This window comes from Lepidothrix coronata, unplaced genomic scaffold (assembly GCF_001604755.1).
Source record: "Lepidothrix coronata isolate B3197 unplaced genomic scaffold, Lepidothrix_coronata-1.0 Scaffold67, whole genome shotgun sequence".
NCBI lineage: Eukaryota > Metazoa > Chordata > Aves > Passeriformes > Pipridae > Lepidothrix > Lepidothrix coronata.
In genome coordinates this window covers 3,865,159-3,926,948 of record NW_016690247.1, presented here as the reverse complement: position 1 = coordinate 3,926,948, position 61,790 = coordinate 3,865,159, and the positions used below count along the sequence as shown (strand labels likewise).

At 41.2% G+C, this 61,790-nt stretch overlaps 2 protein-coding genes across 3 annotated transcripts in view; one reads left to right on the top strand and one right to left on the bottom strand.

The window, feature by feature from the left end:
- The first annotated feature begins 9,043 nt into the window (after positions 1 to 9,043).
- Positions 9,044 to 31,681, top strand: WISP1 (WNT1 inducible signaling pathway protein 1). 2 transcript variants are annotated; one of them, XM_017818307.1, is made up of 5 exons: positions 9,044 to 9,258; positions 23,747 to 24,006; positions 27,757 to 28,014; positions 29,972 to 30,165; positions 31,306 to 31,681. In XM_017818307.1, exons 1-5 carry the CDS (start codon positions 9,236 to 9,238, stop codon positions 31,603 to 31,605), a joined length of 1,035 nt encoding a protein of 344 aa, XP_017673796.1. In that variant the 5' UTR covers positions 9,044 to 9,235; the 3' UTR covers positions 31,606 to 31,681. The 2 variants fall into 2 exon arrangements, with proteins under 2 accessions (XP_017673796.1, XP_017673797.1); XM_017818308.1 differs by having other exon boundaries at positions 23,747 to 24,029; positions 31,306 to 31,680.
- Positions 31,682 to 41,194: 9,513 nt separating this feature from the next.
- Positions 41,195 to 61,790, bottom strand: part of NDRG1 (N-myc downstream regulated 1) — a 40,488-nt gene continuing 19,892 nt past the window's right edge. Inside the window, exons 4-16 of the mRNA XM_017818306.1 lie at positions 57,337 to 57,442; positions 55,535 to 55,655; positions 53,719 to 53,781; positions 52,045 to 52,105; positions 51,511 to 51,597; positions 49,937 to 49,993; positions 48,877 to 48,980; positions 48,431 to 48,487; positions 47,499 to 47,550; positions 46,693 to 46,740; positions 45,165 to 45,200; positions 43,783 to 43,834; positions 41,195 to 43,049 (exon numbers count right to left, since the gene is read on the bottom strand). Of these exons, the coding sequence (XP_017673795.1) occupies positions 42,784 to 43,049; positions 43,783 to 43,834; positions 45,165 to 45,200; positions 46,693 to 46,740; positions 47,499 to 47,550; positions 48,431 to 48,487; positions 48,877 to 48,980; positions 49,937 to 49,993; positions 51,511 to 51,597; positions 52,045 to 52,105; positions 53,719 to 53,781; positions 55,535 to 55,655; positions 57,337 to 57,442 (1,110 nt within the window). The 3' untranslated portion in view covers positions 41,195 to 42,783. The remainder of the gene's footprint in view (positions 43,050 to 43,782; positions 43,835 to 45,164; positions 45,201 to 46,692; positions 46,741 to 47,498; positions 47,551 to 48,430; positions 48,488 to 48,876; positions 48,981 to 49,936; positions 49,994 to 51,510; positions 51,598 to 52,044; positions 52,106 to 53,718; positions 53,782 to 55,534; positions 55,656 to 57,336; positions 57,443 to 61,790) is intronic.

Below are 61,790 nucleotides of genomic sequence, written 5' to 3'. Positions count from 1 at the left end.
AAAAAATCCACTACGCAGGCTCGAAGGGTTAATGACCTTTCCCAAATCTTCGCTCGCGAAGACTGGCCATATATATATATATATATATATATATATATATATACATACAGATTTTCATCATTCCTAATGATGCACAGATAATCTCAGGCAGCACAGGTTCAAAGTTTCTATGTCTTGTTCCTTTAACCTTCTCACCATTCCCTATTGCTTGACAGCATCTGGTTACCAGAGATAGTCTGGATACACTTCTCTATAGATGGGCTCTTATCCTACGCTTACATAAATTGTAGGTGTCAATTGAAATTGCTCTGGTTATAGAAGCTGAAGATCCAGCCATGAAAATTAGCATCCTGAGGCTTGGAGCTGGAAGACAGAGTTCCTGTGGGTATGGCTGCATCGTACGTGGGGCTTTCCCAAAGCTGATCTTTTGTTTGGCAGTCCTCCCTCACACATCCACTCGAAGAATGAAATCATTGCTAAGGCAACACCCTGAAGGTAGCACTGAATGTGTTCCATGTGGATCAGAGGCCCAAACCCAAGTCTGTTTCTCGTGAAGGTGCCTCCTAAGTACACAAACATGAACCTGTGAAGTTTTTGCTGAGAGAAGCAGGAGTTTGTGCATCTTTTTCACAACTTTTCCTACTGGTATCTGAATTTGCCTTGGTAGACATCAGCTGCCAGTGTTCAACAATCTCTTTGCCAACATCAACCACAACAGAGCTGGGGACAGGGATTGGCTTCCTCACCCTCCTTGCAGTTGTGCCACTGCCTGTTTGTGTCCCTTGTGTCTGTCCTTCCTCCCTTCCACACTGCACCTGCCTGCAGGTGAGGCTTCTCCAGGAAAAGGCATTGTTTACAAGTGACGGCTGTGGATTTTAGCAAAAGCGTAAGATTTATGTGATGACACTGGATGTCTGTCCTTTGAAAGACTTGTGCATGTTTAGTTTCTCCTGCCTTCCCTGGGTACTATGAAAAGGCAACATTCAAAAATTTCAGAAGTCCTCCACACCCACATAGAACATTTGACTTCTCTTTTCAGAAGCTCTGGGCTCCCATATTGGGATGTTAAGAGTTGCTTTAGCATTTTGCCAGTGCTCAGCTTACTGAGAACTGCTCTTTTTGGATGGTCTCAGTGTCCCAGAGGGGTCTTGAGCATTCCTGTCTGGACAGCCCTGGCTCTCATGCATGGATGGAAATGAAGCTGTTTATAAACCCGAGAAACAATACCATGTATGTGAACCTTGGCAGTTGTTGCCTGGCAAAAGCCAGACACCCACAGCTTCAGCTGGAGATATATTTGTGTATTGAACCTGACAGTGTCTCATTTTATGGGCCAGAAAACAGGATAAGGTGTTCTCAGTCTTTCATATCTGTCACCAGGAGGTTCAGGTAGTCACCCTGGATTAAGTTGTTCTTCCTGCATCCCCCTTTGCCTTTTTACAGCATAGGTCAAGCACCCTCATTTTAACATAACATTCTTATGTTAAAAGCACAATTTTCTCTTTCTATTGAGTAGAAACACTGACTGGCAGATGTTGGCTTGGCAGTGAGAGGGTCAAAGGAAGTCTACCCATTTGTTTTCTTTCTGTGTTCTGATGTCTGACATCAGAATTTGGACCCAATTTCTTTAACTGTGCTTACAGCACCCAATTTCCCCATCATTCCCTCTACATGTGTTGTCCCACCCAGGGTTTGCTGCATCCTGAGCTGAGTTGTGTGCTGTCTCCCATTGCTGTAGGCTGGCAGGAGATCACAGGGCTTGATTTTTACAAATGTCTTGCAGGTCCAAGGGGCTCTGACTCTGCTGCTTTAGCAACTCTGTGCAGTTATTTGCCAGTGCTGCTCTGAGTTTCCTAGCTGTGGGTGAGGATCACTGGTTCTCCTGCATCCTGGTGCTCTCTCAACTTTGAGATGTACCTCTGCTGGTGTCTCTGTTATTTATTGCATCCATACTGACCCCTAATGTGTGTTCTGGTATCCTGGGTAAAAATTCTGAAGTCCTTCTAATCCCTTGTGTCTTCTCATAGACTGCTGCTGGGCATTGACTTGTCATCCTTGCATCTAGGCTGAGTGTGGGAAAGTAGAAGAGAAAAAAGGCATTTTTACATCTGTGGGTGCCAACTGCTGGCTCTTGTCTACAAGTAATTCTTCTTGTGGTTGGGGAAGGAAAGGAGAGCCTTTAGGCAGGAACAGCTGTGGAAGAAGATAACACTTAAGTTGAGCTTTGCAGCACAACTCGAGTAATGAATTTCTAATACTTGCGTTGGTAACACATTCCAGGACTGTGTGGTCATCTCTGTTCCTCTTTTTCTCAATAGCTCCCACATTCTGTTTTATTAGTCTGGGTCTGTCATTCCACTTAACCTATAAACAAAACGAGAGATGAGCAAGTTGGAAGACCAAGTTTCATGAACTCCAAAATGGCTTGCAATGAGCCCAAAGGGAAACTTGAGAGGTATTTGCAGAAATAATTGCGGGCTCATCCATGGAGGGCTATGAGTCACCTGGATCATCATGCTGCTGAACATCTGCAGAGTTAGGTCTTTGCTGTCATGGAGCAATTCCAGCCCTGCAAAAGGACCTTCTCCTAAGATCTTGCCTTGCAAATTCATTGGAGTTCCTAGAAAAAGTGTCTCATGCCTGGCAATGGGAGGGCATAGCAAGATAACTTGGTCCAGAATTTCAGTGACACTTAGACCAGCAGAGCTCACAATACCTGTAATGCTTTGGTTGATTTTATACCTTTTCCTTTGGAGCTGAAACAGACTCTTTCTACTCAGCTTAAGGTAAACCTGCCCTTTCCCTTCCAAACATATTGAAATAATCTCCAGTGAAAGGCTTCCAGGTAGGTAAGATGGATTGGTTTTATTGTTACATCTCTAGCTTGCTTGCAACTGTGTAGCTTGACTGAGTTAGTAGTTACATTAGATTTAGAAACATGGAAATATCATATGTAGTCATAGAATTATAGAATGGTTTGGGTTGGAAGGGACTTTTAGAGGTTATACAGTCCAACCCCCATGCAGTGAGCAGGGACATCTTCGATACAGTCAGGTTGCTCAGAGCCCCATCCAACCTTCAGCGTTTCCAGGGATGGGGCATCTATCACTCTCTGGGCAACTTGGTCCAGTGTTACACAGCCCTCATAAAAATCTTCTTTCTTATGTCTGATATAAATTGACCTTCAGTTTAAACCCATTACCCCTTGTGCCCTTGCAGTATCTGTATATAAGGAAAAGAACACAGTAAAGTCAGTAGTAGTAAGCAACTTTGTAATCCTGTATCATACTTGACACAAAATTTGCTACCTGCCACCAGGAACACAACTTTGACCAAAATTGCTCTGAATGACTCAGACATGATTATTATTAAACATTTTTTTAATTATTTTTATTAAAAGGTAGCAATGTTTTTAGCTGCATGTGAACAGTTGCACTTTTCCCTTTCTAGAATTTGTGAATGTAACTCACGCTTTCTGAGTGGCTTAAAAGTTTTGGTTCCTTCCATGCTCTACAAGTTTTCCAGACTACCATCCTGCTTTCCTGTTTTGTGATTTCTTACTGAAATTTTTGAGTAACAAGTGACAGCCAGAGGGGTGGAGGGTTATTTCTTTCTCTTGCTGAAGTTTCTACATCTCCACGTACATATGTTTGGCCTGTGAAAGGAAGAATACAGAGAAAAAAATGAAGTATGTCTCTGCTGAAACACGGGTTTGGGGGCAACACTAACAACTGAGCAGACAATAATATACCAGGGCTCTGCAGAGAGGCTGGTAATTCCCCAGAAAGTGCCATGACTATCCTATAGCTTCTCCTGACCATGCTCTAATCACCTGCATCATTGTCACTGCCGTGCCTGATACATGGTGTCCTTGGGATTCTCGTAGTTGTGGGCGCACGAGGTCACTTTGTATCTGCATTTTTTTGGACTTGCAAATCCTTCTTTATGGTTTGTGAAATCCACCAATATATTCCTGGATATATGTGATGATCAAGCAGGCTATTTGCTCACATTTATGATCACCAACTTATACCATCTGTGACAAAAAGAACTCTCTGTATCTGGTCTGATAAATAGGCAAAGACATCAAAATCCATATGGGGAGAATTAAGTTCTCCTCCAAATGGCTGGCACATGTATTTGGCTGCCCCCAGGCTACCAATTCCATGGGTTTAGAGTAACAGCTGGGTCACTTTAGCTGTTTAGCAAGGAAGGACCAAACCACAAAAACTGCAGCCAGTGCTAAGAATCTGCAAGTGGATTACACTATAAAACTCTTTGGCTACATTTTTATGAGGGGGGAAAAAAAGGGTGGAAAACAATAATTAGGAAAACATCCAGGTTCCATTAACTAGTTTGGGCATTCAGCAGGTGATTTATTTTTAAGTACTGAAGGCAGTATTTCCTGCTGGATCTTGGTCTTACAAGACTGGATCATACCCCGGCATCTGTGTGGGCTGATGTACACTGATGTAAGAGAATAAAGGAAAATTCAGTTGGCTCCTTTCTGTGAGTTTTTCTTCCACATTTGACCTTAATAGTTAACTATACAATGATATCCCTGCTATTTAACACTGCAGTTCATTTATGGAGACCATTCACTATTATTTTTCACATTTTACTCGAGTGACAAGTGTACAAGTGTAATTTTTAAAATTACATTTATGCGAACATTTCTATGAGGCTGGCAAAGGGGTCATATGTAATGGAGTTCTGGAGGTTGCTTGACTTATATTTCTAGATTTTGCATCAAAACCTGTACTAATTTTCCTCAGTGTTTTGGGGTTGGCCAAGGAGTTGGTGTGATCATGCACATTTAGGCTGGTGAATTCCTTGCCCAAAAAAGCTACCCAGGGTGGGTAGGCTCCCGAATTTGTGGTGGAACAATGCCTTACATGCCTATTTTCAGACTCAAATATGATGCTTCTGCTTTTTTTAGATGATACACTTAATTCTGTATGATTTACATATATACATATAATACATAAATGCATATACCCACTCACCCCCCTTGTATTTTTTTGGTTTGTGTCAGTTTTTCCATATATATCATACAAACAGTCTGCTTGCACTTGATGAGATGTTTATGTCACAATTTTAGTTGTTTCTCCCTGTCCCAGCTAGTTTAAAATGATTTCCAGAGGAGGCTGTAGTATTTGATTAGAGGAGTAAGTGGATATTATGGCAGCAAAATAGAGATTCCTTTAAATCCTCTGCATCCTTTATAATTGTAATATTTTTATAGAGCAATGATTAAAGAATTGAATTTGTTTCATTTCCACGTGACTATATGACTATAAAAGGGTTGATCTTGTTTTTATTGTTCACCCTATAACCTACTGGGGAAACATAAAAACTGCCTCTGCAGTGGGAGCTGGGCAGATATACATATTTTGACTTAACACCTCCCTCCCCCTCCCCATACGCTTCTCAAATGTGGTTTTTCTCACACTCAAATGTGCTGTCTGTGGAGCCGCTTTGGCCCGGGGGATGTTCGGAGGAAGCAGGGTGCTGTGCAGGGCTGCTGCAGAGCACCACAGCCATTTCTACACCAACACTGCCCTCACGTGTCGGGGATTTGGGAGACTCAAATGTCAGTAACCAGACAATTAGCAATTCATCTTTATCCTCCGGGAGACAAAACACACAGCTGGTGTCCTCCTCTATGTACAAAACCAGAAGCATTAACTGTTTAAGGGCTGAGATGTTGCCACTCTCCAGGTTCGCGTTTTTTTGGATGGGAAAGCAATTCTCTGGCCCGAGCAAGGCTGGGAGGTTTTTTTGGTTTGGTTTGGTCTGGTTTAGTTTGATTTAGTTTACATTATGCCGTTCATAGTATCAGCAGGTCTCCACATCACAAAAGGGGAATTTTTGATTTTTGTCACCTGGTCAGGTATCGTAGCTGCCTGCAAGCAAGAGTGAAGCACCCATTTCATCACTTTGCATGGATCTATCAAGCAGAAACTGCTGATCACCACTGGTGTGTTGGATTTGAAGTTGTTGGAGAGGTGAACAAGTCCTGTTCTTTTGCAGGCATCAGGTGCAAGTGAGGGTTGAAAGTCAAACACTAAGCTGAACTGACAGAATCTGAGAGTCAGCTCAGTGGAGTAATTGCTTTTTTGCATCCAGTAAGAACTCAGTGGCTTAGTTTATTAACTGTGTGTGGGAGGAGGGATCATGGTATGGTTACAGTGTAGGAACAAGAAATCTTACAGCTATTTCTGGCTCTGCCACAGACATCCTGTCTGCCTTTGGGACAGTCATTTTTTCTCTTGGGCCCCAGATTAAACCAGGATCATTTAATAATTTCATCCTCGTGAAAGGTGCTCCTTCCCACCATGAGTTCATCCTAGACACAGAATGTGACATGTTCTACCTGCTCGTGCAAGTGATGTGTGCATTCCCACTTGGAGATCTGATACCTCTGAATATACCAGCCCTCACATTTACTGCTTGCACCAGTTTTTTACGTTCACTCTCTGGCATCTTATTTTACGAAAGCACTGAATTTCAGTTCTCTTTCCACTGACTTGAGGAGCAGGGAGATTAATTCTCCAGCCCAACACATCATTTTTCTACAGTAATAGCTTCACTCCTTTCCTTTTTTTTCTTAATGAATTTGTGCCAGGAAGTGTTCTTTTTTTCTTCACTTGTAGTTTCCACTGTATTTAATTGAAAAGCAATGGTTTAGTCCCCAACATCTTGTAAAAGCCAAGGGCTAAAAAGAGAGGCCTCTCTCTTTTTTCTTTCTTCCCCATTTGTTGGGGGTGGTGGGGAAGAAACAGCTGCTTTTTAGGGCTTTCTGTTGTGTATTAAAACAGGATCTGAGATTCAAGCCTGTCTGGAATAACGTTTGTAGTGCAAAGCCCAAGCTGGCTCAAGAGCTGGCTCCTCTTTTGAGCCCCCTCATTCCTACTACACAAATTTGCTCATTTTGCTGTTTTTGGGCCAGGTCTTTGGGAACAGCCTGTTCCCCCTGTTCAGGGACTCATCACCCCTTCCTCCTCTTTCACAACACGTGGGACAAGACGCCGGCTGTAGCCATCACTCTGCTGACTGCTCCTCTGTAGAAGTTCTTGCTAAAAAACCCAAATACCCTTTAGAAAAGTTGTTTGGATCAGCCCACCTGCCAAGCCTCACGTGGGAGACTTACGTGGGTAATGGTGATGTTCTCTCCAAGCTCCCTTTGTCTGTCTCTGTCTCTCCCTGTGACCCTGCTGGCCCCTCATCCTGATACTCTGCTCAGCTACTCCTGTGGGCAGCCAAAACGTGGCTGAGGGAACCCCAGGGTGTTGTCTGTCAGTATCAAGGACATGCTGCTTCCCAGGGCTGCATTGTGGGGCTGCCATGGCAGTCAAATCTAGATTAGTGACCTCAGTGCCTGGGCACCCACAGCATCAGGTAGCCTTACTTTGACATGGGGCTCCAGGGTAGGAGATGGACAAAAGCCTGCTGCAGAGCTGTGTCACAATGTAATGGCCCTCTGAGCTTGCTTGAGGGCTTAACCAGCTTTATTCAAGTCTTCCAAGCTAAATATTCTCAGCCAAGTACTGCTGATTTTCAGAAAGGGAAAGAATTCTTTCCCTAGCCATGAGATAGCGGCCAAAAGAAGGAACTTTCCCGTGCCAGGTCTGTAGAATTTTGAATGTGAGCTCCATGGAAATCCAGACCAAGACAGACTAGATGTAGAGAAATTAACCATGACATAGTAAGGAAACTTTACAAATGCGAGAGAACATCAAGGTGAAAATTTTGAATCTGAATTAAAGGTTTTCTTTAAAGAATGCTATCAAGTAGCCAAATTATTAAAAAGAAATGTCTCATAAATTTGAGCTGCAGAGAAGACCTCAGAGCATCTGTTGATGGGAACTTCCTTGGTTCAGTGCTGAAGAATCACTATTTTGGAATGAAACCATTCCTTTGTTCCCTTCTCATGAATGTCTGAGGTATTTGAGTAGTAGTCATTCCAAATGATCTTAATATTATGAATGTACCTGCTGCCTTCTAGCAGTTGCCCTGCATTTTCAGCCTCTGCCTGTTGAAACCCTCAATGCTTTCTGGTATTCTTAAATCTCTTAATATTTTGCAATCATAATGTTTGCTTTTAATGCTTCTGAAGTTTAAGTGATTCACATTCTGTACTGTTTTCACTCTTTTTTTTTTTTTTTAATTTACCAATCCATGTGGATTATTTGATGCTATGGCATGAAATGACAGATCAACATTTACCCTGAACTGGGTAATCACCTGAAAAAAAACCCCAAAGAAACAGGATATAGATCTAAATCCCTCTTAAAGATTAAGAATAAGGAAAAATATAGCAGAGTAAATGCAGACCCCAAGCATCCTCTCAGAAAAGCCACTGAAAAACCACTAAGAAGCAAGCAGTATCTGTTTTCCCTCCTGATTTGGGGAGTTCATGGTCGTGCGTTCTGTGAACATGGGGTATGAGACCCTGGTCCTCAAGAGCCAGCCTTAAATTCTCCTCAACCTCAGTGTAGTTTGTAGTAGACTTGAAAGTACTAGTTGTCTTACAAGACAAATGTATTTGGAAAAATAAAATGTTGTTCCTTCTCATTTTGTATCAGTCTCTTCGTAAAAAGCTTTCTTGCATGTGTATCTGTGGTTTGCTTTTCCTAATAAAAGAGCCTGAGTAGAAAGGATACCCCAAATGACATGTGAGTAACAAAATTCACAGTTTTTTGCTCACCTTCTGATAAAGGCAAATGCATTTCCTGCCATTTTTATAGTTCTGGTGAACTGAAAACATAAACAGAGGTGGGGAAGGAAGAAAAGTCCTTTTGTATTACAATTAAAATGCTGAATTCAACTGTTTTCTTGGAAAGGTAATGTGAGCTCTGTGTGGGGTCAGATACAGGTCCACACCAGTGTTCTAATACCTCTTTATTTTTCTCTACTTTGTGTCTGAACTCAAATTGAAACCAATAAGATTTGGACACTCCTCTGAGGCTGGGACCTGGGCTGAGGAAATGAAGAAATGGGAAATTGAAGGTATAACTTCTTAAGGCTATTCAACCAAGAAGAGTAGAGGAAATAGGAGAAAAGTGGCCTGGAGACCAGGAGAAATGTTGGGGTGTATGCAAGGAGACGGATAGTCACAAAGGTCACAGAAATTTGGCTGTTTCTGACTCAGCTTGACCTAAGGGCCTGTCAGTCAGCCCCATGCCAACAAATTCCCATCGTGTGAGACTTCCTTGAACCTTGAATAGGCTTTATGTCCTCGCAGTGGCCTGGAAGGTGAGTGTTATTGCTGATAAGTGCTGTGCCAGTTCACTGGAACCTGCTCTCTCCCCTCTCTGTGCTTTGTTGCTGAAGGGTTTGCACAGTTGAGGTCTTTCTTCTTGTGTGTGTGTTAAATCTCTACTGTTAATCTCCTTGGTAGATTTGAGAAAGAAAAGGACAAGTTTAAAAATGCTCTTCTGACTCCAGATTCGAGTTTCCTGTTGATACAGCTGTGTGTTTTCTACTGGATGGCTCTGTAAACCAACGGTTTAACCCTTCAATTCTTGCAGTTGTGTTGCTTCAGCATCACTAGTTTGTCTTCTGAAAGAAAATTTCCCCTCTTGCTTCTGTCCAGAGCATCCTTATTTTATTCTTTCTTCTTTTTGCACATCCTCACGCATTTCACATCCTGCTGTGATTTACCACTTTACTCAAAAAGAACAGGATTTCCTTGTGCCTTTGGTGAGAAAACTTCTCTCCTTTACAATCCCCACTTTCTAGTGTGTTTGTGGAGGGAAAAGTAATTACACCTTCTAAATTTAATTTACAGTAATTAAAATTTAATTATCAAATTCCCTGACAAGAGCACCAGCAGAAAACCAATGCACCAGAATTCTCCATAAAAAAATTTTAGTGTATGAGATGAGAACTCAGCATACATTACATGCCAGGGTATTTCAGCCTTTCATACCATAACAAAATCTTCATCTCTTATTGTTTTAATTCTGGTGCTGAGTCTTTTTTCATTCTGCTTGAATTGATGGCATGGTGGCATCACATCTATCGATGAGGACCTGGCTGCATCTGGCTGTGCCACCCTGGGTGAAACCTCTCTGCTATTGAAGTTACAAGTATATCCAGCCTGAGGAATATGATGACTGTCAGATTATTGTTCCTCTTATCAGAACAAAATGGAGAAACCTTTACTTTTTGTCTAAAGTAGATGGTTTCAAGGTGCTCAGCTGTGGTGTTCCACCATATTTGAACTCCTCCAGACACATCTAAAAGTCATATTCAGAAAAATTCATATGCTACAAGCTGAATACTTATTTTTCTATGGGTGCATAGATAGAAATTTTTTCTTCCCAGGCACAGCACCAGGAAAGCCCTGGATGTATAGTCCTTTAAATGGCTCTAATATTCCTATCTCTCTCTATCCATACTGATATCTTCATAGGGGAACTCTCTTGGGATCTCTCTTGCCCTTATTCCCTGTCTGCCATCTCCCTTGATGGCAGCTGCATGTTCTTCCATGGTCTGGGCAGTTCACAGTCTTCAAGGTTTGTTTCTTGTAGCCAAAGAAGTGTTACCATCCCTGTTCTGCAGACACAGAGAGGCTAAAAGCTGAGTTCAAGCACCAAAGTCATGCCCTAGTCTTCCAACATAGCGTTTACCTTCTCTCCCTTTAGCTGCCTCAAATTTAGGCATTTTATCTGGAGTAATCGAGTCTCCTGTGTGGTCAGTGCAATGATCCCCTCAGCTGTCAGCAGAGAGGGGTCCAGGGTTTGCACCTAGCAGCTTTGAGCGCAGCTTGTTGCTCAGAGGAGCTGAGAAGAGTGAGGTTTTTTACATATCATTTCATCAGTGCCAAAGATTCCATTGATCTACTACTGCATGTCTCACAAATGTAGTAAAGGCTTATAACCAAACTTGCAATCTTCTACAGCACTACACAGTGAGCTGGGGACTTGCTCCAGGAAATTTTTGAAGTCAATGTCCATAAACATTTGACTGCCAGAGGTTTTATTTGTTGACTAGCTCAAATTAATTTGACTGTGCAAATCATCTTTCATTAGCATAAATATTCTTTTAAGGCATTGCTATTTCAGTGATGCTGCTCTACCTGTCATTTATCCTTTGCAGTGACTATGAGAAGTGAACAAGATGCACCCATGTGCAATAACAGTGTGGCTATGTGGTCTACATTAGAAAAGGAACTTCTCTTAAGGAACTGTCAAAAACTGCTGTCAAAAACAAGCTGCTTCCATTGGCTCCTTTTAGTAGTCTTATTTGTAACTGTGTCTTACTATATGGGTGCCTCCAGGTTCCAGTCAAAACTGATTTACTCTCCTCCTCTCTCCATCTACGTCTATCCAGTGACAAGCTGAAAGAGCTGGGGTTGTTCAGCCTGGAAAAGAGAAGGCTCCATGGAGGTCTCATTATGACCTTCCAGTACTTATAAAAGCAGCTTATAAAAAAGGACAGTGACTTTTTACATGGGCAGATAGTGATAGGACAAGGGGTAACAGTTTTAAACCAGAAGAGGAGAGATTTAGGTCAGATATTAGGAAGAAATCTTTTACTGTGAGGTGTGCAGTGACACAGGTTTCCCAGAACAATTGTGGATGCCCCCATCCTTGGAAATGTTCAAGACCAGGCTGGATGGGACTCTGAGCAACCTCATCTAGTGTATTCTCGTCTTTTCTGGGGGAAAGCTGGTCTGATATCCTCTCAGTTATGTAAGAACTGAGTAGTTTCTAAATTCACTTTTAATAGCATGAATTGACCCTCAAATAGCTGTGTGCCCCAAAACTGTGCCCTCCTGATAGACTTGTCTTGAAAGCAGAATTTTCTTTTCCTTTCTTAAGAAATGAAAGGTTTGTTTGTGTTTGGGCCTGCAGCTTACATGAAGTTAATGACAGCATTAAGAAGATTAATAACATGTAAAAACAGTTCATGGTTTTACATGTCTTATTAGATGCTCTCTTTGGAATTACAGTGCTGGTGTTTATTTGTAGCATGATCCCCAGATAGGTTTAAATCTCTTACAGAGAACTTTCTTGTCTCAGATAGGTGCCAGCTTTAAGAGATTAGTTTCATACTAGATGGCATTCAGTCTGTGGATTCTGATGTCCTTTTGCATATCCCTTAGGATCAGGTACTGTATGGCATTTCACACCTGTCTATCACCAAGCCTGAGTTGGGGAGCTGGGTAAGAATATCACTAGATCTCAGTTTCCCAGATATCAAAGGAAAAGGATGCTTCTTTACAACATTCTCCTTTTTTGTAGACCACAAACTAAACTACTTGTGTGGGCTTGTCACTTCTAACAGTTCACACAAAACTCAGGAGTGTCCTGGATCTGATACATATGGTGATAAGTACACTGAGTATCCTCAATTTGCCGTCTCCACCTTTCTGCTTACAAAACCTGTACTCTGATCTACCTCGGTGTCTCAACTATCATCTAGAAAAGTTAACAAATTACAGATTTGTTTACTGTTCTTTTCCATTCTCATAGCCCTGGGCCAATGATGATCTCCAATATCATTTTTGTGAAGGGTCATTGTGTACATGGTTTGGCAAGCAGTGTCGCTGCTCCACATGTTGAGCTAGTAAATTTCTTCAGATAGGCTGGGCTTGTTCCAGGGATTTAGGCAGATAAACTCAGCAAAGCTTGGGAAAAGGAGGCCTCTAGCTAATCACCACACTCCTGCTAAATTATCTCACCATAAAATTGGCAAGGTCGCTTGTGCTGATCTCAGTTTAACTTCTAATATGAGCTTACAGCAATTCATCATTTCTCTAGCTTATGGATCACCATGTTTCTGGCTTGTTGCCTGTGTGGTGTGCATGGGCACAGACTCCCTTCCAACCAGGTTCTGTACATTTGAACTCATGCAGAGCTTGCAGTTACATTTCTATTGAATTTACTGGTTTCATTTAAAAGTTCTTAGTCTGTTTCTGCATGTCTCGTGTGTGTTCTTGTTTTTTGGATGTTGCTTTCTAAGTCAGAAGCAAAAATGCTCAGAAGTGTGTGCTTAGCATTCAGCTGCTTGCTTCTCTTTTTAGACATCAGGTATCACTACTACAAAGGACTTCGGAATTCTTTTTTAAGAATCTTTTTGGCACATTCTAAAGTACAGGGACAAAATCTAGGGGGATTTTAAAAGGCAGTTGTTTGACTTTGGTAACCTCTGATATGGCTAAAAGCTTGATATCAGCTTTAGGAAGAAAACATTAGGAAGATAATGTCTCTCCAGGGAATTCAATACTTCAGTTCCTTGAGGATGTGATTTAAAGCAGCATCTGCTCTGTGCTGTGTAGCATTTTATACTTTCCTTCAGATCCCTGAACTGAAGATTGTTTGGATATGTGTCTATTTGTGTGACTCAGTTTATAGCACTCAAGAGAAATGTCAAGGGAATACTGTCTAGGATCTTGAAAGAGAGGCAGAAGGGACTTATGTGGCATCCCACCCTTAAGGAGAAGAAAGCACCCGAGATTTTTAGATGCTCATGGTTGAAAGGAATGACAAAAGTTAGAGGGTCCACAAAAGTTCACAAATTTTTATTAGTAAATTACACACTTGGCCTGGAAATTGATATAAGTAAGTATCTGTTCTCCCAGTGTAAACATGGCAGTGTGTTTTGGATAAAGGGGTAGGGTGAAAGGGAAGGGAGAAAGAGAGAGATACGGATTAAAGAGGGTGAGAAAGAGAGAAAGGAAGAGTCCTGTTGTTCCAGCTGCTGGGATGCCCAGGGTTCTAAGGGGAATGCATGCCTGTGCTTCATGGGAGTACCATTTTATAGATAAGTTTTCCCTGCCCTGGAGATAAGTTTCTCACTTTCTGTGTAAATTAGTTATCATTCACAGTCTGTTTTTCCAGACCTTTATGGAAATGAGTCAGGGGGGTTTGGGGGTCTTTGGTCATCTTGATGCCCCATACAGTCTGTGCCCACTTCTCAATCAGATGCTCAAAGAGTTTGATGAGGAAACCGGTATAAGGTGTTCAGTTCCTTTTTGCTCTTTGTGATAACATGAGGACGCCAGTTATCTCATGTTTGTGGTTCATCCCTCACCCTGCCTTTACCATGTAATATGACTTTAACTCACAGAGAGGTTTTGTGGTTTGTCTTCTGACTATGTGAGTTTTCAGAGATTTCTAGACACCTGGTACTTTTTCAGAACATCAGTTCAATTTGTTGCTGTCTGGACGTATCCTATTGTCTTCAACTTCTTTTTCCCTTCCTTAATTTAAATACTAGTTCATTTGGTCTTCGGAATTTAATCTGTTCTTTCTCAGAGGATCTCACTGTGCATCATATCAACTGAATTTTTCACAAAAAAGACGTAAAAGTATGACAAACTGAGCTGAGCTATGGTGGAGACCAAGGTGAAAGACTTGGCCTTGCGAGCACAACACAGCAATGAAGTGGATAGGGTTTGGCATTGCTGGTACTTAGAATTGCAGTATTGCCATTATTCTTTCCTCCTGCTCGGTGTATAATCCAATCTGATGATACCCCTCTCCTACTCTGGGTTTCAGTGCTTTCCTGATTTGCTTATCTAGAAAAAGCCTCAGGCAATAGCCAGATTCTGGTTGAACATTTGGATTCCATGATTCTGTGAAGAAAAACTGCTTCCCTCACAGAAGTGTGGCCAGACCATATTCAGATCAGATGACCAGTGTGGCAGGTATTGATGTGAATGCCTTTGTTTCAAGTGTACAAATGCTGATTTACTGGTCCCTCTGAGCACACAGAACTAACTCGCTTCAGATGCTACAAGAAACATTTGCCATGATTTTGCCTGGCAAAGGCTAAGATAACATATATCATTTCAAGCAGGATCATAATGTTCTGCAATCAGACTCTGAATTAGTGTCAGGTCCTCCTAAAGTATGTAGGAGTCTGGCATCTTCTGTTGGCCCTAAGGATATTGCTGACCTATATGTCTTCCAAGTGCATTCTCTGTCTGACAGATCTCATAAAATACTGTAAGCTAGAGTTACCAAAATATGCCATGCTTGGCACAAAAATATCCTTTCATGATAGGACTCTGTATCTGGAAATGCTGCTGTTTATTCAGATAAGTTGTAGGCTCCATCTGTTTTTTACTTAACCACAGGGATGTAGCAATGCAAAGACTGCTCATCATTGAGAGTCTTGAGGTGGCTTTGATATGATACAACACTGTATTAAATGGCAGCTATGTTTTTTTGGATGAAGCCATGTGTGCCATGTGTTCCAAAGGGGCCATTAAAGTAGCAGTAGCAGTAGCAGTAGCAGCAGTGTCTCTTTCCTTCTGTTATCTCAAAATCTTCCAGCTACAAAACCAGACTTCTGGTAGGATTCCTGTTATCAGATAAAATAATAATTAGCTGCCAAATAGCTTTTTTGGCCATTCTTAAGACAGGAGAGAGGATGGATTAGAACAACAGAATTCTTTTGTCCGTACTAAATGTACCTTTTAACAAATAGATTAGTTTTTATTCCCTGAGCCAGAACCAGACTTTAGGTAGCACAACGCAGGACTCAACTGATGAGGACATCTTGTTGGTCATTTCAGTTTACAGGCATATTCTGTGTGTGGTTTTGGCAAGGTGTGCATTCACAGTCTGCCAGTAATGCTGATTGTTTGTGCTTCCTGGGGGTCTTAATGCAACAGAAAAGGACGGAGAATTCAGAGCCTCCTGGATGATCTGTCTCAGTGATGCCTTTCTCTTCTAGTAAAGAAGTTGCCTTCCTGATGTTCAGACTGAACTTCCTCAACTCTATTTTTGTGGCTGCTGCCCATTGTATACCCTCTGCTACCACTGGAAAGAGTGGCCTTATAGTAGATCACCTGTTAACCTCTTTGTCAGACTAACAAAGCCCAGCTCCCTCAATGTGTCTTCTCCTTTTGGTCTCTGACCATCTTGGTTGCCATCCTCTAGACTGGCAACTCCTAGATACGCCATTGGCAGTGAGGATTCAAAACTATAGTCCAGGAAATTAATTAATCTATTGATATCTCACCAAGACCAGATTCTTTTCCATATTCCATCCAAACAATTTAATGCTTGCAAAATGAAAGCAAATAACTAGCCCTTAGTATGGATTTCAACAGGGAAGAAACTTTGATAGTTGGAAAACAAAATAATCAACTCAGAAAGGTAAAGCTGGAGGAAATAGCTGTGGAAACTTGATATGGAGGGGAAATTGCTATTTAAAGGAAATAGAGTTGCATGACTACGTCAGTTCATCAGCGGCTCTAGGGAAGAGCAGATATTAGGTCAAGCATACTGTTTCAGATTTCAGAATTTAAATGACAATGAAATTTAAAAATGAAAATTATAAGTCAAAATTCTCTGCATTGGAACAAAACCAGAAAATTGTTGATACTTGAAAATGTAGATTTCTATTTTTATTAGAAAAAATCATGGAAACCAAGATAATTTAGAAAAATACCATGAAATCTGTGCTGTTCTCACCATAGGGGGAAAAACTCCAAACAAACAAACAGACAAGTAGAGCTTGATAATTTTTTTTTTATTTTTTTCGCTCAGCTTGGAACAGAGTTTCCCCAAGAGGGTAAGAGGACAAAAAGCGTCTTCCTTTTGATTTCAAGGCCATGACTGAAAAATAGAAGATAAGCAAATGCAGATTATTTGCAAAGTAAAACCTCTGCCACAGCAGTTCGCTCTTATCTGGCAGCTGGAACTCATACTTTTGTTACCCAGCTTGTAGCTGCTATATCAATGTCTTGTACTGTACAGTTTTAGGATGGTTTGTAACTCTAGGACCTTGTAAGTTCCCCATGCACTTTTCCTTTCCTAAAACTGAAGTCTGCCTGCTTGTCCCTTCTGGAGACTTTTCTCGTTGTTCCTCCAGATGTTCCCTGTTACTTTTCAAACTCCAGTTCAAGCCTCTTTCATGGGATGAGCTCATTAGATGCACAAACCAAACACTTGCAGCTCGAGACATTAAAATGTTCTTAGAGCACAAAACTGTGTTGTTTAATATCTTGATTTGTTGGGTCCATGGTGACAGTGTCAATCTGTTAATGATGCCCAAACATTTTTAGGCCACTCTATTCTAAGTGTTGCTTCTACTGGGACAGCACTTACAAAAGATCAGGTTGCATTCTAACAGGGAAGTTTTTTCCCTCTCCACAGTCCATGGAAAAATAAGAAGAAAATGTGAGGCCACACTGAGTTTGCCAGTACAAGCAATTTTTTTGGCAAAGAGATGAATGTATGTAATCTTTACTCTGTAATTGTCTAAACTGAATTAGAAAAGACTATTCCAAATATCTGTCTACATTCTTCCCACAGATACATTTCCCAAAATAAAGTTATGGGAAGCTGGTTGTTCATCATTCATGAATCCACAGAAATATAATGGTTGACTCACTGTGGATATTTTATTTTGTTAGGCTATTGAATGTTTTGCTTCATGCAGAATGTTCCTTTCTGCTCAACCTACCATACACAGCAAGAATAAATCCAGCTGGCACCTAACATCTTTAAAGCTGTCTTATGTTTTCTGGATTCAGACTCTGTTATTTCACAATCTGTTCTGGACATTTCATGTCTGGGATTAATTTTAATGAAGTATCTAGAACCTCATGAATACTCTGGGAATGCTGAGCCCTGAATAATCATATTTTCCATTACGTGTCCTGCAGAATCTGATTTATATCTCTGTCCTGATGCTAGCTTACTTATCACTAGTATTAACTTGTGACAGTTTATGAGCATTCGTGGGGACTTAGGGATTTGTAGCAAGAGTTTAACAGTGAGGAAGTCCTGATGGTACTGTGATTACCACTGATCTCACTGTAAGAACTGGCCCTCTGTCGACCCATCTGTTTTGGGTATAAAAACAATGCAAATATTCAGCAATATTCAGCACAGAAGTTTCAGCTGAGAAAAATCAAGAACAAACTTCTACCCTGAGGGCCTGATTTAAGCCCACTGATGTAAGCCAGGTCCTGATTTTCATTGCCAATATGCCCACCTCTCTGACACACATTACAAGTTTTTAACCTCTGTGAGTCCTGGGATGAAACTAAGCAATCTCTACACTTGCCCAGAAATACAACTGAGGGATGAAAGAGTATGTGGCTTTATTTAATAGATTAATTATATTTAATTTTGTCCTTTTGTTTTTTACTTCTTTATTGAGCTCCAGATGCTGTATTCTCCTGGGAATGTGCTATGTCAGGTTAGTGTTTGCAACTCTGAGAATGTGCATGTCAGTCTCCTAGGGTACCTTTTAAAGTAATTTTGGATAATGGGAACATTTGGGGTGGTTCGTGGAACCGGAGTTGGCTCTACAGGCATTTTTGCTTGTGCTGTCTCGACAGTTCAGCCAGCAGGTGGAACCAGGGGAAAGCAGATGTGCTGTATGCAAAAATGCTCAGCCCTTTCCTGAGAGATTCATCCCAAGGTGTCTGATTAAAATTGTGGTTTTAACTTCATTGTTGACGTTTAGGATAGTCAAACAGCAAAAAAAAAGTTATTTCTAAAAAATGACAGGTTGACGCTGTCAGACCTTGGTGCACAAACTCCCACCAGCTTGGGTCAGCCTGCAAATCAGCTGATGTCATCACACAGTAATAAAGAGGATGTTTTAATAAAATTTCCTCACTGACCATTTTCACTTGTGAATATGTCAGAGATAGACAACAGGGGATAATCCAGATCACATCGTATCCCTCCATCAGCGACATCTGGCATTTGCTCAAAAGGCAGCATCAGAAATGTAGGCTAAAAATATTCCTTTAATGTGTTCTACTGTGGGAAATTAAATGTAGTGCACCCAGTGGCATGTGCCCTGCAAAACACAGCCTGGGCAGCTCAGAGTGAATTAACAAGTCCATCTTGGAGATCAAATCACCACCAAAGAGAAAGCAGTAGGAGGTGATAAAGTGCTAAGGTTTCTGGTACTGTGGAACTACTTCCCCAGCTCTGTCAACAGCCAGAGGAATCAAATTTAAAGTCATTGTCCTTTCTAAATTTCTTTCCATCAATAAACTGGAGGGAAAGAACATCAATGTCTTCTCCTTACCTTAACCCAGTTGATCCTGATGAGAAAAATACTTGAAAGAAAAATGTTTTAAATGTAAGATCTCAAAGGACTGAAACAGTGAAATCAATACATGAGTGTATTTTTAAACATCTGTAAAAACTGGAAGAAAAAGAATATATTGTGATGCATGTAGGGCTTTGCTGCTCTAAAGCAAAGGTGGAGACTCCTCTGGCACTGTGTAAAAGTGCTGCAATATATCTGCCTGGCTTGCAGTTTGGACTGTAATTTCAACACCATCGCTTGGTCTTTCCAGATTTTGAAACTAAAACATGATAAAAATTACAATATTTTCCAACAAATTGAAAATATACTTTACCAGGAGGTAGAATCTGCCGCTAAAATGCTACTATCCCTTTCATATCTTTAAACTTGGATAATAAAACTCATGGCTATTAAAAATATTGTGTTTGTGGCTATGGGTAATTTTTTATTTCTCCTTCTCTCCTCTTCAATGTGAACACAGAAATTAGTTATAAATTGTTGCTAGCAATCTGCTCTGTAGATGCATAAAGAAAGTAATTTTGGAGCTTGCCAAGCATAAATCAGGAGTGACTTTAATAGGGAGTTATCAAGCATGGCAGAGTGAGAAAGGCTTCATCTTGTTTTAATGAGAATGGGCTTGTACCTCCAAAAGCAGCAAAATTAGAACTCATGAATAACTTGTGGTGGAATATTTTCTCCTTGGCATCCAAGACAATAAATCTGCAATCTCCAAGATTGAAGAATAATTAAATAAAATAGGTTAATTACCAGTACTTGCAAAAATTAATTTCCTACCAGGCACGTTCTTTTATCTTTCTGACATTTTAAAATAAACTTGTCAAATGCCCACCACTGTGATTTTTTGTGTTAATTTCCCCTTTGCTCCTATTTTGGATTTCTTACAAAACCTTTGTTGTCCTATATGTTATATTGACCCTAACTACATGATTCCTTAAACCTTAAATTACATGAGTGGGTTTTTTTTTTTACTTGTTTGACATTTTTTTCTGGTTAGGGATGGCCATTGATGAAGGCCATTGGAGTGTGATTTCCTTTTGATGGCACTTGTGGAAAGCATTAGTTATGATGTCTTAACCAACATACTTATTAATAAGTAAGTCTATATCCCAAAATGTTCTGGGATATTGACATAGTAGGGCTGAATGACTTTTCCAAAGGTATTTAGATATTCCAGTGACGACAGCTGACCATGGAAAAGAGAAAGCCAATAATTTTATAATTCTGTGGAATTTTTTCTCCCATAGTTAAGTTATGAGGGACTTAGGAGGGGAGAAGAAGAGGTCCTGGAAGCTCTACATGTTGTGCACTTGTTAAAGTGCTCAATGGACAATAGTTTCCAAAGGTTTTGGTTGGGTGGTGATGGAGCCTAGGACATACTGCTGCTTCCATCACTCCGTGTCTTCCCTATTGTAAAACAGAGGAGTCATAGTATTTTGATGCCTGTTCACGCTGGTTATTTGAAGATCCTTATGCAGCCCACACTGTGTCCTCAGAAAGCTTACTCAGCCATACCACTGGACATTTCAGCCAGCACATCCAAGAACAGGTAACCACTACAAGGACACTGGAAAGGCTTCCTTGGCCAGCTCAGGCTTTAGACCTACAGGAAGGGCTGTTAAATAGTTCGTTCCAAATTCTTCTCTATCAAAAGCCACCAAGTCTCCCAGCTATCCAGTCCTCTGTAAAAATTCAGCCCCAGTCCTTCACATATTAACTAAACCCACAGGAGTAGCAGGGTTCCTCTTTGCTGCCTGCATTGGTTCACAGACGCTCTTATATCTACACGGGGTATAAGCTGTTTGCTTGCTCTTGTTGACAGTAGAAACAAGAGATGGGCAAGGGATTTACTTACAGGGTTGGGCCGTGGCAATGGGCTTTTTAAATAGCTGTGTGACTTTTGTCTGTGCATCTGGATTTGATGATTAAGCACTTTCTTTTAATGATCAGTGACAAAGTAAATAGGTTTATTGCACTTGAGGAGGCCTCTCTTCTCAAGTGGCAGATTATTGCACCTACTCAAATCATTGTGATTAGAATGAAAAATCCTACTATTAAAAGGTCAGGGCTTTTCATCAATCTGAATGTTTCTCTTTTAACAACTCTGGCAGCATCAATGAGCCTTAAAGTGGGAGTAAATTATATTGGTATGTTTTAGTTTAAACATCACTTTAAAGGTGTTTTTAAGCCAACTTTAAGGCCAACTGTTTGTAAAGGAGGCCTTAATGGAATTGGGAATCATGCCCAGAGCAAACATGTTCTCTGTTTGGCAGTGATTAGTAATGTGTTCACAATTAACTAAATATAGGGTAACCAAATACTAATGGACTTAAATGGACCTTCAGATAAAGCAGTAGCAGGTTTAGAAATGCACTTTATTAAAATCTGAGCCTGCTAACCAAGAAGCTGTAGAAGACAGTAAAGGGGCTTTGCAGAGATATCCTCATGGATAGTTCACTGTGGGATCACAGTTCTTGGGGGTGACACAAAGTCTTGGGTTGAGGCATTTTCTTTGTGGAGAGTTGTTGGAAAGCCTTCTGTTTGAGACATCTGAAACTGCAAAGAGGACAAAACACTGGGGATATATAGTACAGCACAAGGAAGCCAGCAATAGATGGAATTGCCTTAGCAGTTTCTAGAACCTGACTTTCCTTCTCGGAACGTTTTAGGATTACTCACTTATTCTTTACAGCCCTCACACCTTGTCATTAGGAAGGGCTTCTAGGCCACAGGTACCAAAGCAGTGCTATGTTCTGGCTGCTGTTGACAGTATGTAAATAACCCTGTTTTTTTCTATGCCTGAGCTACTGTGCCCTGCTTGACCCCCACAAACAGCTCAGGTTTTCTGTGCAGTGATACTCCCAGAAAAGTTGCATCGTTGCTTTGTCACCACGCTGATTTGCACCCTTCCTGCACCACAAGGTGCTGGTGCTGGTGGCTGTGGCTGGTGCTGTTAAATGTCATCCAGAGTTTGCTCTGTGAAGACTAGAGACTCCAGAAGGCAGTGAACCTCTAGTTTCTGTGGGTTTTTCAATGAGTTAAGGGATCCCAGTACTCCATGATCTCAGTAATAGTGACACCTGGATGTGTCTACTGCAGTCACATCACTGTGTTACACAAAGTCCCTTTTCTACCTTTATTTACCTCAATTTTTTTATCTGATGATCAGATTTTGAATTAACATGAAAGCTAGTTTGTTGGTGTTTTTTTTTTACTTATTTGCCAAGAAATGGAGATCAGGAAATGTAAACTTGGCAGTATTACCCTCCCCCTAAAAGTATTCCTTCCTTTCTCACCATGGTGGTAAATATTTTTGCATGGCTAATGCGAAAAACTCTAATGTTATGAAGCTTCACTCATCCAACTTACATGTGCCACAATGATTCCATGTAGGACAAAAGCACCTGCCAAAAGGAGTAGGTGGAAAATCACTGCAGAAATATCCCAGGTTTTTGACTGTGTGAGCCAGGGCAACATCATGGGAACTACAGTATGTGACCAGGAAGAGCCCACTGCTAACAGACCTAACAGCCTCATGGCTCAGAGAGCATTTCTGCTGAGTATGGTAGTCTGAACACTGTGAAGGATGGGTAAGGGTGGTTGTCAGAGTGCTTAGAGTGCATACATTACTTTTTAAATCATTTTTATTAAATTTTTTTAATTTTTTGTATTTGTTTTAGCCATAGTATAGCTTCATTGCTTAGGACTGGGACTCTGTCAGGGGGCTGAACTGCATGTGTGTTGTGTTATAGGGGTGGAGACAAGCAAAATATTTTTCAAACAGAGGTGAGTGAACTTGTGCAACATGACATTCACAGCCAATTACATAGATTTTGGTTTCAGAGGATATCTTTTCCTTTCTCAAACTTCATCTCTAGTCAAGACAAAGGGCTAGGACGTCATAAGGCAGTAGTTGTTGTGGTATTAGGAGTATTGCAAGAAGTGAAAAAATGGACAGGACATCTTCAGGAGATCCATGATGGAGTGACCGAGTCAGTGGGTTTCCAAGCATCCTCACAGCACAGTGGTTCATGACTGGGTGTCTGTGAGGATGGTAGGCTGACAGGATTGATCCCAGTCCCCTTGAGGATTTGTGAGATCCCACGTTTTGGTTGCAAGAGCCACAAAAATATGGATAAGTCTTAGGAATGTGAGGCCAAACAGGGACATGCGCTTTCACACTGCAACACGATGACCTTTATCTTTCTTGGTGACCTGAAAAGCAGTGATTGCTGTGTAAAAGAAGTCTACAAGTAGCAAAGAGTCTCTAGAGCCTTCTCTCAACCAGCAGTGACAATAATATGGGGTGGCACAATCCTCTGCCAGAACCAAGCACCACAAGGTGATGAAGACTGGACACACCTCACACCTTCTTCTCATGTATCAGAGAGGTTTTGGTACATTCCTACATGGTGAGAGACCTCTGTTTAGAGAGAGAGGTCTAGAAGGGGCTGAGGGCCAGCAAAGTGGTGCCAGGCTGTTTGCATGGTGGTCCCAGTCACAGAGCATTTGCCCTCAGCTGGGGCTTGAAGGGTTTACAAGACAGTAAGCACCACCACAATTCCATGGCTCTTTGACATTTATTCTTTGGTTTCCTTACAGACTCATTACAGCTGAGGGGACTTTAACTGAGGACTAATCACCACTGCTTTTGCAGCCTCCATTTCTCTGTAACGCTCTCCAAGCTGTGTTTCTCTGTTTGCAGGCCATTTCCCAGACTTCCATCACCACCATGGCCCCCACTGTCCCAGACACGACAGAGACCTACACACGGACCCAGTACTGTAAGTGGCCGTGCGAGTGCCCCAAGTCCCCACCGCGGTGCTCCGTGGGCGTCAGCCTGGTCATGGACGGCTGTGACTGCTGCAAGACCTGTGCCAGGCAGCGTGGAGAGACCTGCACAGAGGCTGACACCTGTGATTTCCACAGGGGCTTGTACTGTGACTACAGCGGAGACAGACCTAGGTACGAAATAGGAGTATGTGCACGTAAGTGATGTACATATATTTTTGACTTAGATATACGTTGGCAGCTCCCCTCAGTCTGAGCAGTGGGTGAGGTTTATCTCATTAGATTACTGACTGCACGCTCATCTACTCCTCCATGCATCATCTTCCATTCCATTGTATCTGTCTTTGTTCTCAGGGCAGGTGGCTCAATGGGAAATGACATCTGAATTCTTGCTCTTTGAGTTGGCTGCAGCCAAGAGCAAAGACCAACCAGCATTGGGAGGTCTCCAGATGTGCAAGTAGATGATTCCATATTCCCTGCAACAGAAGGAGGTTCTGCAGCAGGTTAGGGATGAAGGAAGGGTAGGTGTGCAGCCGGATTTAAAGACAAGCAACATAGGCATCTACATGAAAATGATGACATTAAGGGGATGCTTTTGGCATATTCCCTACTGTGGATCCTTTGAAAGGATAGCACATGGTATCCTGTCAAGAGGGTCAGGAGTGGATCCTCTCCTATCAGAGCTTTTCAATGACAAATTGAGGTCTGAGCCTTAATTTTACAATGGTTACAGTCACATTAGCTGCCATGAGGCAGAAGGATTTCTTCCCGCCTATTGTAACAAACTCTTGGTTTCACGTGACTGGAATGCTTTTACTCAAGCAGAGGAAAAAAAGTTAGGTAATGTTTCTTGTGCCAAGGATATGTTCACTTGTTCTGAGATCCAGAACATGAGAGTGAATCTGATTAGCTCATAAATGTCAGAAATTGCTGACAATCACTCCTCCGGGAAAGATTAAAAGTGAAAGAATCGCAAGCACAACCACACAGATTGCTGATCAGAAAGGCTGTTGACTATTTAGCAAGTTATTAGAATATATGGCCATGGCTTTAGGTACGTAAACAGGAAAAAGTCACTTAGAGGTAGGGTCTTCTAGGCTGGAACATAACTATAATGATCTAAGAGGAAATCTAAAGGTGAAACAAGACCTGGAGGAGAGCTGATTGTGAGATGAATAGATAGAATAGCTGATTCACAGAAGAGGAAAAAGATTACAAACTGTAGGCTTCCATAAATTTAAAACAGCAGAAGTCACACAAGGGGCAGGTCTGAAGAGTGAAGCAGTTCAGGGAAGCTGACAGTTTCTCCCAGAAGTGATACTAGGTGTTGCTGTTCCTTAGCAGAAGGATAGAAAGTGTAGTAAGAAATAACCTTGACTTTGCAGTAGCTCAGCTAGAAAAAAAAAAGGCATGCAAAAAGTGCAGTCTAACCAGATTTTTGCAGAATATGATCAAAATAACAAGAAGAGAAGTTACGTGCAAGGAGCTGTATGCTTAAACAGTGATTTTCAAGATTAGAAAAGATTAAGGTTAAGAAAAGAGGATATGAGATCATTCAAGTGTATTGTCTGGAGTATGTGGGAGGTCTGTAAGGGCAGGTTAGACAAACACTGTCAAGAATGACATCGTTACAGCTGGCCCTGGGTTGGGAGAGGAAAACAGGCTTGATGTTGTCTCAAAGCTATCAGCCTTCCTAGAACTCTTTAAAGACCTTCACGTTGCTTCACATTTGTTTATTTATTTAAATGCTTGCTTTCTTAGTTGGATATCTTTTGGTTTTTGCAGTCCTCCCATACATTACAGGCATTCAGTGTGTCTGTGGCAGCAGCACCGCGATGTATTAAGATTGAGCTCCAGATTTTCCAGTGAGGTCTGGAGAGATTCCCAGTCTATGCTTTATCATCCTTACTACCATGACAATATACTCCCTATTATGTGATATCTGTGATTCTATGGTGAGGGGCATTGTGGCATACAGAGCTGAGGGGAATGAGAGGTAGGTCTTTCCACGGTTAGGACTGAAGTGGGTTGTCTCTGGCTGCCAAAGAAACCTGTAGTCTTTCCCTTGCGTTCATCATCCAGGTAGATGCATAGGACAGGATCTGCTGACATGTTCTTTCTTGTACCCTGGGACACATATAGGCTGCATCACCCCACTCTCAGCCCATCAGGTTCTGTCCTGATCACAGGGTGAGTGAAGGCTCATGTGAGTGGCACCTTGTTGGGTGGTGGGGACTAACTGCTGTGAGGAATTTGCTTTGCATATAGGTGCTACAGGTCTAGAGAACCTAGAGAATCCAGAGCATACAGGTCTACGGAAACAATATAATATGTGGAAAAATAAAGATACTGAAAGAACAAGGAACTGGTTTTGGGAAAGGGAATGCAGTCAAACTGGGGGAAATTCAGGCTGTATCTGGACTGGCGTGCTGAGGTGTATCCCAGGATCTAACCTCCCAGACATGAAATAAGAACCTGCTGGGAGCCACTACAGCTCTCCTTTTGTTGTTGGATTTTCTCTGTACCAAAGCAGAGACAGCAGAGTGCTGAGCACACGCCCAGGTGGGGAGTCAGGCATTGTGCGCATGGGGCTGGGATTAGGGATGTGCTTCCAAATTGCTTAATTTCAGACTTAGTGAAGTTCTGCATGAAGGCATTCAGCAACCCCTTTGTGTTTGGAAGTGTTCACATGGTGAGCCTCTTGGTGTAGGAGATTTGAAGAAGGCTGTTCTCATAGTGTGGGAGGGATATGCTGGTAGGAAAACACCAGGAAATACAGCATTTTCTTGAATTGTTGTAGTCCATGTGAACATCTAGAGATATACCTGAATTCTTAGGTTCAGCACTAAGTGATATTTTTTCAATACAAAGACTGAAGCTCCAAAATTGGAGCTGAGGATGAACTGGAGATCTAGATTTGTGCTTCAAATTCCAACAGCTCTTGTTTTGGTACAGAAGAAGGAATTTGTGTTTGATGTTTTCATTCAGTCCATTCCAGAAATAGCCTTTGCAGAATTTTCATCCAGCATTTCAATTTGTGTTCCCCTGAAGCAGCCACATTGCTGCTCCATTTCCCACCAGACTTAAAACATAAGTGATCTGACCAGTGCGTGTGCACTGCCTCCATGTGACCAAACAAGAAACTAAACTTTGAATTTTCCATTGAAAGATTTCTGCCAGTGCTTCCAAATAACTGGCCATATCTTTGAAACAAACAAAAAACCAAACACTGCTGTTTGAATCAATATGATTCCTGTTCTCGGGCAATCAAAATGCTTGAATTTTTTTTTTTGTAACTTTACTTAAAAAAATACACCAAATAATTATTTTCATGGTTTTATAATGTATACTTCATTTTCCTAGAAAACTATTCTGTGTTAAAGTGGGTAGGATCCAGTTGCCTAAATTTAGGAATCCAGTGCCTTTTAGGTGCTCTTTTGCTACCTTGGTTGTCTTTCCCTCTCTGCTTCAGATGGGTACAAGTGTTGTGAAGAACTGTGTCATATATGTGACTCCATATAGTCCCCTCATATGTCTCTGAAAGCTTCAAATTTTGCTCATTATCTGTTTTAATTGCTTTGATTGTTCCTACCGTGAATAACTCCTACCACCATGCCATGAAATGATTTTTTAAGTAAGCATTTGTTGATAAAGCTTGTTTTATTTTCTAACTTATTTTTCCATGAAGCATTGAAAGATTCTCTTTTTTTGCTGTGATTTAGAATGAAAACAGTTTCCTAGATGGTGTGACTACCCCTGTCTCAGCATCACGCTGAACACATCGCCCTGCAGTACTGCCGTGTCTCCGTGTTGGCTCTGCCAGCCCAGGGATCAGATTGGTAAAGGAACACATCAGAGCTGCTTGTTGCCAGCATTATTTTAACGGTGCTCTGTGTGTCTTTCTCTCTTTTTCTTTCTTTCCAGAAATTGTTGGTGTAGGATGTGTCCTCAATGGAGTCAGGTATAAGAATGGGGAAGCGTTTCAGCCCAACTGCAAATACAACTGCACGTGCATTAACGGGGCTGTGGGCTGTATTCCCATGTGCACAAACTCACGTCCTCCCCTTGTCTGGTGCCCAAACCCAAAGCTGATTAAGATGGCAGGGAAGTGCTGCGAGCAGTGGGTTTGTGATGACTCCAGAAAAATCAGGAAGACGTCTCCACGTCACATCTCCTCTGCAGGTATGGAGGCAGTGAGACAGACTTCTCCTTTGCCATCAGGAAGCTGAAGACAGAATCTACAAGCAAAGTATCAGCTTGCACTGCCAGACCTGGCAGGTATCTAGTCTTTGTGTGAAGGAGGCACAGAGACTCCCACACAACATGTGCTGAAGAACAGGACAGGCAAACCCGTGTGGTGTGCTCAAACTCCTTAGCAGCAATGTGGATATGGATGTCTTATCCTTGGAAGCATTCAAGGCCAGGTTGGATGGGGCCCTGAGCAACCTGATCTAGTGTGGCATCTCTGCCCATTACAGGGGATTTGGATCAAAATGATCTTTAAGGCCCTTTTCAACCCAAACCATTCTATGATTCTATCATTATGAGATTCACCAAAGATGCTTGTGCAACCATTCTGTGATTCTGTGTGACAAAGTCCCCTTTGAAGCATCTGCTGGAACTTTGAAGACATCACAAGTCCTTTTTAATGCTTCATCTTTTTTTTTTTCAGTCGATTCTCTGGGAAACAGAATGGGTTCAGTTTAACTTGGGACTGAGGCTTTCTGTCTGGGTCATATTGCTTTGGTAGTGCAATTTTAAAGCCCCTGTATCTTAGTAGTCTCAAACTTATATTAGACCTTGAAAACAGTTATTGTGGCGGAAGTTTCATTGCCAGATGGGCTAAATTGTCTTTGTGTTAGTATAGCTTTTCATCAGTTCTGGACTGATGATATTACTGAACTACCTGTTTTGTGTATCACATAATGAGTCTTCTTTCCACACACATTCGTAGCCCACTGCACAGAGGTGGTACCATTTGCCTCAAATATGGTCCCAAATGCTTAAGACGGACTCACCTTGCCATATGTCAAATTTATCCTCAAAATGCCCTGCAATGCAATGTATTGCCATTAGCCACATTAGCTCCGTGTTTTAGACTATCTCACAAAGCAAAGCTCAAGGAGATGTAGGATGCTTGTTGTAAACCAGGATTTTGTTTCCTTGGTGGTACAGGATTTTTTTCCCCCAGTCCTTGGTCTATATTTTTACTGCACAAAACAAAGCTTCAATCTCCATTTTGTGGGTTAAACCCACCAGAGTTTAGCCCTCACTTCTGTCCCTAGTAGCTCTGAAATGTGATGCAGGTCCAAATTCAAAGCATCTGCTACTGAAACTGGCCTTATGTCTTCATGGCCTTTGTCCCAAAATGGGCATAACAGAGCTTTGCTTGCCTGACTTTTCTCTTGTAAGTAGAATTCTTACAGAAATACGACTAGCGTTTATTATGTTTAGTATAGTGATTAATATACTAATAAACATAACAGTGAGCAAGCTCAGTGCAGCAGTTTCTACTAGAGTTTTTCCTTTGGGCTGTCCCAGGAGCTGCAAAGCAGAGGGGACTTTGGCTGAGGCTGTGAAAGAACCTGAACTGGGGTTGTAGGCTGCTTTCGAAAGACAGCCCACCCTTTTCCAAATGGCTACTGAGCTCTCTGTGAGCTATTCAAACTGCTCTTCCTCACAGTGAAAGGCTGTGGCTGCTTCCCAAGCCCTCTGCCATCCAGCAGAGACTGTTGACCACTTTCTGCTACAGGGAATCAATTGAACGGGCTCAGAAATAAACCTTCATGGTGAGATCAAATCTCATCCCTTTTTTCCACCCGCTGGAACAAGCTTCTGTAATTATTTGTATTGTGGCAGCACCTAGGGGTCCCAGACAAGGACCTCCTTGTGTGAGGCTGTGAAGGGGAAGAAAGAAAGAAATGAGCCCTGGCCCTGAGCGCTCACAGAGCTGGGGAGTCTGACACAAGTAGGTCAGCACAAAGGGGGTGGGATGAGGGGCTTCGCAGGAATGCTGAGCCACTTCGCTGTAGTTTAATTATTTGGGTTAGTGGCCTGAATGTGTAATGAGCTGGGGAGAGGGTCTTTAATATGTAAAGCTGTCTTGGCTGAATAATGTGGGGTTAAACTGTCTCCACAGCCTATGAGGGAGAGGATGAAGCCTGGCAGAAGAACTGCATCGTTCACACCTCACCCTGGAGTCCCTGCTCAAAGACCTGTGGGCTGGGCATCTCCACCAGGATTTCCAACGACAACGACCAGTGCCGGCTCCTGAAGGAAAGCCGCCTGTGCAACATGAGGCCCTGTGAGGTGGATATAACCCAGCACATCAAGGTGGGGAGTGTTTCTTTGTGTGCCCCTTCAGCTTTTGTTGTGCAGCTTTCAGGCCCCAGAGGGCTGCACTTCTACATGGACTTACTGTGCTGCACAGAGTTCCAAAATGTGTCCTCCCTGTGCTTCCACGTGCTGGTATGAAAATCTTGCCCTGAGAGCTTTAGCTGCAGCCAAAAGGTCCTTGCAAAGAAGGCCAAGCAGAGCCTGCTGTGCGCAGTGGTGGCTTAGACAGACCTGTACTCATCTAGTGGAAAAGTAATGCTGAATGTCTGCTCGTGGCTGTGAACTCCATTTTGCAAGTATCCTACTGGGTTCATAGGTCTGAACATGTAAATCTGTCATGGCCTATAGGGATTCCTAACAGCTTCAAACCCTTTTAAATACAGGAATCATAGAATGGAATCATAGAATCATTGAAGCTGGAAAAGAAATCCAAGATGATCAAGTCCAACCTTCGACCAAATACCACTATGCCCACTAGACCACATTGTGAAATCCTATGTCTACTTGTTTTTGAACACTTCCAGGGATGGTGATTCCTCCACTTCCCTGGGCAGCCTGTTCAAATGCTTAACCACTCTCTCAACTAAGAAATTTTTCCTAGTATCTAAGCTGAACCTCCCACGGAGTAATTTGAGGCCATTTCCCCTTGTCCTATCATTATTTACCTGGGAGAAGAGGCCAAGTCTGACTCTGTCACAACCTCCTTTCAGGTAGTTATAGAGAGCAAGGTGAATTTTATGTCCTACCTCATCACTCTCTACAACTATCTGAAAGGAGTTTGTAGCCAGGTGGGGTCGGTGTGTTCTCCCAGGCAACCAGCAGTAGGACAAGAGGGCACGGTCTTAAGCTGTGCCAGGGGAGGTTTAGGTTGGATATTAGGAAGAAATTCTTTACAGACAGAGTAATCAAACATTGGAATGGACTGCCCAGGGAGGTGATAGATTCACTGTCCCTGGAGGTTTTTAGGATGAGATTGGGTATGGCACTTAGTGGCATGGTCTGGTAACCACGGCGGTGTTGGATCAAGGGTTGGACTTGATGATCTCAGAGGTCTTTTCCAACCCTGTTGACTCTATGATTCTATGTCAGCATCGAATATTAACCTCTCTTTTTTTTTTATTTTCTTATCTGATTTAGCCTGGAAAGAAGTGTTTGGCTGTCTACAGGGCCAATGAACCCATGAACTACACCATCTCAGGATGTGTGAGCAAAAGTCCATATAGACCCAAATATTGCGGCGTCTGCACAGACAACAGGTGCTGCACACCCTACAAGTCCAAGACTATTGAAGTGAGGTTTCAGTGCCCAGATGGAACTGAGTTTTCCTGGAAAATCATGTGGATCAATGCTTGTTTTTGCAACCTGAACTGCAGGAACCCCAATGACATCTTTGCCGACTTGGCTCATTACCATGATTACTCTGAAATCGCTAATTAAATTGGCTGAATGCTTGAATTGACCCATTGCTCTGATTTTACAGAGGTTTTAAAATAAAAGGAGAATTTTCATCCACTGCCAATGTACAATTTTTTTTCCTGAGGTAGGCTGTTAAATATCCTTGTTTTGCCACACTGTTTTGGAGAGGTCTTGAACAAGCAGGATTTTTAACTCCAATAGATCTTCATCCATTAACAGCAGCCAGGAATTCCTTCATTCACTGATTCCAGGACTTAAATGACAGCTATGTTGGCACTGCCATTTATCAGGCCAGCAGTTTAATTGCCCAAAGGAAAGAATAGTACACTAGTATGACAGCAAAATATGCCTGTCAGTAGCTTAGACATGAGATTCAGACACCCTTATTGCCATTTCTTGAACAATGTTGTCTAAGATGGAAAATTGACATATATGTTTTATTTTTAACATTAGACATGAAGATTTGACGGTCTGACCCTTGGGACTAAAGTCTAGTGTCTGTCACACTGAGATCAGTGCTAGAACTGGCCCTCTGTCATTCTCAGTCAGATCCTTCTCCATGGTGAATTTCATGGGATAAGCCCAGGGGGAAGAATGTTTTTCCTGAAATCTCTTTGTGATGAGTCTGTCTCTCACTGCAATAGGCTGGGTCCAAGAACCTCTGTGTCCTGCTCTCCTTGGATTCACCTCAATCTCTTGGAGTATCTTGTGCCAGGGATATTTTCACGGTTCTCTACCTGCTCTGAATCCAAAACAGCCATCCAAGAACTCATATTTTCAGTATAGATCCTCTATCCAGGGGTTACGTATTGCTCCTAGGCTAGCTCTGCAGACCTGAAGGATGAAATGTAGAGAGCCAGATGAGAGATGAAGGGGCAAGACCTCATGCACCCATTTATGCACACAGAAATTGTGTAGCCTGTGTCTGGGGACCACCACCTCCTCCTCCCCATGTGGTTATCAGCATGCAGGTCACACTTTCCACTGCTGCCTTATCAGTGACACAAATCATTGTTTTACATGGCTGGGGTAGAGGAGAGGAGACATATGCTAAATGAGAAAACAGACATTAAGCTTCCCATCAGCTCTGTGAATGTGTGGATGCAGAAGGAGAGGCAATCCTTGTCACAGCTTCTGGTCCATTAGTTCCAACTGGGATGAGGCTTAGAGTAAACATCAAGGTAAAGCATTTTCTTCAGAAATGGTTTCACATGCAAATATCAGCTAAGAGAAGAAAAAAATCTGTCATTACCTTTCCAAGCAATAAATTTATCATCACTGAAAGGTGCCGGAGCCAGGTTTTTTTCCAATAAATTGTTAGTACAGCACCCATGCCCTATGGCACATTTGCTATTGCTTCACTTGGGACAGAAGAAATGTGTTTCTGCATGGAGAACTGTAGTATCTGTTCCAAAATCCCTGGTGGCACAGTAGAACTGATTGACATATGGTCTGGAGATTGGACCAGTACAAGGCTGAACTTGGAATGATGGAAGTGTTTTAAATTAGTCACTTATTTTGCTTTAGTTTCAGTTGGCAAGTTGTCTCCATCTTGATAACCCAGTGGAAGTAGATTAGTTTCTGGGAGATATAAATCTTTTTGGCTATGATGAATTAAAAGTTCTCGTGAGTGGTCTGAAAACAATGTCATCCCTATGTAAAGACAACTAGGAAAAATGCTGTGTATCTTCAAAAGCTGCTAACTCCAATAGCATATTTGTTTGTATATAAGAATTCTGCCCACATCTTTCCCATAGAGCTAGGCCATTCCTCAATTCAAAGCTTTTATTATTTCTTTCTTTAAGCTTCCATGAAGAACCCAGTGGCAGAAAAGAAGGGTGGTCCCTCCCTGCATGTTTCAACATTCTCTCCTCTTTGTTCCTCTGATGATAAGGAACCTGAGGCCACCAGTATTTTGCAAGATTCAGCCCCATGACTGCTTTGGCCTGGATGATGTGACAGCAGAGGTCATATCTGACCTATTCGCCTCCACCCAAATGAGACCTCAGCACTAGCAAGACTGAGAACGTTACATTTTAAACTCCACCCCTTGGTAAAAAAGTCCCATGAGAACATACAAAAAAGAGGCCTTGGCCAGGAAGCGGAAAACACTGACAATGTTTTCCAAAAGGGAAAATTGTTTGTACTGAGACATGTTAGAGGGAAGGCATACTAGGATCTCTCTCTCAGTATTTAATTCTAAATATTTAAATCTCATACTTAAGATCCCTTAAATATGGCTTGGAATCCTGTGTTCTAGTTCTTGCCCATCTTAAAATGTCATATATATATATATATGTGTGTATATATACATATATATATGTATACATACACATCACCATGGCTAGGCTTCGCAAACAAAGATTTGGGAAAGGCTCTATCCACATTTGTTACAAGCACGCTGGTGGCTAATAAGGCCAATACTAGATAGACATGTCCGATTGCAAAAGGCACAGCAGAAAGACTCCTTATGCATCCATAAAATATTATGTGGATGCAGTTATATAATATCGTATGTAATATTATACATAGAAACATGCCCATGAATATATATGTGTATATTTACGTATATATATTCCTATGCTGCAGTCTTTGGTGCATAAAAAGGAGTGCATGTGTAATGTGTATTTATATGTACAATCAGTCTTTCTCTGTTTTACATGTACACATAAGGAAACAAAAACAGGATCAGATTATGTTCAAAAAACTGTGTCCCTCAACAGGCTTGCTTTGCTTTGCAATCAGCTAATGCTGTAACCCTCTCAATGAAATGCTGCAGCGGCTGTAACCACGGCTTTCACTGCAAGATAAAAGAAGCTATTGAAAACTTATGCATGGCCAGCAGCTCCAGTGCATGTCAGTTTTTAGTGAAGTGAATGCCTGGAAACCACAGATCTTGCCCAGTGCACCCAAGATGTTTCTGTTTCTAGCCTGGTTTCCTAAGGAAGCAAGGCATATGCAACCCTACCATCCATTTGTTTGTCTGTCTGTCAGCCAGTCCCTTTGTGGGAAATGCCAAACAAAGGGGGCAGAAGTGTAAAGATCTCAGAAGCGTTGCAATTCCTGCAAAAAAAATGAAACCAAAGAGCAGGACAGGGAAGAGGACCACCACATTGTCCGTTGCCACGGTCCGTTGCAGAAAGGAATGGGATCGGGCACTACAATAAGGGGTCCAAACACAGTTGAGGTCTGGTCAGGTAATGCCCACTTTATTAAGCCAACAGGGCTTTAAATAGTGTAGGTTTAGGGGTTGGGCTCAGGTTTAGGGAGGAGCAAGGGATTGACAACTGAAGGTTCCCAGGGATAGGATGACAGGGTAAAGGTAGGTGGAGTTTGGGAGTTACTGGGGGAATGGGCCAATGACAGCTACCTCTGCACTGCACCAAACCTCAACCACTGGCAGGCAGAGGAGCGGGAAAACAGGGGAGGACAACAGGTTTAGGTGGGAAAACTGTGAGGGGAGGAAGAAGACAATATGGAGGACATGATTTTTAAACAATAAACTGGGGTACAAAGAACAGTACAACCATATAATATAGAACTGGGGTATAACCGGGGTAAAACAGGGGAAAACAGTCAGTCCGGTGGTTTGTCAAATCCAGTGAATAAAGGTCCATAACAGTACATTAATGTCTATTCTAGTAGGTGAGTGTCATTTCAGGGGTCATAGACTTTTCTCCAGGCTTGATATTTCTGCCACTCGCTCTCGTCTCCACCAACAGTCCATGTCAAGCCCATGCACATCTGCCAGGCAGTCAATGTGTCCAGCATGTCTGCAGCGTGGCCCAAACACCTCAGCAGCAGTTTAAAAGGGTTTTGAACAGATGCACCAGTTGGAAACTAGCAGCCATGGAGGAGGCACAGCTGAAGCAATCACAGATGGGGAATAGTGGTTATTGCACTGCTGTAAATGGTGTAAATAGTGCTGTAAATTGTGGGGAGATTGGACACAAATCTATAGGACGCACAGCCTCGTTAACTCTTCTGCTTTTACAACTCTTTTTCTGGTGACTCTGAGAGGGAAGAGTATCACTTGTAGACAGTGAACTTGACCTGCAGTCTGTGGTGCATCAGAGATCCTTTGTTCTAATAGATGTTTACAAGAAGATTAGTGCTAGGACTAAGGCAACAGACCAGCCTTTAGATTCAGCTCCCTGGCTCCTTCTGTGCTTGGGCAAACCATATATCTTTATAACAGCATTTTGTGGTTGCTGTTTAAATACATTCAGGATCTAGATCCTCAAAGGCTTTCATGGATCCAGCCCTTGGTTTCACTTTTTCTCAGTACTTCAGAGCCAGAACAAGACTCTACTGTTCATTGCCTCTGTTGTGAGTGAAAACTCCTCCAGCAGGAACTGATGTTCTCTGTACATTTGTACAATGGGCCCAGGTCTCTGCTGGGACCTGAAAGGGATACCATAACCCAAGGAAGCAACAATAATAGCATTGGAGGAGATACCAGGAGCAGAGCTGGTGTTAGAACCCTCTGCTGCAGCAGTCCTGGGAAAGGCTTGAGAAAGGATGGGAGTGACAATTTTGCAATGCAGTCTAAGTCAAGACAGTTTGACACACATTCTGCTCACAGCAATTATCTTGTTAGACCTGTAGTCTGGAACAAGGATGGATGGTGGGATTTTGAAGGTCTACTCATGGTGGTATGAACAGCAAAACTTCAGTGAGCTCCAGTGTCCGTAGCCATTAGCCTTCTGTAGGGACTTCATCACAGTCAGTACAGTAGCTGAAGCTGTCCTATTTGGGAATCCCAGAAAGCAGGTTATCCACTCAGCGAAGAAGCAGGCATGAAATTTATTCAAATGCCTTTTCATGGAGCATTGGCTGGAAATTAAAGCATCATTTTCGTGTGCATGCAATTGGAAACAGGGTGTAGTGCAGTTGCAATATTTTTTATGTGCTCACTAGGGTTGTGCTGTGTATATGTAAAACTCTAGGAAAAACACAAAACTCAGAAACACTGTGTCATCTTGTAAATTAAACCCTGAGGTTTTTTTGGCCCCATTTTTTTGGAAGGAGTTTTAAAACAAACACTTTATTAAACTGATATAGACAGAGTGCTCTCACTATCTAGAGGCACATATCCATACACATACCTACTGAAATTGTGACTTTTCCTGTTTTAACAGTTCTACAGTTATACATGTAAGCTTCATATACTGAAATACAGGAAAAATTAATAGGAAAACCAGATTGGCTTGGCAGTGTCAGCCTGAGTTACTCCAGCTATATATAACACGTTACTTGTTCGTAAAGCATCACGGTGAGGCTTTTTGAATAGCATGTTGCTGCTATGGTTTAAAGATATTAAATAACCTCATAAGTAGTAAATGGTTAATGAATCTATGACTGACACCTCATTTAGAAGCTTAGGCAGGCAAATGGAAGTGAAATATGTCTGCCATTGGTAGTTCTTTTCCTTTACTGATCTCCTTGCCTGGCCAATGTCCAAGAGTGCATTCATGATCTATGACAAAGCCCTGAACTGGAGGATACATACAAATAAAGAGCCAGTAATATGGTAAAAAAGGATGATGTGGAAGTTTCTCCTTCAGTGTGAGTATTTTGTCAGCTTGGGAAAGCGAGGTGTTCCCAAACTAACATGTTCTTGTTTCCTGGTCTGTTTCTGGTTCTACATTTGTTTGGGGTTTTTTTCCCCTTACTGGACTTGGGACAGACTTCTAGAGTCTCTGAGCAAAGTGGAGTGTGTTCTTAACCTATCTAAGTGTGCCTTTGTTAGCAGCTTCCTTGAGCGGCTGCAGTAGTAACCTGTTTGCAGCAGCCATACATACCAAAATTGTTCAAACAAGGTCATTAAAGACATAGGGGAAAGCATTCATTAATCCATATCCCTTAATTTACATATCCTCAGAACTAACCCCAGTAAGGATTCTACCCTTTAATTCTAGAAAAATATACTTGTAGAGTTTTCCCACAAATCAAGTTTGCCTTCCAGCCTGAAGCAGGTTACTTGCCTTGGTAGGAATTTAAACACTGTGAGTGGCCTCATGTTCTGAACAGTTCTGGGTTGGTGTTGGAGTTGCTTACAGTTCCTGGAATTTTAGGTGAGAAAGCATGTTCTTTCCAGCCTTCTTCTTCAGTGTGCTTTATTTTTGTTTTTATTTTTTTGCTGGTTGGTTTTGTTTGTTTGTTTGTTTACTGGAAAGGGCAATTATCTGCATTTTAAGCACTTTCCAGAAAACTGTGCCTCTGGCAATAGCTTTCATCAAAGGTACCACATTTCTTTGCTGTCTCTATAGGCACCAGAAATTCCATGTGTCCTGTGCTCGCCCATGTGGCAGCTGCCAAGTGCACAATCTTGCCTGAAGGGTCATTAGTCTGGGAAATCCATCATCTCCTGAGTACTGTGCACTTTCCAAATGATGTGCTGACCCTGTGATAGGCTCTACTTCTGTAGGACCTCCCCTGCTCCAAATCTGCATGAGTGGCAGGGAGGGAATCACCACGGGATCAATGCTTAACACTGGCAGCTGGCGGTAAAGAACTATGATTTTTTTTTGATTTGGTGACTTTTCATCATTAAAAAGAAGTGAAATTGTATTGCAATCAGTCAGTAAATGACAATTTCCTAGCTGGAGAGATATAAGTGTGGGACTGAGGTCCAGCAGGGAGGATGTGACAGTGTGCATGTCACCACTGCACAAGAAGCTGGGTGGCACCTTTGCATAGTGCAGGCTCACCAAACCCTACAAGCAGGTTGTTCATGGAGACTTCACTGGGAGCTGTCCCAACCCTCCCCCAGTGCTGCTGCCCAGCAAACAGCCGTTCCCTCCCCAGCCCCCTCCACACACTGACCTTGGCCTGAATACCATAATCCACTCCAGCCATAAGGAATTGCAGAGAGTGGCAGGTCATCCAAGGATACTTTTTCCAGCTCTGCTGCAGGTCGTAGCTCACTGTGATGTTGCTGCTTGGGAAGCAAGAGCTGCCTGCTATCCCCTTTCCCAACCACTGGGCTCTTCTGGACATGTCTAGTGATGCCTGCATCCAGTGTATGATGTACATCCCACAGCCACCAGTGTGAAAACATGTAGAGTATATGGGATGTGGGGCTGCTTCTTTAACGACATCCAAATAACAATTCTCCTCCAGCCCCCAGGAGTGCAGGGTAGCGATCCCCAAGCTGAGTTGCAGGGAACAGACGTTGAACTGTTTGGCAGTTGGAATCAGAAGCCTTTTTTCCTTTTTTTCCCCCCCCTAACACTGGTCAGCAGCTGTGTTGTTTATAAAATGAATGGAGCCCTTAATGAAGCAATACATAGAAACAGTGAAAGGCTGTGTCTGTCTATTACAAAGGGCTGAGGGGGAAGGGTTGAGCTCCTAAAATACCCTGACATCCTTTCTCTCAGTTATTTAAACATTAGGCATAGCAATGATCAGCTACCAACATAAAGCCTATATTTGGCTCGGTGGAAACGCTAAATCCACACATCAAAGCAGCTGTTCATAGGGATAGACCAGGAGAGGCTTTCTGTTCCAGTGAACATGAGGCAGTGCAAAATAGTGCAAAAAAATAAAAAAGGCAGCATGTGGGAAGGGGGAGGGCCAAGTTGCAGCAGCACTGTTCAACGTGCTCAATTGGTGGATGCAACAGACCCCATTACCAGCACGTTAAGGATTGCAGCAGATATTCTGCCCAAGATACAAAAACAGACATGAAGAGGATTCCTGCACTGGAGAGTAAAAATAAGCAGCTTTGCTATAAACAGTTTTCACTCCAGCTTAGTCCATCACTTGCAACACATGACATTAATCATAAACCTTGAAAACACATCTAGGTTAAAGTTTCCAGCTGTTCAATCTATAGAGACTTTTAAAGAGGAAAGCAGCATCCTTCAGCACAAAAGACCTGCTGCCATGACATGGTATTGGCACATCCTCTCCAATTCCTTCTCTGCAAGGACAGGGCAGGGGAAATACATCTTGAAGTTCAGCCAGATTTTTGTACAGTAGATGTCAAGGCCCAGACAGAGGTGGAAAGAGCCCAGACTTCAGCAATGACATCCTTTCTATTAGTGGTTTTGAAGAGCACCACAACAGCAAAGATTTGGTATTGAGGTATATTGATGGCATCAGGAAGCCTCATGGTCCCTAAGAGCCCATTCTGTTCTCTTCCACCCTTTATAACCCCAAAAGCAGTGTGAGATGTGATCTGGTTATTTTCTGGAAACCTCCTTTTATCGAACCTGAATTTCCACTATGCCATAAGAGCTCCTTGTCCCCTGATGGCCATTCATATTTGGAGAAAAAAGCCTTTTCTGGCTTAGTGACACTACACTATCCAGGTTAATTCTGTCTCCAAGAATATTGTAGAAATCAGCTTTTGCAACCTCTAAGAAGGTTTCTTATAAAAAAAATCTAATAAATCTGAAAGCCACTTGCATCTCTTTAGTTACAGCACAAGTTAAAGATGCCAGGAGATCAGTACTGCAGGGAAAGAGGAGTCATAACTCCTTGTAAAAGGTAAGGCATTACTCCTCTGTGCTGCCCTCCAGCTTTTCTTTGCAGATACACACTGTTCTTTGCCAAATGAATACTCTCTGTTGCAAAGCTGACATTTATAGTGGTCCTAGAAACGCCTTGCTGCTCAGAAGTGTTTGCAGACCCCTTTGTGCTGCAAGAAGGCTTGGATGCATTCCTCCCCATTAAACCAAAATAAAATCCCTGGGCTTGACAGGCACACCATGGTGTCCTTGTGGAAGGAATGATTAGCCATTCCCAGAAAAGCTCAGCAAAGAACATAACTGTGCCCTTCTTTTGTAAGATGAACTGGCACAGGTTCCTCCTGTTTTCACTGGCGCTGGCTGTGGTTAACCAAATCAAGCCCTTTGCTGGTATCAGTCCAATCATGACTGCTGAATCAGCATGTCTAGCAGAGCCTTGGCTCAGACATGTCAAATATTTGCTTTTGCCTCTTCCTATCACAGGATTTTTTGAGATACAGGAGGAATGAGCAGCCCAAGAGTCCCAGCAAAGTCACAAAGCCACCTGTCCCTGAAAACATCAGTATGTTAGGTAAGTCACTAGGTTAATCTTTAGTCTTCTGAAGTTAGATTCTTGCAAGAGGTCCAAAAAGAAATGCCTTTAGAAACTCAAAGTGGCATCTGCAATTTCAGTCAAGAGGCCTGCATACCTCCAGCTATTCACAAAGAACACGTCACATCAATGGATTTACAGATCAGATCGGCATCGGAAAGGATAAAACGAGCATGGCACCAGCTCCAGTGAGGAAGTCAGTGTACAGACCACAGATCTGTGCACTAGGCAGTACTATAGCCAGAAAGACAAAGAAAACTTCAAACAGCAAATAGTACTCTATATCATGGCTTAATATTTTGCTATATTTCTTAGAGTAAAATTATCCTTTAGTATTAATATTGCCAATAAAAATGCTGAAATGTGTGGTGTTTTCTTAGTATAAATAGTAGGCTGGAATGGGGGGAAAAAACTGAGCACAGAAGTAGGTAATGGCAGAGATATAAGCAAAAGAAAAAAAGATTTCATTGATACAAAGGGATAAGAATATACTTGGACTGAGAAAGATTGTACTCCTGGTAAAACATGAAGACACCAGACATTGCAAAGTTACAAATTTATTTGTTTTGAAATAAATACAAATACTTCATTAAGAAACTTTTCTTGATAGACTTTACACAATAGCTTTATTCTTTCCGGAAATTGTCTGTTCTTCCCACAAACCATTATGGATATTCTACACAAGAGCTGAAGTTAGTCAATATAAAGTAACCTAGATGGTGTTCTTCTGAACAAGCAATCCCAAAGTATTATCATTTGCTATTTAGCTGCTCGGCCTTTGAGCTTTTTGTTTGTGTGAGGACTGCAGTTCAGCAGGTATGCACTGGAGCTCAGGAAATCCTGTCCTGCTATCTATGGAAGGACAAATTTAAGAACACCCAACTGTGAAAATCTGACTGGCAGATAGGTATCAAGCCACTAGCTTCAAAGAAAGCAACCCAAGGTATCAGGAGGCTATGTAAAGATGCAGAACCAGCAGATCATGACATTTACGCAGTCATTAGACACTGTATTTCAGAGGTACAGTGTTGCTGCTCCACCACTTTGTGGAATACAGTTCTCAGCACCAGTGAGATCTCATCAGTTTCAAATCAGGTAATTAGTGGTAGTTGAACATACAGTATCTAATTACATGCCATCCCAGTTATTCATCTCTCCTGACAAAGAACAGCTGGATCTGGCTTCGCTTGCAGAATTCCAAATTTATCACAATTGTGCTGGACACAAAAAACTTGAGCTGCAAAGATAAGAAGCTTCCTGAAGGAAAAATCAAGCTGTTTCTGCTTCTGCCATCAAGCTGGCGTGTATGGCTATACTACTTCTTACAACTACACCAAGTTCTGCAGTATGGTAAATCCTTTGGCCCAAGTTCCCAAACAGGGAATCCTATCTTGCTTATCAAATTTAAATCTTGTCCTCTTTTGGCTAAGCAGATTTTAGGGTCTAGGAGGGGGGAAAGAAAGGAAGAATGAAACTAAGTCTCAAAAAAGTGAAATAAAAAAAGCTTAAAGATTTAGTTCATCTCAAAGTCACATTAAAATCGCCTATTTTAGTAGTATATTATTGTACATAGGAAAACAGGCTTGAATACTAATGAATTAGAAGGCCTATAAATGCACGATACATTAATTTCTCTATCATTGAAGTCAAGCTATATACAATGAATTCAACTCCAGCTTCAACATGAGGCCATAACACATTTGTTTCATTTCCTTTCGTAAAAGTAATCCATAATATTTTTCTCCCCCTCTTTGAAACTCATCTCAAATTGTGCCAGTTTACTTCAAGATAATAAGAGATAAAGGGGCCTGTAACAGCTTTGATTTTAAAGGAGGGTATTGAGCAATTCTGGTTTGATTCTGAAGTGTTTACAACCACATCAGCTTTTGGCAAGTATCCTTTAGAATTTGGCATCCACTGAAGGAGGGCACAATAGCAGCAGCTGTCTGAGATACAAGAATAACAATAGAGCAAATGAGATGCTTCTTTTCTTTGGTCCCTGTCAGACCCTGGTGAACAGAGTTTGTCCTACAGAATAGCTTGAGATTAATACCAGTTATGTTTTTATGATACACAGGGGGCATCCATTACTTTTTCACACCGTGACCAGTTTAAACCTCCCACATGCATCTAACAGGACACTTCCATGGACTTGGGGCTTGATTGTTCAGCATTGCTTGCCGAGTTCGGTGTCAGCTCAATGCGTGTGTCTGTGTGGGAGCGGTTCCTGGAACCATCCCCAGTGTGGGATCGGCTCCTTGTTCCCTCCCCAGTGTGAGACCGGCTCCTTGTGCCTTCCCCGGTGTGAGACCGGCTCCTCTGTCCTTCCAAAGAGGTTACGCTGGAGCCAGAAGCGGTGCGGGACCTCATCAGCCGGGTCATGCTAGCAGAGGGCACTGGAAGAAGAGTCTTTCATTAATTCCTTCCTTCGTGGGTTTGGAAGGAAGTCCTTGCCTTCCTCTCCAACCTTGACTACCCTTATAGAAGCCTTCAAGATTGAATACATGCTTTTCATGGTAGCCTCTCATGGAGAACTACCTTCACTGCTCCAGGCATACAGTTAAGGAGCCTAAATTACTAAGGTAAAATTGGTGGTCAGGGCCGAGAGATTCAAGGCAGCTTTATGGCGCATTGTTGTGGCTGCAAGGATATAAACTAAAGAGACTCCATGAGACCTCCCATTACTTTCAGATGTTTAACCTTTGCTGGCAGCCCAGGCTGGAAATGTATGTACACAAGCAGCTGCCAGAAACAAATATGTGGAAAAAAACCCCAGCTACAACTCAAAGAAACCTCTGAGCTAATGAGGTTTTAAATGTTACATGCAGTATATGAACCATATCATGTGATGCCACAAGGGGACACTATTACAAATATCCACCTTAAAAACATCAAGATAAAGTTAACCAGCTATTCGTGGGTATCAGCTGTTCAAAAAGCTTTCTTCTGTTTAATATCATTTGGTCTGAAAACCTTTTGCCCAGATACCACAGGTGTTTTTTTCTTTCCCCTTGCAAATGTACATCCAACAGGGCAAAGATCACACACCTGAGATCAGAGACTCTGGGTGCTTAGATGCCCAATTAACTCTGATAGTCAGATCAACCATTCTATAAAACCAATACTTACTGTATCCCATTCCCTGAACGAAGTATTTGAAAGCTTCTGCAAGCTTGGCAGGCTGCAAAAGAGAGAAAGTGTTATTTTAGGCAGTGCTCAGAAGGTTAGTTACATTACAGTGTCATAGATGTCACAGATGTCCTATATTAACAGGGTTCTCAAATATTCTCTGGATTCTACTGACCCTCTGAAAGCTTAATTTATGACAAAAATCCACCATTCCCCTCTCTAGACTGCTCCCCTGCCTCATTATTTTAGAAAATGAACACAGTTATTTAAGAATGAGATTTCCAGAGAAGTGACAAGTCTGGCTCAAACTTTGCTTGTGCAGTTACTGAAGCAGGTGAACTAAAGTAAAACAGTTGGCCTCACAAAATATACAAGGCAGTTCATGCATGGTCAGTAACTGAGTGATTCCTAATCAGCAGAGAACAAATTCTAGTCAGAGCTGATAGTTATGTTTATAGGGCAAAAAAAGCTTAGCAGGAATACACAGGCACAACTGCCTATGATTGACATTCTTGCAATGAGGCACTCCCAGTTTTTCTCTGCTGCTGACACAGTGGCCACATAAGCCTCACAATCTCAATCATTGCACATGAAAATATTTTTTGTATTCTATCTGAATCACTACAAAGAATGGACTCTGCATAGCAGAAGCAATGCACATACTACTGTGTAGCTTTAGAAAAAGCCTTTTCCTGACTCCCACTGTTGGAGCACACACTGCCTATCCAGGGACTTCAGCTGCAGGCAATTACAAATTCAGGTTTTCCTTAAGTTCACAAATACCACGTTATATTGCTTAGAAATTTGTTTAGATGTTAGATTCTAAAGTTGATTTATAGGGCAGCTCTTTTAGTGAGGCAACACAAGAACACAGGTAAATTTTAACTTTCTCAACCTAATTTTATTACCAACTTTGAATTTAGGTCTAAATATATTTCATAAACTCCAGTTCATTCTCAGTGAAGCAGGGTCAGTGTATGCAAGAACATAACATCGTTATTTCCTGACTCCACTTTCCTGATCTATGCTATAAATAGTCCATATAAGACTGTTTTCAAAATGCTAGTGCTCAAGCCTTAATCCACATCTGCCTAGTAAATAGGAATAAAATAGTACCTCTGCATTCCCACCTCAGATCTTTACTTGATTAAGACTTTATTAGTGAAAATAATATCCCCTCCCAATCTTAATTTTGTGCTTCACTGCTCTTTTAAGAAAAAAGAAAACTCAGATGACCAATTGACATCATTATTCATGAAATCATAACCATCCTTTTGGCTGACACTTGGGAACAGCAAGTACCCTACAGGAAAACACCCATTTGTTGCAGTCTGACACACTTCAGAACAGGATTAGTAGGATTTCCGCCAGCCAAATCCTACCTGGGAAACTTGGGGGAGCCCACCGCAGTCAGCCATCTGAAACGAGATGAGAACAGCCAGTTAGTGTAACGCCAGAGGAACTCATTTGTGCTCAGGATATAATAAAATGACCTTTTTAGCTATCTGGCAGAGAAACATTTCCTTTTGTTATGTGAGTAATATCCACGTGGACGAACACAAAGTAAGCTGTTACACATTTATAAAAGTTACGAGTGGACCCCAGAAAACCCTGAAGTTTCTTGACCATCAGGCAAAGAATCAGCTGGAGCTACGAGTGTTTTTTTACTAGGCAGTGATTACCAGTATCTTAGAAACCAGCCTGATAGTCCTGGTTACAAGTTCAGCTCTGAATTACAATAACATGACTCTGTATTGACCTGGATGACAAACAGGGGAGAGAAAACAAACACCTGAGGCTCAGAGGTGAGAAGGAAAACCAATTTGCTGAGATTGCGGATGGCAAGCATCAGCCTGACTTGCCAAGGGAAGCAGGGAAAGCCAAATGAGAAAAGCTATCTTGAGTGCATGCAGTATTTTTGGAGCATTTCATTTTTCCTGCCACTCCACCCCTCAAAAATCAACCCAACAAAAACAGTCCTGTTCCAAGGAACACCACAAGCTCAAAACAGTGGAGCTGTAAATTACAGGAAATCCCAAATCCTATCTAGGATTAGTTAGCAGCAAAACAGGCCTGCAATGGGATCTGGCATCACCCATATCCCTGGACTGAGAAAAAGCTGGCCACAGATACAGTGTCTGAGATAGTCTCACGCCCACATGGTAGGGCAGCAGTGTAACTCCTCAATGTTAGGAGGAAAAGGCATTTGGGAAAAAATTAAAAAAATCATTATTATAATTTTCACTGACCAGTTCAGTGCAGTAGATGTAGAAGTTCACAGCAGAAGCATGACTGAACTTGTTTCACTGTTTGCATGCTATTACTTCATCAGTAACGAGCTGAAAACTGCACCCATCCTCTGAATGCCAAGCATCAGCCAAAACCTTTGCATCATATTCTGCTGTTTGGAAGTGCATTTTATCAACTTTCTGATAAGATATCCTGGACTGTACCCTCATAAAAGGCAGGATGACCAAACTGTGGCTGATAAATGTGTCAGTTGTCAATAGCTATCAATTAGTCTGATACTACTGCTGAGGGACAGGCAAGCACAGGATCAGAATGAGCTGGTTTGCACTTCCCTTCCATGCTTTTTCAAACATTTCCAAATACCTCAAGATCAGCTTTGCCAGCTCTAGTCAAATTCATTATGGGTGTGTGAAATACAGAGCATTTCAAGTCTCATCCCTAATGCTTTAAAGTGGAGGAGCTGAAAAATTCTGTACTGTTGACCCCAACAAGAAGCCCCTAGCCTTGTTTATTCTACTAAAATACTCTTACTCTGAAGGAACTATCTTTTCGCATTAGAACTGGATTCTACTGCAGCATATCACTCTTTTTTTTAGTTAATCCAACTGGTTTTACATGAGAGGAATGTTTATTTTGAAAAATCACAGTTTTTGTTATTACCTTCAGAAGTGTGGTCCTTGTTGGGTCCAGTTTTGCGTTGCATTCAACCTACATAAAAGAATAGCAGCATAAGGCATTGTACACAAGACTTAATTATGAGCTGCTAGATGAAAACAGATCAAAAATCCTGTTTTCTGGCTTAATACAGAGTAAAATGAGTATCTTATGCTTCTGTATGAAGACTATGTATACATATATGCATCTTTAAACCCAAGTCAGTTCACTTTTCTGACTGCATTTTTTTCCATGTACAAACCAATTAGTTGGGAACTGTAGATTTTTCATCTGTCTCTGGGACTCCAGTGGCAACAAGTGCTGTTTATCTTGTGATTTGGGGTCATCTGGTAGCATCCCAAGTGGTGAGCAGCCATGTGGCCTGGGGCCAGCAGACTGGGCATGCCCATTAAGGCACAACATTTGAAGTCATCCAGTCATCTGGGGTGAGTTAGAATGGTCAGAAAGCAGCTCTTCACTTCCATAGTGATCCAGGGCACAGCTCCAGCACCACACAACAAGTTAAAATACCAGGAGCAGATCCCTCTCTGAAGGAAAATATTTGCGGTTCACTGGAACTGCTGTGGTGATTGTTCCTAACATGGTAGCTATTAAATAATGGTGCACACACAGAGGGCACAAACAGCAAGGGATTAACGGTAGCTCTCCTGCAGTCAAAGAAGAGAGCCAGCTTGGCTGGATTGATAGCCAGCCAGGCTGCTGTATGGCAGGAGCTCTGCTGGCCCTGTGCAGCTGCTTGGCTCACCCACCCATCACCCAGCAGGGTGGCAAAGAAGGCTCAGTGTACCCACCACTGCATCCACTGCTGGGGAGCTGTCACCGACCACCAGGAGGACAGGACACCTGCAAAGAAGCACAGACAGGAGTGGTGTTATCTCTGTGATCCGGCCCAGACTTGCCCTAAGCTGCATTTTGTGTCACTGGAAGGATGAGACAGTTAAGTGTGTGGAAGTGAGTTGGTTTGTGTTCCAGACACCTTAAACATACATCAAATCCACTGCATTAGCTGCAGACCTACTGACATGTGCTGATTCCTTGCCTGAGAACCTGTCCTCTTCCCCACCAGGCAGCAAATCAGCCCTTGCCAGTGCTCTTATTCCTTGCTTTAAAAGAAATTGAATGTGAGCATCAGCACCAAAGTCTCACCCCCACCTCCAGGCCCCTGAGTTCCAACTTTTGGATCTGTCCATCCTATTCCAAACAGATTGGCAGAGGAGTAGAGTCTCCTGTATGTAACCATCAGCAGCTGAGCAGAGGAGGACTTGACAACTGTTATGTTGCACAATTTGCAGCATAAGTGAAAAGCTGTTAGTAGAAGATCTCAAAGTCATTCTCATACCTGCTCCATCTTCCTGAATTTTTGTTTAGTTGTTTTTTTAAATGGTTTTGGGTTGGGTTTATCGGTTGTTTCCATTAACTACAATATATTCCTGCATGAGGATAAGCACATCTACTCTTCAAGTACTTTGTAAGCCCAAGTTTGCGCATGCACAGGAACTGGAACTGCTTAACTTTCCATTTCAGCTAATATATGTTTGTCAAGTCTGAAGAGAGGAAATCTTCCTAATGGCAGTCCCTGACTTGCAGTAACCTCTCATCTCCTACATTACAGCATGTAAGCACATGCAACTACAGTTCTGCAGTGCATTTGCAATGCATCTACTGATCACACCTCTTACCTCACATCATGTACAACTGAACTGGTAGGAAATAAAATACTTACTGAAGAGTGACAACATTTACTCCAGGAACAGGGCGCTCAATCTCTAGGTCTCGCCGGCTAAAAAAAAAAAATAAAAAAATGTGAGGACAAAGGCTTTTGATACACTGAGACTTTACAGACACTTCCATATTCTTCTAATTTAGAGAAAGCACAGACATTCACATGTTAATTTAATCTGATACGTGTTGTAACCTCCATAACTGATGTAGAACCATACTTAGACTGAAGGATCAATGTGTTAGTTTAGTCCCAGTGTAACATCTTTCACCCCAAAAATACACAAGGTCCTTCTCCCATAAGCAAACCACCTGAGATTCCTAAAGGCACTCTCAAGCAGAACTTTATACTGGGGGAACACACAATTTCACCACACAAGTAATAGTGTCTCTAAAGACCTGGACAGCCTCTTAAAACAATTCCAGTTAGATATCAGGTAAATGTATTACCTGTTGTAAGAGTTGACAAAGAGATGAAGGTTGGTTTGATTCATATCATTAATAATATGCTGACGGTAAGTATGGATCAGGTCATGGTTGCTGTGAATTTCTTCCTAAAGTGGAGACAGAATCATTCAGAATAGGGGCTATTTTCTGAAAGGATCTGAAGACATGGCACAGTAGTTGCATATCAGACTCATATCTACACACCAGGGGTGCACTGTGGGGGAAGGGACAACTTCCAGCATGATGTCACCCAGAATTAATATTAGCTTGTAATTGCAGTACCACAATTTTCACTTTAAAACTTCAGTATGTTGTAATGTTAAGATCTCACAGTTGCAAAAGCTGCAGCTGTAGTGCAGATGTTAGTAGGTTACAGTCAGGCAAGTGTGAGGTTTTAAAACAAATAAAAAAGATTCAGAGTAAGAAGCCTAATAAATGTTTTCAGGGCAAAGTAGATGTTGAAAGCTTACAAATGTATGTAATGTGGAACTCAATTTCACAATTGTAAATAACTAAACTCCAAGGACTTCAATCAGTAACATTTTCAAACTGTTTGGTTCTAAAGTCTTTACAGATTAGTCCCTTGTTCTGTTGGAATGGAGTTTTCCATTGCACTTACTAACAGTTTCAAGTACAGCAAAGTAGCCTCAGAAAACATTACAGTACTTTCCATTAGGCTTGCACTGAAGAGTGCCATTAGTACTAATAACCAGCTGTCAGAGCTACAAGTAGGTTATATAAAAAAATATGTGGGGTAATATGCTCATATCCTGAGCTGAATGTGGCAGTAATACTCATGTTTAAGTGTTGGCTGTCTAAACAGTAGGGTTTAGAGCTGTCCCTGCTAGAGTTGTCACAACTGAGATGCACTTGAGTCCTCAGGACACAGCAAGCCCCATGGCAGCATACCACCTCCAAAATACCGGGAATGCAAGTATGAAACCTATTTCACAGTTTAACTCTGTCCTTTGTTGTTTAAGTGAAGGCTTCTCCTCTCCTTCCAGCCCCAGAAGGTAGATACAAAACACTGAATACATCAGAGGAATCTTTTGAACATCCTTACCTTTCCAAATAGATGTGAAATGACCATGTCTGGCAAAGCATTTGTCCAACCTGAAATCTGAACAGCAAGATTATCTAAGTATCTGCTATTAACACAACACTTGAACAATTGAAACCTTCTAATTACCCATAAATGGATATTTCTATGTATGTTGTTTCTATATGTACAATACTCTGGACTGATATTTCCCCCCCCCCCAATTCAATTATAATGGCATTAGGGGTTGTTTATGTTTGAGTGACTCATAAGGTGTCTTTTTTAATGCAGTTATTCAGGAAACAGTTCTAGTGCATAGATGTTTATGGAATCACTCTCTGCAGGAACACCAAGCAAACAAGCCAGATGGGTGTCACTGCCCAATCTCCTCCCTGAAACCCAATGGATCTGATACCTTAAGATCATAACCCACAATATGTGCTCTTGCTTTGTAAGGACAGAAGAATAAAAATCACCTGCTGTACTCCTAAGTTTAGCAATACTTGACAGGTAGAAGGCAAAGACACAGATAGGGAAAAATTTAATTACAGCAAGATACTGGGTGAGATAATCAAAATGGGTCTACTGCTAAATTTCAACATAGACAAGTTACTGCTTTTTTAAAATAAGTTTGTATATCAGTTTATTTTTATAAGTTTCATCTGGGAGTTTATTTAGTAACTTAAGCCTTGAAAGAATGTTATATCCTAGCTCTCCAAGTCTCTCCTAGTATTACAGTGTTGCCATTACATTACATTTCATCATCTTAGAGGCTTACAATGGGTTGTCTCTGTGTGATTAAAAGATGACACACTAATTTTTGTACTTCTCAGTGTTTAGAGCAACTACCATTCACTTAAATGTGACTCTGAATGATATGAAGTGTCTGCCATCAGTTTACCTTGAAAAATGTTTTAACATGTTAAATTTGAGTAACATGTAATGTAACGTTTATGCTTATTTACATATAATGGTTCCAGGAAGATTTTTAAGCTGGTTCTCAGTGCCTGTTTTCCCACATTGCAATGTTTCTTACAACTACAAAAGAACACAGTTAACAGGAGCTCTTTTATATAAGAACATTTTCACTTAAAAGTCTGGTATGAACAATCTGTCCACAGTTACTGTAAGCCTTTTCTGAGTCCTTTTGGCATCTAAGACTCACACAGATGACTGAAATGTGGAAGATGTTGTTCTGAATATTTTTCTGTGTTCTAGTTCACATTTTGGTCTGTTCTGGTAAATAAAGCCATGAACAAGAAAGAACTGAATGTTACACTAACACTTGAAGTTTACTTGGAACGTTTCCCAAACTATTGTGTCCAGGTTAAACTCTATTCTCCCAGGCAGTTACTGGCTCTTAAGAATTGTCCATGCCCAGTAGCTCCACTGTGTCACAAGTATTTGTTTTCTGAAAGTACTTATTTTTATCACTAGTCCTGTAGGAGGTATGTTTGCAAATGGAAGAATAAACCCCAAAAGGAGTTATTCTGGGATACTTTGTGTCTGCAGCCATGTCTTGGCACACAAGTTTGCCCAGCTCCTCATGTTCGACAGTCTTCCAGTAAGATTTGTTTTACCAACTTAAAGATGTTTACCTTAGTTGCTGCCCAGTCCATCCAACCTTCAGCACAAGGGTTTACATTAATGAGAACTAATCCCTCCACCATGTCTGGATGGTTTAACTGCAAGAGAAAAGATTGAAGATTCATCAGATCTATCAATCAGCAAAAAATTTAAATTAGCAAATTATCTCCTGGGGAGAAAGGTGGTAGGTCTAGTTTTATCTTGCACAAAACAAGCATATGTATGGAAAAAAATTTTTCACTAAAGCAATTCAACTGAGCAGCTGGAGAACATTAAGATTTAACTTTTTCCTCCACCCTCAGTTTAAATAGAGAACTCCCATTATAAAAACCTTCTGCAAATTAACTGGGAAGAGCTCAGGCCTTAAAATGGAAAATCTAGGTCTTCTAGATTAGCTATCCCGCAGATTGTGGTATTTCACTTAAAAGCCTGACTGCTTACTTAAATGGGCACAGCAGAGCAGGAATCCTCTCTGCATGCTACAGGGACAATAATATGTAAGGGAAATCACGATAGAGGCTCTAGGGAAGCTCCACAAAACTTACAGCAAATCTGGTTAAGATGTAGGCACCGGCTCCAGTTCCCATTCCTATAATGGTCTTCAGCCTGCACGGCAATAAAACAGAAGAGACAAATGAGGAAGAGTGCCAAAAATAAGTTACATCAGTAGCCTTCCTCTTTCACATGCCAACATGTAGCTACAGAAGTTGGGCTCAGCTCAGGCAAACTGGACTCTAAGCAATGCCATCAGCCCCAGTAAGATTTGCAGGACACTGGTCCTTGTGCATTGCAGGGCAGCAGATATTCTTACTTATCTTTAAGTAAATATACTGAGCAAACATAGCATTTTTCTGATTCTGGGAGGAAATGGTTAGTCTCTGCCAGAAAAACTTATAAGATACAGACCTGAAATCTGCAGCCTAAATACAAAGCTCCCCCACTCCCCAGGTTCCCCCTGCCCTCTCCCCATTACAGCTCTCCAACTGGGACACTGATTCCTCTCTAACAGGGGGCTGGCAAGGAAACATCTCCTCTTCTCCAGCCACTGGGGTGATGAAGTTTAAACTTCATAACCAAACAGGGCAGAGACAAACCAAATATTTCCATTAACTGGAATTGGGTTTAAAGCATCACCTTCAAGGTCTTAGAAAATACATGGAAGGGAAGACTAGACAAAACCATTCGGAAAAACAGCTTATTCAATACTTTTAGGAAAATACCTGAGGATAATTTTCATTCTCATTAGCATGATTAAATCAACACTTTGTAAATACACTCCAGTTTAATTAATTTTCAAGGTACCGACATTATTGTTACCATTTATTACTCCAGTGCTCCAGAACTGACAACCTTGAGACTTGCATCAGGCATTTCAAAAAAACATCTCTTAAGAAGTGAGGTAAACTCATTCAAGGTACTGTAACAATTGGTTACAACTGAACAATGTCTAAATTGGGATGATGGTCTGAAATCCCCACCACCAGCCCAGCCTGTCTGTTCTCCAAGGTTGCCTAACCCTGAATGCCAGGTTTTCTCTGCTTGCTCTGAAAACCCCTTGGAGGTGCCTACCTGCCCTCTTCACTGTGTACAAGAAGCACTAGCTCAACAGAACAGGAACCTTTCTCAGCTACAGCTCCGGCTAAAGCTGAGCTTTAAGGGAGGACACACACCTCGGTTGCACGTAGACAACCGAGGAACACTGCCACTAGGTCTTTCGACATTGGCAACCTGGCATCTGCACTTGGTGGTAGAAGAGGCTTAAGGAGGTCAGACTGACCTTCTAAAGACACTCGAGCCAAAGAAGCAAAACAGTAAATGTCTTCAGATGCAACCATGGGGTTTTTTTTCTGCTAACCACACAGGAAAACGTGGGTTGTTACAGTGGGAAGAACAGATTGTCTGTGCCCTGCCCCTGTGCGGGTGATACATAGAAAATACTGGAGGAAACCCCTAAATTAAGCACATGGGATTTCACTTGAAGTTGCTTCCTGTTTAAAAATAAACAGACATTTCAAAAAAGGCCAAAAAATAAGCTCTGTCAGAAACCAAGGCAAAAGTAATCCACCCATAACAGAGGAATCGGAAACAATCACAAGTGTGGTTCTAGCAAACAAAATGCCAGACAGCCAGATCAAAGCAAATGCCTGCTTTGCCCCACTCTTTCAGTGAGACATGTGGAGAAAAGAATGAGAAAGATAAGTAAACAATTCTTCACTCACCCAAACTGTTTCAGGATTCCAGGAATCATTTCGGCCAGCTGATCCATGGAGGGATACACATACCTACAACAAGCATGTGTTTGTGGAGTTACGTTCAGCAGTGCAGGCTGGCAAATTTAGACACGGTCATCACTAGATTTGGCACCAAACGTGCTCATTATGAGATCATTGAGCGTATGAGCAGAATTTAGAACAGGAGCAAGCACAAGTAACTAATTTAACAGAAATATGTGTATAATCTATATGGCACTTTATGAGTTACAGAACAATAAATGTCTGGTCCATCTAAGAGAAAAATAGACCACAATGAATCTTTTCCAAGAAAATTTAACACTTAGAACCTATGAAGAAGTTTGAACAGGAAAGGCAAATTTCCAACCACATTCACCACAAAGGCATAAGAAGGGCTATGAAGTTGCTGAGGAAGCTCAATAAAAACAGCTGTTTGTTAACGCTCCTGGTCTTCTGCAGAGCAGAAATGAAATTTTAAGGAAAGGAAATTCTGAGCAAAATCTCAACTGAGCAGCAGGTGGAACAAAAATATTTTACAATGAGGGTGGCAAAACACTGGAACAGAGGTAGCGGATGTCCCATCCCTGGAAACACTGAAGGTCAGGTTGGATAGGCCTCTGAAAAATCTGATCTAGTTCAAGATGTCCCTGCTCATTACATGGGGGCTGACCCATATGACCTGCAAATTTCCCTTTCAGACCAAGCTATTCTATGATTCTACGACTTAACTTAAACATACTGGTCTCCCAGTTGGAGGACAGGTAGAGATAATACAGCTCTTTATATTGCCACATGATTCTATCAAGTAGAGGTATTTACTAGCATAGATCACAATGATTGCCCTCATGCAGCTGACAACTTAGAAGTGTTAACACTTGCTCAGGATGTGAGGGTTAAGGCACTTAAAAGCTCATGATTTAAACAAATGCAAAGAAGGGGTGACTGAAATAGCTTTGTAGGCTGCTCTGATAGACAACTGATCCATTGCGGTCAACAACAGCTGAGAACCTGGCCCATCATGACCTCCTCAGCATCAGACCAGCTTAAAAATTAAGAAGGGAAATAGACTGGCTCATGCAATAAAGGTACTTATAAGCTCCTTAATACTTAGTTCTTACAGAACAACTAGTTCTCTCCTTGTATCCTCCCCTTAGCTTGTTGGCTGCTCCCTTCCTCAACCAAGCTGACTCCTATTCAAGGAGCATTTCTGTGTAAACCTGCATCATTTGACCTAAATGGGTCAAGCATTTTGGTGCTCATGGCACACAAGGTTTTGAAGAGTTACAGCATGATACACAGTCAGAAGTATGCAGCTATCTATGGCCTTCTGTGGGGGTACACCACCTTGTTCCTGTCCAAAATCTTGGATTTTCCAGGGAGGTTATCAGGTCTGCTTATTAACATCTACCATGCTGCCATTTCACTAAGACCACACATTTAAGAAGGACATTATAGTAATGTCTGTCTTATTTATAGGAATAATTTAGGTTTTTTGCCTTCATGATGTCATCACAAAACAAGGTGACTCCATATTTAAATTGACAAGATGTGGACATCTGTCAAGGAACTGCTTTAAAAGCAGTCTAGTTATCAGAGCAAAAACTTAAAATTTCAGCCCCAAAGTCTGTTGTGAACTGGCACAACAAAACAGAGCTCCCAGGCTCCAGTACTTTAGTATCAGGATTTAAGTTCAAAAGCCAACTGCTGTGTTTGCTTCAAGCACTTTTTAATCAAATTGCAGATCAAGACTTTTTCCAGGAAGCGGATACCTCTAAAGAAATGGGCTGTTTCCCAGACAACTCACCCAGCTTGAAAAGATGGTGCTCCATCCTGCTGACCAGGTGCATCCACATGGCAGACTGCAAAGTGCTGGGTGATTTCCTGCATATCCTCAAAGTTGAAGAGAGGATTGAAGCAAGTTTTATCTTGAGAAGGAAAAGAAAATACAAAATTATAACGCTGCAAGACATAGTAAGTTTGCTACTATAAAAGAATAATTTATTAAACTATCCTACATGTTAATCAAAAGTTGACTCAACCAGATCAGTGGTGCTGTAGCCTCGGAAAAGGGGCAGTTTTATTTCTAAGTAGGAAAGACAAGTAAAGCCCTACTACAAAGCAACTTACTTTAATTTCTTGAAGCATAAAACCTGAACTTCTCCTTTATCATGTCCAGCTAAGGTTTATCCAGGTTATTTTGGTACCTGCCACCAGTATTTTCTTGGTACACTAAATTCTCAAAAAATTATTTTTATGCAAAGTTAAAATAATAAAATGTAGTTAAGGATATTCATCTGAGGTTTTTGCTTAGATTAAATTATCTATCCATTTCCTTGTCCAATCTTTATTTTTTTGATTGTGTCAAAATGATGGAAGAAAAAATGTATCCAAGGCTGAGATCATGGCTTGTGCTTTTACCCAAACATTACAAGATGAACAGTGTATGATCAACTGTTGCAGGCAGCTCAAGCCAAAAGTATCCTTCTGGGATACTCAGTGCTATAGGCCCCATACTTTGAGGTGATTTGATTTCTGATTTTTAAGCAATATTAATGTGGGGAGAGGATTAGCACATTTTCTTTCTGGAGTAGAACACACCAGATTTGAGATGCCTAGAAAATGATACAATATTCTGCGTGTTTCTGCATGTCTTCATACTACAACATACATCCAAAATCCTTGCAGATTACAAAGTACTTTTAGCTCAAATCAGCTTTGAGAGAACACACAAGCTTGGGAAAAGTTTCCTCCACTTTCAAAGGGAGAGAAAGTTTATTTACCATAGACTTCGTAACTCTAGGCGGAAAAAAGTCTTACTCAAAGATAGGATCCAGATTAAGCTCTGCCCTGATCCACTGAAAATCAATAGTAAAATAAGAAAGTTCCACTAAAAATGGACAAGAAAACAGGTTATTTTTCATATTAATAATATCCACTCCCCAGTAATAAATAGCCAGACTTTAAAGATTTGCAGGTGTTTTTAAATATCAATAACTTATTAAGAAACAGTGAATTGTGTGAAGCAAATAGTACTGGTGAAAAGAACAAACTAGAGCAGGTCTGGATATTAGCTCATTAAATGACAGATAAAAGGTACTTAAAGTTTTTTCCCTAGTAAGAACTTCCTTGTCTAAGGACACAAAGCCAGCATTTATTTAATCATCCTAACTTGACTTGTAATTCATATAAGCCCACAGCAGCACAAGGCTGGTTATCAGAGAGGAACCTAAGGCAAAGCCCCAGCAGTGTTGTTTTTCAGTCCTGCTGTCAATACACCATCAAGCCTCCCTAGAGATGTTTTTACAGTGCTTATACAGAGTTGTTATGAACAACCAGCGATCTTTTGCTCCTGCCACTGAAATATTCCGATTATTTACTTCGCAAGGATAAAAAAAAAAAAAATCTGAGAATTAAATTTGCTGTAAGAGAGGAGTCATGTGCCGTCTAGCAGGTTTCAATGCACACAAACAGTCGAGGACCTGGGGAAGGTTTCCTAACCATCGCCGCTTCCACGCCTCTGATTCCAGCAGTTACAGAACTGTTAAAGCAGTTACAGTGTTACAGAAACAGGTCGTGCCTGTGCTGTTAAATAAAAAGTCTACTTACGGTTCAGCCCGATGTCGTGGTAGGTGAGGATGGCCGGGCGGTTCCCCCTGGGGGTCCCACACATGGTGACACGGACTGAGCCGTGCACAGTCTCCACATCTTGCTCCTGGTAGAGAATGGGAAGAATGTGTCAGGGGATTGACCAAGTGCTCCACATCTGCTGCAGTACACCTTGTCCAACCAAGAGCACAGGTCCTGCCCATCCCAGGGTCTGTTCCACAATCCCTGTGCTAACAGCCCTGTTCTCCCCCATGGTAAGAATTCTGTGCTAACATTTTAGATCTGACTGTCACCTACTCCAGTTCTGCAGACAGCTACAGAAGCACTTAAGCTTCTAGCTTTAACCAGATGCTGAGGGAACAGTTAAACAGTTTTTAACCTCATTAAAAGGCAGCATAAGAAAACTAGGAAAGCACTTTGATGTAGTGACACCTAAAAGAACAGGAACTTACAACTATGACTCTCAACATTTGCAAAACTGCAAAACAAATACTTGTTTTCTAGGAAAAGGACTCAGCAAATAATTACTACTCCCCAAAGAAAGCAGTATTAAGCAGCTTGTGTTTGCATGTTTGCCATAAAGGCTTATCATAGTATGAAGCTTCTGATTGCAGTAGCCTTCCCCAGTAAAAACAGCCACCACATGTGTTTTATTCATGGCTTTTGAGGTACAGACTTCAGCATAAAACACTGCCTGAAGTTACTTCGCTATAGAGCAGAATAACCACAACATTGTGGTGATTATCAGAAAAATAACATTAAGAAGCATGTCACTATTATTTGGCATAAAACAGGAGTTTATACTATTTAGTGATAACAGGAGTTTGTACTATTTAATGACGAACAGTATTTAATAAAGCCAAGGACATCATTAACAAACCGAAGTCCCTCTCAGCACCAACTTATTTATTCGATCTCTAGGAAAGTTAGATGGGCTTGGGTCATATCTAACTTATACAACAGATGGAACACCTTTTTGTTTCTTCTGCACTTGAACTTCAGATGGGCACAAACAATTTGTTGTTTTGCCAACACGTATAAGGGGAATCACAAACCAACAGTTATTTATGACACTTATTTACAGTACCGTTACACTCACATAGAAGTCAAAGCAGTTAATAGGTAGCAGTCAGTCTTATCATCTCAGCAGAATACTTTATGTACTGTACAGGACACAGATAAGATATGATCCATGTCATTCTATGTTCTGCCTACTGCTGCAGGGCTTGCTTGACTTGCTCTGCCTTATAATGCCCAGAGGCAAAGTCCAAGTTAAATTCAAACCTATTAAAAATATTTTTTAGAAATCAGAGGCATACAACCTCTATAAAAACCTTTAAAAAACTCTCCAAAGATCTGAGGTAACAATTCAATCTAAATCTCAGATCCTTAATTTTATACAACGTATACATTGCACATTTTGTTGAAAATAAGGATTCTGGGCAATGCCATTCTACATTTCATCTATTCTGCTTTTAATTACATAATTACACCAGTTTTAAGTTACAACTACAGCAATGAATCAAGATCTACATCCCTTGTACACTTGGCGAGTTGAGCATTGCTGCTATCTGAACTATATTACATCAAAACTCTAATTTTCAGCTTTTATGTCTCCTTAGAGACTCATTCCTCTGCATACTCACTGCATTATTTAGCAGGTAAGCTGTATCTTCCACATCCAGAACCATCCTTAGGCAAAACAGGGTGATAAATCCAGCAAGTCATAAAGAGGACGGGTAGCGGGTTTCTACTTTGTCCCAGTAGGAAACTGGGTTATATAGACAAGCTGCTATCCTACATAGGCTTATGACTCCCATAATGCCCAGCTAGGAAAACCAAAACAGACTAATTCACGAGGATGTCATTCTTAAATAGGATTTGAGTCAGGTTTGACCAGGGAAGTACATACTCAGTAGAGCTCAGACATCAAAGATGAACTAAGTCCCTGCCACACAATGTACAAAGTGCCAAACTTTAAAACCCGGGAATTAGCACAGTCTGTCCTGTTGCTGATTCCATCAGGTTTTGAGAAGTTTAGCTTCACTGCATATTTTATTATCTCAAATGCTAAAATACCCCAAACTTATGTTCAAATAAATCAGAAGCAAGTTCTTTCCTAAAAGTCAGGATTAAAGTTTTCAGTATAAACACAAAACACTTTGAGAAATTAGTCTAAGTCAATTATTCTGCATGACAAAACCAAGGACTTTTAAAAGACTTTGAAATCTACTATTTTCCAAAGTAGGTACACAACTTCTAGTCAAAAGAATTCCCACATTACACTATTGCCACTATAAGCTGAATTTCTGGCAGAAAATAGGTTATTGTACATTATACTTTGAGTATATCATTAACATAGACTATTAAAATAGAATCATAGAATCACAGAAAGATGATCTTTAACATCCCTTCCAACCTCCTTGCTGTGGGCAGGGATGTCACCCACTAGATCAGATTGCTCAGGGACCCAATAATATATAATATCATATAATTAATATAAAATTGGGTAATGTCATTATACAGTAGTCCAGAAGAGATTTGCAATGGCAGTAGATAGCAATTAATGATAGTGGAAATTAATAATAATGGCAAATAATATTTTCCACATTCTACTCTCCCTTCTGTACTTAGATAATTTTCAAGGCAAAGCATAAAAATTGATAATTTGGTAACCTCACAGTACTGAGAGTAAGTTTTATTGTGTAATACACCTCCAGTCAAGTGTGGAATACAGAAATTATTTCTTCCTCGGAGGCTCAGAGACATTTCATATACTCAGATTTTCATTACTAGAGCCTTCCAGTAACAGCACTGAAAAATCCAGAATGTGTTTTCTTTGCAGGGATCACCTCAAGATTTTGGATCTCCCTCTTCATGCAAGAATGAAAAAGACTGTTCATGGTCAATAAAGCCAAACTCTTGAACCTGCACATCCCACTGACTGCCACAGCTATTTCTACTGGAACTAGAAACCTGAGTCTAGTTCAAACTCAGTGTCAACTAAAAATAGTTCAGAGACAACAGGCGACCATGATCCCAACAACTGCCATAAAACACAGTCAGTTTAATGGCTTAATTCCTCATTACCTTCACAGTAAGACTCCCCTAATTCAAAGAGGTTGTGCTATTTTCCAGTAGCTCAAATTCTTAATGGGAAATACCCACAAGGTTCTAAAAAACAAATCAATTCAAACCAGTTTGTTTGGTGACATCAAACCAACAACTTCACATCCCTATTGATCCTATTAAAGATCAAGAGATTTGTCTACGTGATGTAGGGATGGATGTTTTCAAAATGCAGAGCACTGAAAACAGATGGCAGCACATCCCAATCAACATCAACATTATAGTAAGAGGCTCTTCACCAACTGATTTGTATTAAAATACTATCTTAGAAAAAAATCCAAGGTACACTAATCCGATAGAAGGATAAAGACAAACACACCATCTGTTCACATCTCTCACTTTAACAGAGGTGCAGTCTTATCTTAGTGTCCTAAAAACGTACACAAAAATACTTTAAATATGTGCAATTTAAAAGAGTCTGTCTCAGTTTGAAGGTGCCGAGCCATTCTAAAATAGATTTTATTTTTGCTTCAAGTAATATTTTTTGATTTTTTTTTCATGAGGTTAGAAGGGGGAAAATCTGTTATCACACAGGAGAGCTCATTTTTTCCTTTCCCTCTCCCTCCTCACTAAGGAAGGCATGGATTGAGGAACATGTTTATGAACAAGTTGTTTTCTCAAGTATGGGATATGCAACCAAAATGATATCTAAAAAGAAAATATCTAAAAAGCAAAACTGTACACACACATTGCGCATTTTGATAAATAAGTCATTTTATATTTTAAGTAAAATACTTCATTCCATCAAGATTTTAAAGCTTTCAAATATACATAATCCTCAACTACAATCTCATGCTTTTATTTTAATTTATAATATTATTCCTGTTAAATACACCTCCCTTCTCTTGCCTCATAACTGAAAGAAAAGCTTCAGAGCTTTTAAAGATGATTTAAAAAGCTTTTAAATTGCTAGGAGACAGTATATTTTAAATCCATATTACTTAAGAACTTTAATATAGTAATACCTGTGTAAGTTATTTTTTCCACTTCTTTTTTCAATGTCTTTAAGATAAAAAATATTTGAGCTTTTAATGTGGTATTTCATTGTTGAGTTTCAAATCCCCTTTGCCCTGAAGTTAACATTTTCCTCCCAGCTTTTTCTACTTTAAAATAGGATTTCAAGTCATCTTATATTTTTCTAAAACCCCAATGCCCACATTTCCAGTTATTTTTCCTCTTTTTGTTGTTTTTTGTTTTGTTAGGATCTCTATTTTAGTTCCCCAATTCAGGCTGTGAGTCAGGTGCATTAATGAGGATGATGACTTTAGATGTAAAAGTAAGTGGCCCTGCTAAGGTGAAAGCCAATAACAAAAACTTTGGTGCAG

Excerpts from the sequence above, each read along its gene's own strand:
- WISP1 (XM_017818307.1), top strand. The coding sequence starts at position 9,236 with ATGTCCTCGCAGTGGCCTGGAAG. Across the intron at positions 28,015-29,971 it reads ACGTCACATCTCCTCTGCAG|CCTATGAGGGAGAGGATGAA; the intron begins GTATGGAGGCAG and ends CTGTCTCCACAG. Across the intron at positions 30,166-31,305 it reads ATATAACCCAGCACATCAAG|CCTGGAAAGAAGTGTTTGGC; the intron begins GTGGGGAGTGTT and ends TATCTGATTTAG.